The 72,089-nt window shown below is 43.6% G+C and overlaps 4 protein-coding genes across 7 annotated transcripts in view; 1 reads left to right on the top strand and 3 right to left on the bottom strand.

Annotated features, from left to right (window-relative positions):
* Positions 1-20,508: 20,508 nt before the first annotated feature.
* On the bottom strand, positions 20,509-35,547 carry LOC149281184 (proteasomal ATPase-associated factor 1-like). Its single transcript, XM_089499525.1, has 12 exons — positions 35,501-35,547; positions 34,513-34,553; positions 33,766-33,869; positions 32,603-32,692; positions 31,850-31,948; positions 31,417-31,567; positions 30,966-31,160; positions 22,266-22,357; positions 21,637-21,752; positions 21,473-21,555; positions 21,313-21,392; positions 20,509-20,586 (listed from the first exon to the last, which is right to left on the bottom strand). The coding sequence occupies exons 1-12, from the start codon at positions 35,545-35,547 to the stop codon at positions 20,509-20,511; spliced, it is 1,176 nt and encodes a 391-aa protein (XP_089355651.1).
* Positions 35,548-39,682: 4,135 nt separating this feature from the next.
* On the bottom strand, positions 39,683-46,476 carry LOC149281183 (large ribosomal subunit protein mL48-like). Its single transcript, XM_089499538.1, has 6 exons — positions 46,428-46,476; positions 45,329-45,417; positions 44,924-45,093; positions 40,763-40,865; positions 40,352-40,441; positions 39,683-39,757 (listed from the first exon to the last, which is right to left on the bottom strand). Exons 1-6 carry the CDS (start codon positions 46,474-46,476, stop codon positions 39,683-39,685), a joined length of 576 nt encoding a protein of 191 aa, XP_089355664.1.
* Positions 46,477-50,657: 4,181 nt separating this feature from the next.
* On the top strand, positions 50,658-65,017 carry LOC149281182 (ras-related protein Rab-6A-like). Of its 3 annotated transcripts, none has more exons than XM_089499519.1 (8): positions 50,658-50,736; positions 58,026-58,084; positions 59,777-59,830; positions 60,565-60,670; positions 62,398-62,509; positions 62,993-63,086; positions 64,172-64,238; positions 64,953-65,017. In XM_089499519.1, the coding sequence occupies exons 1-8, from the start codon at positions 50,667-50,669 to the stop codon at positions 65,015-65,017; spliced, it is 627 nt and encodes a 208-aa protein (XP_089355645.1). In that variant the 5' UTR covers positions 50,658-50,666. The 3 variants fall into 3 exon arrangements, with proteins under 3 accessions (XP_089355645.1, XP_089355643.1, XP_089355644.1); XM_089499517.1 differs by lacking the exon at positions 60,565-60,670 and adding an exon at positions 60,356-60,461 and having other exon boundaries at positions 50,667-50,736; XM_089499518.1 differs by lacking the exons at positions 60,565-60,670; positions 62,398-62,509; positions 62,993-63,086 and having other exon boundaries at positions 50,667-50,736.
* Positions 65,018-69,893: 4,876 nt separating this feature from the next.
* Positions 69,894-72,089, bottom strand: part of LOC149281181 (pleckstrin homology domain-containing family B member 1-like) — a 4,312-nt gene continuing 2,116 nt past the window's right edge. The window contains exons 4-7 of one of the 2 annotated variants that reach the window (XM_089499527.1): positions 71,186-71,225; positions 70,419-70,518; positions 70,297-70,299; positions 69,894-70,033 (exon numbers count right to left, since the gene is read on the bottom strand). In XM_089499527.1, coding sequence (XP_089355653.1) covers positions 69,894-70,033; positions 70,297-70,299; positions 70,419-70,518; positions 71,186-71,225 — 283 coding nt within the window. Of the gene's footprint in view, positions 70,034-70,296; positions 70,300-70,412; positions 70,519-71,185; positions 71,226-72,089 lie in introns of both variants that reach the window. The other variant, XM_089499526.1, reaches the window with a different exon arrangement.

Raw genomic sequence — 72,089 nt, 5'->3', positions numbered from 1 at the left:
GGGGGTTAAAAGGCATATTATGCCTTATGCCCCCCATTTAACACTCCCTTCCCCCGCCCCCCAAACTTACCGGTGGTTCTGACTCCCGGTGTGTAGCCGGGCAGCCTGTAGAGCTGTACACGATTTGCGTAGGCAACTTCCGCTGCAGTCGGGAGGAGGTGCGGTTAGTAGTGGGGGTTGTCTGCGTCCATCGCGCATACACCCTCTGTTGGGGCGGCCTCTTCAAAAGTGCTGCCTAGAGCAATTGCCTCACTCTGCTCCATGGTAGTGCCGGCCCTGTCCGCTGTTAAACGCACCTCCTACTGGCTGCAGCGGAAGTTGCCTACGCGAATTGCGTACACGTCTACCTGCTGCCCCAACTACACACCGGGGAGTCAGAAGCAGCAGAGGTTACCAGACAGGAGGATCCAGGTCCCCTGCAGCGCTGCGGGGGATCTGGATCTTAGTCTCATAGTCAGACCATTTGCTCTGAAAAAACCTCATCTTATAATCGAGCAAATACAGTATATACACACACTTATACTGCTCTTAGAAACACACATATTATATACACATATATATATATATATATACACACACTGCGTGGTGGAAGTGAACCCCGGGGAGGGATAACACCAGATCTGCTAGGATGTCAGTGTCTTCTTGAATTATAAACAGAAATAGATGCCTGTGCCGCTTATAATAAGTGAAAATAATATATAAAATATTATATAACCTTAAATGGATCCTCCAGTTGGTATTAAAAAGATCCAGGTATAATCATAATTTATAGTAAATAAATATTGTGTAGAATGTAATATAACTTAATGGTAGAGGAAAAATACCAAGGACGCCCCTTACAATATTAAGGGCATCGATACGCCCAATAAAAGTGTGTAGAAGGGGCCCGCAGCATCAGCCAAGACCCCCTCTACAGCGTCCCCCACTCAGCTGCAACGAAATCGGGAATGGCTGAGTCGGCGTCTTTGGTCCGTAATAACGAAAGAATTGCCCCGTAGATAAGAGGGTCCCTCGCAGTCAGGCGGACCTGCGGTGCTGGGGTCTTCCAGAGATGGTGGACGTCACCTGTGGAGCTGGAGCCAGGAGGCTTCTTCCTGTACCTTACTGAGAAGGTAGAGGTGGTAGATCAGTGGAACGACTTTCCAGCAGAAGTGGTAGAGGTTAATACAGTAAGGGGATGGAAACATGCATTGGATATGACTATGACCGGGAACTAATCAGGAAAACAGGCAGAGCAGACGCCCGATTGGTTCTTATCGGCTGCCAAATACTATGTTTCCATCTCCATTGCTCCAAAACCACCCGGACCACCGCCTGTTGGCTTCACCTTGTGAGCGGCGATCGATATACTGTCACGGCATAAGATGTCCGGATGCTGAAGTCCTTCCAGACACAAAAATTACCCAAAAATGTAAGGGGGGCATTCAGCCGGCTTGGTGCCGATTTACACAAAATCAACTTGGAGGGCAGGAGACGTACTGGACTCCAACCGCCCCTCCCCCCAAAAGATACAAAATAACACTTATAGTAACGCTTATCACGCAATATAACAATGTAACAAATTTACTCCCTACATCTGGATACTTCTGTAAGTAACGTTCCGGTTGCCGTCTCCTGCAGACTGGGAATTCCTTTTGGCCGCGCCGTCTCTATGATGCCTCCTCAGCCGGGAGACGGAACATGTTCTGGTCTCTGGGCCAGACTTCCCTGCGCTCCGGCCGCGGAGAATCGGCCATCTCTGCGGGATTCTCTTAGCTTTCAAAACAGACTGCCGGAGGCAAAATTAGGAAAATTAAATATTCAAAGTTTCAATACTTTTATTAAATGAAAATAAAAATGAGTTGTTTCTCGATTTGTCTCTCTTTATACTTTTTTTTCTCAGATGTAATTGTATCAGGTATTAACTCTATCAGCTCCAGACTCTCCGAGTACATTGACATCCTATTACAGCCTATAGTAACCAAACAACAATCTTACCTAAAAGACACAGGAGATGTTACGTCACTGGATGAGGTGCAGTGGCATCCAAATTACATTTTAGTAACTTGTGACGTCAGCAGCATCTACACCGTTATTGAACATGAAAAACGATGTAAGGCTGCAAGAAATTCACTGACTTCAAAAAGAACAAATTGATTTTATTATTGAGGGGATTCATTTAATTTAAACTCATAACTATTTTTGGTTTGACAACCAATTTTATCTGCAAATAAGAGGCACAGCCATGGGCACAAAATTTGCCCCGAGTTATGCCAATTTATTTATGTCTTCATGGGAAAACCATTTTGTGCGTCAACATTTAGGTCCAGAAGGTAATTTAGTAATCTATAAACGCTATATAGATGAGCTGTTCTTTATCTGGAATGGTTCTTCAACTGATTTGGATACATTTTTAATCAGACTTAATGATAACCAATGGGGGGAGACAATTAACTACACAATACAGCACCTCAGAGGTTAATTTTTTGGATTTGACAATATATATAGAAGACCCTGTCTTAAAAGCGAAAACTTATTTTAAATCAGTGGATGTAAATAGCTATATTTTAAAAGAGAGTTCTCATTATTTACCTTGGTTGGAAAATATTCCTAAGGGCCAGTTTTTAAGGATGAGAAAGAACGGCGCAGAAAAAAAACCCAATTTGAGAGAGAAGCCAAACAACTTAAGAACTTATTTGAAGAAAAACGTTACAGTCCTGAAAGTTTAGAAACAATTATACAAGAAGTAGCAGAAAAGGAAGGGTTAAATATGATATATATATATATATATATATATATATATATATATACACACAGAGACAAATGCAACTAAAACATCAACAAATCACATACCAACCGACATCCCTCTAATCCTTAATTATAATGGCTCAGGGGTGGAAATAATTTTTTTTTAACACATCATCATAAAGATGCAAAATGTCTCGAATTCTTAGGAATTGCAAGAATAAATAGCTTTTGGAGAGGGGGCAGCCTTTTAGACCGGTTAGGTGAGGCTGGAATAAAATGGATTTATAATTTAAAAACTCTTACACCGAATGGATTGAATAATGACTTTGAACTTTGTCATTTTCTCTAAGTTAATATTTTTTAATTCTTTATTATGCTATATATACATATTAATACTTTGGTTTTATGTATATTTATAGATTTTATAATGTATGTTATATAAATTATTTTATCTAGTGTATAAATACAAATGATTCTGAGGCTTTTTAATCGGTATATTAGTGCTTTTCTATCAAATTCGTACTATATTTTTATAAATCCATTTCAGGAGACAATGTCTTTTTAAGGCAAGATGTTTAATTACATGGTTAATTAATGTGGATGGTGATGATAATTTGATGCCACATATTTATTTATTGATACTCTTATCCTGTATATTTACATATGATCTATTATATAGTTGTTATCTTACAGATCTCCTATTTATGATAATGTATATTAACTCATTTATCCCCTTTTAGCATTAATGATAAAGACCTACATTCTAAAATACAATTAAGAACGGTTTCAAATATAATTAAGGATTGTTTTAAATATATCTCAGGACTATTTTAATATGATTCTATATCGTGATCTTGTTTAATTAATTTATTATATGCATATACTTTAATTTTAATGAAGAACCCAATTATGGACAATTGACAAATCTATGTGGACAATTTACTACCGATCTAATTAATCAAAGACGGCTATAAAGGAGCACAGAAAGGGATCTACCAACGTACCTGAGGAAGTATAGCGCGGAACGCGTCGTACGGCGCACGTTGTGACGGAGGAGAAGGAGGACGGGACTTTTATTTGCGGATATACATTCGGTTGTGCAGCGGTGGATGAACGCGGGACGCCGTGATTTTGAAAACTGCCGCTAGTCCGATTATTTATTTATTTTATATATTAAAGTATTCATCTTTATCTCACCCTCGCCTCCGGATCCGTGCTTTGAAGAATTTGGGAGCAGTTACCTCGATTTCTCGCTCTCTTCCCGAGATCGCGAGGTTTTGAATAATTCCACGGTGGAGAGTGAAATCTATTCGGGGGACGAACAATCCCTCCCGCTCACCCCCCTACGCGGTTTATGGGCTTGAATAAGCCCCACCAAACGTAAGGGTCCAATTTGCACGTTAGATATATATATATATACAATTATTTTGATGAACTACACTATGATGTTTTTTTCTTTTCTCTTTGTTCTATGATAGAATTTTACATACTGCTCGGAGTTCCTTGAAGCTGCGTTGAATTGGTATCATTTGCATTATTTATACTCACTTGGTGTGAGGGGCGCCGCCACCTATATATGTTTTTGCAGTTTTTCTTTAACAAAGTGGGGTTTTGTTCTGAGGTGCACCAGCAGCACATTCACATTTACTTATTACGTGTTTTTTTGCTTATATAATTGTATTTTATATTATTCATATAATTTTTTTTGCACACTACTCACTTTTTATTCTAGCTTGAATTTGTTCCTGTTTAGCCCTAATAAAAATAAGCTTTTTAATTTCCCGCGTGGCATTATAATTATGTTAATGATTTAGCGCCATCACAGTCAATAAGGTTGGAAAAATGGTAAATGCCGAGGTTGGCGTCCCCTCCCTGCCACAACTACCCACATCACTTATCTGCCCAACCAGCCCATTTCTACACCTCGCCCCTCTATTGCCTATAACTATATATATATATATATATATTCCAAATGTATTCATAAGAAGCGGGTATATAATGTCTCACCCCAAGGGGGTCTACAAATTTGTTTTCGATCTAGGAGCCCACTTTTTTCCTCCCCAATCATGTTTTTGTTTTCCTATATTATCCCCTGACCTTATATGATATTTACTGGGGCAAACAACATAAAACGCACCTTTCTTCAGTCCTGCACCACAGTTTTGCAATTAAATTCATGACAAAAGGGTGTTTTACCCCACAAATACTCAATCAGGTTTAATATTATATTCCTCTTTTTGTGTGTTCCTGTACCTGCCAAAGACTCAATTATTTCCAAGTTTAATATTCAACCATTTTCATGTTATTAAATAGTATTTATTAGCACCAAAATATAAAGAGTAAAACGCGGCCAGAATACGTCACGGGCCGGATATACAATAAGGCTGCTTAGCATTAAAGAAAAGTGGCTTTTATCTCATGTGGTTCTATGGGCCGATTATTTGTGGCAGTGGAACTAAACCCTTAATATCTAAAAGTCCAATTCCTCATTTACTGAAAGTCCCTGTAAGACATCGTCTGGTTCCCCGCAGGCCGTATGATACGGAGTCCGGGGGCTTCTAAAGGACATTGTCTGAAATAACAGAGACAGAACTCAGACAAACGGCGAATATGCAGCTGCCCCGGCATATAAAGAAACCCCAAAAACAAACTTTTACTGTAATAATAGTGAAGGATTTTTAACACCACGACGAACAGGAGATTAAAAGAAGTTAGGTCTGAAAATTGGGACAGCCAGAAAAGAGGCAAATCGGTAAAAATAATATAAAGTAAGAGGATTTATGGGTTTTTCATGCGGGGAAACATTTATATGCAGCATTTAAATTCACCAAACATTAACACCCCGGTCATTTTATATGATGGATACAAAAACGCCCCATCAATAAATTATAAGAAATCCACCAGAGTATTTACATCCATAAAGCAGAAGCACGGAACCCTCACTATGCGGGTGAGTGAATTGTGACATCATACATGTCTGTGACATCACAACACTGTAAAGCCGGAGCGCGCTCCTCTGCTTGCTCAGTGTAGTTGGGCGCTCGCACTTGTAAGCAGCTATTCATAGCGGACTTGAAGTGTTGTTACCAACGGCATCAGAGATTGAGGAGATTTAAAAGGAGAACCTTTTAAAAAGGAGAGCTATGGGGGACTGCTGTCTACTCCATGGACTGAGGTGGATTGGAAGGAGTTGCTGCCCCAGAAAAGTGAAGACGTTTTTCAAAAGAGTGAAAACAGCTTTCACCAAAACCGCTAAAAAGACTGAGGGCCAGAACAAGAAGCACTTGGCCAGTAGAGACCCGGTCAACAAAAGGAAGAAAGAGAGTAGCAGTAACAAGGAAGAAAGAGGAAAAGCGGGGAAGAGGACCAAGCGTACTGCTAATGAGAGGGAGGAGAGCAGCCTGTGGGCAAAGCAGACAACAAGATGCCCAAGAACCAGCACAGGTTTCTCTGAACGGTGTAGATCCAACGAGAAAAACAGCCAGATTCTGGGGCAGCAGGAGAAAGAAGGAGCGGAGGAACATCTGGAGGAGCGCAGAAGGGGAAAGGTTCCCATTAAAAGAAGCAAAAGTGAGGTAGAAAGTGGTGTTATTGCGAAAAATCATCGGAGCCTCCTCCCCATGACGCCCTCCGGCTTCCTCTTCCATTCAGTGCTGGGTGAAGGGTCATTCGGAAAAGTCATGTTGGCTTCTGTACCTAGAAGAGACTCTATGGTAGCGGTCAAAATCATCCGCAAGAAAGCCGCTAAGCCCCGGTCCCTACTGAAGGAGAGGAGAATCCTGGAGATGGCTCGGGACAGCCCGTTCCTGTGCCACGGATATGCAGGCTTCAAAACAGAGACCTGCGCCTTATTCACGATGGAGTATATGGCAGGTGGAAGTCTCCTGTCGTATATGAAGAGGGTGGGCCGCCTCCCCGAGAGCGCAGCTGCATTTTATTCGGCTGAATTAATCTGCGGCATCCAGTTCCTCCACGCTCGCGGAGTTATACATCGAGACCTGAAGCTGGACAACATCTTGCTTGACGGAGAGGGCCACGCCAAGATCTGCGATTTCGGTCTCGTCGCAGAAGGCATTTTTGGTGCAGCAGAGACAACAGGACGCTGCGGAACATTCCTGTACATGGCCCCCGAAATACATCTAAAGCAAGCATACGGTGTTGCCGTGGACTGGTGGTCCTTCGGGGTGATTCTATTCCGCATGCTGAACGGAAGGTTACCGTTCTATCATGGTAACTGCAAGAAGGCAGCGTTGGATTCCATTGTAAATGGAAGCCCTCGGTACGCCAAAGACATCTCCGAAGACGCTGCGGACATCCTAAAGCATCTTCTGATGAAAGATCCTCAGCATCGCCTCTGGATCACGGGGGGCATCAGGCGGCATCCATTCTTTCAGGACATTAATTGGGAGGATATAGAGAGCCGCCGTTCAACCCCCCCGTACCGGCCGACACCAGCATCAGATCTCCGCTTGCAGACACTTCAGGAGATTCCATCAGTCTTGTTGAGCACAAAGGACTCATCCTCTTCATCTTCATCGTCCTCTTCCTCGTCATCGAGCAGCCAGAGTCTTTCTGGCTTCTCCTTTGTGACTCCAGACTGGATGGTCTGAAGGATGGACTAAGCCCCGGCCAAAATCTGAAAACATAATATTCAAGAAGGAATTTTTTCCCCAGTTTGTTGCAAAATTGGAAAGAGACACAAACTGGGGTTTTTTTTCCTTCTTTCCAAATAACATCATAACATCATAATAAATTCGAGAAACACCTACATTTTCTGTTCTCGTTTCCTTCGTGTTGTATAACTACGGCTGCCATTGTCCACAGATAATTCTACAGAACTATGACCTCACAAGAGAGATAGTATAGTGTGATTTATGGAGATAAGAATGGCCCAAATAAAAGTGAATTTTAAGTAATCCACTTAATGTGGCCCCAAATCTAATCTCATTCACCTGATATCGTGTAATTGTGGCCTATTGATCTTTGTACACAGAAAACATTTTAAAAGAGGGTAATGTTTTTCATTTGGGGTCACTGAGCTGTTTTCATGGAAAATAAGGACATTTCTGGCTGTAACATAATTGAAGAAAAATATATATATACGTTTTAGGTATATATAGTGTGTGAGAAAATCCCAGTTAAAACCAAAAGTAATAAATGTGAATAATTCCAGATGGAAATAAATATATATATATGCGTATACTCCCTCCTTCTGTTCTCACTGCTGCCACCCAACAACAACACACTGCAAACGCTGAGCAGTACCAAAGGAAATCCACTTGGGGGCGCTCATGTAAGACAAAAGGAAAGAAGAAAGCCCATAATAGTGTAGACAATTTCAACCTATAATTCAGTGTTAAGGTCAATGGTTGCGCACACAAAAATAATGTGATTTTCAAGCCTTTTCTCAATATTTCTTGTATTCCCAGGCAGAGACTAGAAAAGAGAAGCAGAAACCCAATGGTGCAGTGTATCAATCTGATGTGAAATAGGTAATATAACAATTGCACTCACATGGAGTTTTGCACACCCAACCATGCGCAAACAAGCCTGATCATCTCCCAGTGGTTTCTTGTCTGTGTTCTTCTTTTCTCCGTAGGTTCCAATAAAGTGCCAGTGAATAAATAATGTATTTAAAATATATTTATTCCGGGACTGGCCCAACTTCAATAACTAAATAAATAAGATATATCCAATAAAAATACGTATATGAAACAATAAAAGTCCATATTAAGATCCTCAACGCGTTTCGCCGCCAAGGCTTCCTCAGGAGATATTCGTAGTAAGTTCTTTTCTTCCAGATGTTCTTCCTTTTATGCAGTTCCGTCCCGTTTTCTCCCATTGAAATCAGCGTTTTAATAAAATCTATATATGTGGAATAATGTGAAGAGCAGCAGCCTTAGAGTTCATGTTTATTATATTAGTTAAAGCGCAGAGGTGATTGTAACCTGCGGTATACATGACCAGGGCCGGACTGGGACTGAAAAGCAGCCCTGGAAAAATTTGGAGACCAGCCCCATATAGTTTATCTCACGGTGAAGCTCTTATACCCACACGCACCCCTTATACACACCCGCGTCACACTTTTTATCTCATTATTTGTATTAAAATGCCAGAAAGCAAAAGTGTTAAAAGGCCCTAATAAATGAAATACATTACACATAATAGGATCAAAACATTTACTACTGCGAACATTGTTAGATGAAAGAGTTCCATTTTATTTAGTGGAACAAAACACTGATCACATTATTCTTCACGATATTCTGGTAAGAAACTTTTATTTCTTTATTAATTCATGTAGACTATTTTTTTCCATATTTAATAAAAGCTATGATTGAGACATATTTGGTTTTTATTTCCTTTCATTTGACAACCTACCCCCGAGTTATGCACCTCTGCCCCCAGGCTTGCCACTCTGCCCCCCTGATATGCCTTCTAACCCCCTATATGCCACTCTGCCTCCAGAAATGCCTTATACCCCCTATATGCCACTCTGTCCCATGATATGCCTTCTAACCCCCTATATGCCACTCTGCCATATAGGGGGTTAAAAGGCATATCATGGGGCACTCTGCCTCCAGAAAAGCCTTATGCCCCACTATATGCCACTCTGCCTCCCTGATATGCTTTATACCCTCTCTTTATACCCTCACTCTGCATCCAGAAATGCCTTATACCCCTATATGCCACTCTGTCCCATGATATGCCTTCTAACCCCCTATATGCCACTCTGCCATATAGGGGGTTAAAAGGCATATCATGGGACAGAGTGGCATATAGGGGGTATAAGGCCTTTCTGGAGGCACAGTGGCATGAAGGGGGTTAAAAGGCATATCATGGGGCACTCTGCCTCCAGAAAAGCCTTATGCCCCCTATATGCCACTCTGCCTCCCCGATATGCTTTATACCCTCCTATATGCTCCTCTGCCCCATGATATACCTTTTAACCCCCTTTATCCCACTCTGCCTCCAGATATGCCTTTTGACCCCCTATATGTCACTCTGCATCCAGAAATGCCTTATACCCCTAAATGCAACTCTGGCATATAGGGGGTTAAAAGGCATATCATGGGACAGAGTGGCATATAGGGGGGTATAAGGCATTTCTGGAGGCAGAGTGGCATATAGGGGGACACACTTACATACACACACATGCCGATTTTGTTTGTTTTTAACAAATACAAAAAACATTATACAGTACAAAAAATACATTATTTTACTCACCTTCTACTTCTCTTGACTTCCTGGTAGCTGCACACTGTTCTCCTCTATGCTGACAGGAAGTCACTGACCTGACATCCGGTGCTGCAGCAGTCTGAGTGCGAGGGGGCGGAGCTTCCACCTCACGCTGCTCCCATCACTATGCAGCCATCAGACTGCTGGGAATGTAATCTAAACGGCCGGTGCGTGCTGATGCCGCCGGCCGGAGCTACTTTAACACTTTTTTTTTTATTTATATGGTAAGCTGGATCGGCTTGCCATATAAAGTAAAAAAAAAGTATTAAAGCAGAGCCGGCCGGCGGCATCAGCACGCACCGGCCGTTCAGATTACATTCCCAGCAATCTGATGGCCGCATAGTGATGGGAGCAGCGTGAGGGGTGAAAGGTCAGTGCGAGGGGGCGGAGCTTTCACCCCTCACACTGCTCCCATCACTAGACGGCCATCGCACACGGCTGCTGGGTGCTGATGCCGGCCGGCCGCATTGATTAGATTTCGGGAAGCCTGGGGGGCAATTGCCCCCCTGCCCAGCCCGCCCCTGGCACCGAGGGAGGCGTTCATTGCCATTTGCAGCCGCTCAGCGGCTGTCTTCATGGTAAGTCTGCCGGCCGCCTAGCCCACGGACCTTCCGGCCCACCGGGAAATTTCCCGGTATCCCGGTGGGCCAGTCCGGCCCTGTACATGACTAATAAGCATGGGGGCTTTTAGGGCTGTAGAACCCCGTTATACCCTCATACCCAGCAAACAACCTGAGCTCCTAGAAAAGGGGGACTGGCAAGCGTGGACAGGGGCACTTGAGTGATAGGATATATAGCAACTACCATCACAGCCACATCTGCATGTTGGAGCGTCTGGAACAATCTCTCTAACGGATGACGTTAAAGATCGTTTTAGAGTGTTCCAGGGTATTAGGACCGGTTGAGTTATTTTGCTGACATCATTCCTTCTGCTATGTGGAGATTATTACATACAAACTGTGCAGCAAATAAAATAGTACCTGACGTCACAGCGCTTAACCGCACTTGGTTGCTAGGCCGCCACTCGTCTCCTACGCGGACTCTATGGTGGGGGCGGGCTGTCCACAGACTCTGCTCCTGTCCTGGGGTGTGAACTAGAGATTTGTGTCTCGCTTGTTTAGAACTCAACATACTGAATTTGGCGTCACGGGCAGCGAGGTGCGGCTAGCTCCGCCCACTCGTTCTCAGGAAGGGGACTCTGGTTCCGGAAGTGAGGTGCTGATTGACAGCTGAGTGGGTAAGGTGCTGAGGTGATGGAGTGAGAGTGGTGGAGGAAGAGTAACCACAGAGGGACTGTCTCTCTGAGACATGGAGAGTTGGGAATTGTGTGGCAGTAACTAAGCACCTATTTATGTGATACTCAGGTGTCAGGACTCCTAAAGTGTTACCGTTTCACCATCTCTTCCTGACGTAATAATAACAAAATAAAACTATAGAATGTTTTTTTCCCTAAATATGGATCTTTACAGCCCAGACTATCAATAGAATAGAATGATATTTTGGGTGACTTTCCCAGCTCAAACACCACACTGAGCTGATGCTTTATGGCAATGGTAATGAAGTCCTTTCCTCCATAGACTTTCATTAGTCAGAGAGTCTGGCAGGGTGATTAAGACCGAGCCGTTCTATTGTTTCCCACAGGCAGTATGATAAGGGGGGGGGTTAGTAGATTGGGGATCAGATAACAGAGCGAGAATCATACAAACGGCTGATATGCAACTGCCTGAAAACATTATGCTATGGAGAAGTCAGCGGACGGAGATCTCTGAGGTGACGGGGCGGAACAAGATGCAGGTGGAGGGTATTAGGAGGATAGATTGTAAGCTTCTCTGAACAGGTGGCGTTTTAGTGAGTGTTTAACACTCTAAGTGCCAGCTATATATGTTGCACGTACATGGCCCAGAAGGGCTAAGAGCTAACAATACGTATAGTGGCACCGAGGGGTCCTCTCTCGGCAATCGCTACAGCCTTTCCTAGACTGTGACAATATACTGCGGACGGGGGGCCGTTAAAAACAGACGGATCAGCGGTCTCTAGAAATGTGAACGGAAACTGGATCAGGCTTTCTACCATGGTTACCATGGTAACAGACTTTGTGGGACGAGTTGTGAGATCAGGTGTTTGCCATGCTGGTAAAACAAAAAAAAAAAGCTTGATCCCTACTATGACGCAGGGATTGTGAGGTCACAAGTGCCCCCCCCCCACACACAACACACTTCCTGAAAACCCCAATAAAAAGACTGGGGGGGGGGAAATAAAATCACACAAACATTAATTTAGTAAAATGGTTTTTTATATATATATATTTATTTTTAGCAAAGAAATGGGCTGATTATATTTTTGTTGACTTTGACTCTCATCATCCCCAGCCAAATTACTGATGGGTGATGCGATGCTCAAAAACTGGGTGGGCCAGAGACGGCTAAAGGTTGGCGTATTTGCGGGGATATGTATTTTCTGCCAGAATTTAACCCTTTCATATATGCCTCCCCTGCCGATCTGTGTCTACAGTCTACATGTATTTAGACCAATACCTACCATAAGGTTGACCCTGTGGGACTGTGGTTGCTTGGTGAAGTTTGGGGGGAGGGGCAACTTTTGCACCCTGGTTTCTAGTTACGCCCCTCTATAGGTTGCCCCGGGCAAAGTGTAAGCTTGTATATAGGATTGTCACCTAAATGCAGCTGAAAATTGGAACAGTGTCCCGCAATGGGTTAAATTTAAAATAAGATCCCTACCGGCAGCCTACATCACACCGATATTCTCATGCTTGGTAAAAGTATATAAGTATGGTTCAACGCTTGTTGCTGACTTCACTTCTTATATTCAAAAAAAAATAATCTCACCCCAATACTGTAGACTAAATACAAGCTATAGGCAGAATCTTGTCTTTTGGCTTACGGTGGTAGATAAGTGGAACAGCCCCCCAGCAGAAGTGGTAGAGGTTAATACAGTGACTAAGGTCTGAGAATCTGCCGGAATTATCTATATATATAAAAATCTATATTTTTGTCATTTCCAGCTTTTCCGAAAGCCGCAGCCTAAGCGCTGGATCTTCTCAAAGCCTGGTGGTGAAGCCTCTGCATAACTCCGAGATGACGGCGAAGGACGGGGGTGAGATAACTGAGAAGATCCTGAGGCTCACTTTGGAGATTATCTGCGTGCTGACCGGAGAGGTGAGATACACCAGGGGCCACGATATGATGTGTATGATATATATATACTGTGTGTATATGTGTATGATATATATACTGTGTGTATATGTGTATGATATATATACTGTGTGTATATGTGTATGATATATATACTGTGTGTATATGTGTATGATATATATATATATATATATATATATACTGTATGTGTATGTGTATGATATATATACTGTGTGTATATGTGTATGATATATATATATATATACTGTATGTGTATGTGTATGATATATATACTGTGTGTATATGTGTATGATATATATATATATATATATATATATACTGTGTGTATATGTGTATGATATATATATATATATATATATATATATATATGTGTATGATATATATACTGTGTGTATATGTGTATGATATATATACTGTGTGTATATGTGTATGATATATATACTGTGTGTATATGTGTATGATATATATACTGTGTGTATATGTGTATGATATATATATATATATACTGTATGTGTATGTGTATGATATATATACTGTGTGTATATGTGTATGATATATATATATATATACTGTGTGTATATGTGTATGATATATATATATATATATATATACTGTGTGTATATGTGTATGATATATATACTGTGTGTATATGTGTATGATATATATACTGTGTGTATATGTGTATGATATATATACTGTGTGTATATGTGTATGATATATATACTGTGTGTATATGTGTATGATATATATATATACTGTATGTGTATGATATATACTGTGTGTATATGTGTATGATATATATATATATATATACTGTGTGTATATGTGTATGATATATATATACTGTGTGTATATGTGTATGATATATATATACTGTGTGTATATGTGTATGATATATATATATATATATATATATATATATACTGTATGTGTATGATATATACTGTGTGTATATGTGTATGATATATATGCTGTGTGTATATGTGTATGATATATATATATATTGTGTGTATATGTGTATAATATATACTGTGTGTATATGTGTATGATATATATGCTGTGTGTATATGTGTATGAGATATATATATATATATATATATATATATATATATATATATATTGCGTGTATATGTGTATGATATATATGCTGTGTGTATATGTGTATGAGATATATATATATATATATATATATATATATATATATATATATATATATTGCGTGTATATGTGTATGATATATATGCTGTGTGTATATGTGTATGATATATATATATATATATATATATATATATATATATATATATATACTGCGTGTATATGTGTATGATATATATACTGCGTGTATATGTGTATGATATATATACTGCGTGTATATGTGTATGATATATATACTGCGTGTATATGTGTATGATATATATACTGTGTGTATATGTGTATGATATATATGCTGTGTGTATATGTGTATAATATATATATATATATATATAGCGTGTATATGTGTATGATATATATACTGTGTGTATATGTGTATGATATATATATATATATTGCGTGTATATGTGTATGATATATATACTGTGTGTATATGTGTATGATATATATGCTGTGTGTATATGTGTATAATATATATATATATATATATATTGCGTGTATATGTGTATGATATATATACTGTGTGTATATGTGTATGATATATATGCTGTGTGTATATGTGTATAATATATATATATATATATTGCGTGTATATGTGTATGATATATATGCTGTGTGTATATGTGTATGATATATATATATATATATATATATATTGCGTGTATATGTGTATGATATATATACTGTGTGTATATGTGTATGATATATATACTGTGTGTATATGTGTATGATATATATGCTGTGTGTATATGTGTATAATATATATATATATATATATATATATATATATATATATATATTGCGTGTATATGTGTATGATATATATGCTGTGTGTATATGTGTATAATATATATATATATATATATATATATATTGCGTGTATATGTGTATGATATATATGCTGTGTGTATATGTGTATAATATATATATATATATATATATATATATTGCGTGTATATGTGTATGATATATATACTGTGTGTATATGTGTATGACTATTATGAGGACTCTACAGAAAAGGATACCTGTTCAGGTGAGTCAGGTGTATATTTTTCTCTCCTTCACGGGCTGATAGGAACACCGTACGCACCCTGGAACATTTCACACCGGAGCCAGGTCCCTGAAGACTCTTCCCTTTTAGGGGTGGTAGTGTGTGTGTGTGTGTGTGTGGGGGGGGGGGACCTGGTTTGCACTGTGGCCCTACCACTTGGGGACCTTGTTCTCTTTCTTCGCATTGGGTGCCGAGAAGCCCAATTTACCCTTCTTCAAGTGAAGAAACAATACTTATGTGTATCTCGGCACAATGTTTAAGAGATGCAAATATCCCATTTCATTCCTGTTTGTCACTTAGAAAAATAAGTTACAATTTTTGTTTTATTTTTCCATTTACCAAAAATTAATGTTTTGGGGTTTTTTTTTTAATGCAAGCTGCTCCAGTAATCCCGATTCTGCCTCCAGCAGATTGTGATGCTGCGAGTCCCGTGGAAGAAAAGAACAGCGCTGAGCGGAAGATATAGGATACTCCGGATCACACAGGCGATGAGATCCCTACAAATGCAGGCCAGGGGGGATTTTTTTCTTACACCCAAGCCAGCGCCACCATCTTTACTGCTGAGCGCCAGGATATGACATCATACCACCTTTTATGGACGCAATGGCTGCAATGAACCGTGGGGGCTGCTGACACGGCACAGTCATCCATAGTGTTAGGAGGCCAGTTAGGGCGACCATCGATCTCCCTTTTACCCGCCTCGTAGAGCAGTGACCCTACAGGATGCCTGATCAGCCAAATGGCTGATTAACCCCTTGTTATTAACTCCTTGCGCTTCTGATTTCCTATAGATGGATCTAGCGAAGTTGTCACGGAATCAGCTGATGCCTCTGCTAACACCCCGGATCGAGAACTCTGGGCTTTTGAACCACATTGTAAAGAAGAGATGCTAATGGAGATCGGAGAAAGTGAGACATTAAAGACGCTGTATGATGCTGCATTTTCTCAGTGCCCCGTAGGTCTCACTTTACGGTCTGCTGTTCAGTGGGCTGAGCCCCAAAACCTGAGTGACACGTGATAAGCCACGCCCACGCGCTATCTGGTATCCCGTTATCTCCTGATTTTCACAATGGAGAGGTAGCTAAAAGTCTCCTACCTTCGCTTTCTGCGCACCTTAGTTAATGGTGCCCACATTATAAGGCCAACGTAAATGTAAGCATATTAATAATTGCATTTTTTTTCTATTGGGGCTGCCCCTTTAAATCAGTGTTTATCTATGCATTATACAGGGAAAACCACCCCGAGTTTAACTCTTTAGGGAGATGGAATAATTCCCCTGACCTAACCTGCATTACTTGTTTGTGTGGAAATTAACCCCGCTTTGTTACTTACGGTAATTTACATCTTTTTTTTAATTTATTTTTTTACAGATGGAACTTATATACGTAGAACGAAACAGGACTACGTTCCTCATTATCCGCAGGGTTGTTCTGAGGATGTTAACGGGATTGAGAAGGATTACAAGGTATAAAACCGCGGTCCGCAGGATCCTTGACAATGGCTGCCCCGCCAGCGAGGATCCTATATCTGTAAAAGACCGGGCTGATGGTGCCGCGAGCGCTTACGTTTAAAGGCCACTGCCGTACTCGTCTTCCTATTTAGAAAATGGTTGTTTTTAAGTAGATCCTGATATAAATTCCACTAAATCTAATTATTTTATTACTACAGACACTGCGCTGGGTATTGCCACAAATCCGTGGGGTTATTATAACACAATCATGTGTTGCAGGTGACGTGCGGAGAGGGGTTATTTAATTTGCTGCGTAACGAGGAGGACGTATCAATAGAGATCCACCCGGGTGAGTGATAAGAAAAGTAGTTTACCCTTTTAAAGCGACAGCGCCATGGAGAAAAATATTTACCCATTTATTTTATTATACTGATCATTATACATTCAATCACAACCGGCATTGGTATTAATTACCAGACTTCACCGGCGACCCTCTGCTGGACCATCGTGTATGAAAATGGATTATAGTGCATATTTTTCAAAGCGGTCTTATAATACCAATTTATTGTTTAGTTCTCCAGTGTTCTTTCTATGGTGATAGGACCACTTTGGACTCGTTAGAGCTGTTTCTTTTGGGGAAGCACCTAGTGTAATGACTCCCTAGGGTCAATTTATTTCTGTCTCATTACAATGTTTTATCCTTCTGTACTGTAGGTTTGTCCATGAGCCCGAAGGACCCGTCCGAAGGGAAGAACCTTTCATTTTCTCTTACGGAAAGCACCGTGAGCGAGGGCCGTATTGTTGAAAACGTTCTAGGGATGCATCGAAGCCGCCAAACGCTACCCAAAGAGTGTACGAGAAATTTGGTAAAGCATCTAGATGGAGACTCCTCCTCACATCACGAAAGTGACCTCGTCGCAGAAAGCCAGAGCGCTCAATCAGGAATAATCCCGAGGATCGAGAGCGTGGGACCAATAAATGTGCGACTGACTCTCCATCGCCGGGTATGGACTCTGATCTCGAACGTTTCGCAGATGATCCAGAATTCGCCGTGTCTCATATAGATGAATCCTTCGATGATAATTCACACCACGGGGGCGAGAGGCCGTTTGTCTGCCCCGAATGATTCACGGAGATGCTCCTCCTTCTCTGGGAATCCGCCGGTTAATTACAATTAGAACATAATTACAAAAAAAAAGATCATTAACTTTTACTTTTGTGAACATTTGGCTGCTGATCGAATCCGACCAATCCGGATGTTGAAATAAATTGTTTTTAGAAGTTTAGTAAATTTGGTGTCCTGGGCCCAAGCAGACTCCGCGTGACGTTGTTAGAGCCGCTGAAACTGCTCCAGCTAAAGGTCCTTCTTATTAAAATGTATTGTTTTCTATAGCGCCGTCATATTCCGCAGCGCTGTACACCGGGTTATAACAGTGCGAGCGTGACGCAGACGCCCCGCCAGAGAGCTGCCGGCAGGAGACAGACGGTCGCCGCTGCCAATTGTACGCAGAACCCGGAGAACATAATCTATCCAGCACCGGGCGGTGCTTTAACCCCATTCATTAAAAATAAAATTATAAAGAGCTCGGCAGGTCAACGTGAACCGCACCGAACTGCCGAAGCCGGCCCCCCAGTCCCTTTCCCCTCCGTGTTTGGCCACCCAGGCACAATAACAGCACTGCGCACCTTTAAGAAGACGAGCGCCAGGATATGACATTATAACCTGCGCACCGTTCCTTAAAGGTCTATGGGGTCTACAGCGCAACCGGCCCGCCGAGCAGTGGGACAGAAAGTGGCTTCATGTCCAGACAACCCCCCCCCCCCCATTATTCTGTATCTGGCCCCCCAGACCTGGCTACATCACTGGAGGCATCTTCCGCTATAGAACAATTTCTTTGTGCTCACTTTATATCTTCGCAATCGTAATTCCTTCCCCCTCGCCATTTGTTGGATACCCTACAGTCTTTCACTAGAATAGAATAGAATCTGCCGGCAGATCGGCCCCCATCCGGCCCCCGCCTAGTCTCCCGTTTCTCCTGCTGTAACGACGCAAACCTTAATCAGTCGTTGGTCTCGTCTTAGATTCAGGAGCCGTATGTCTATCCCGTGCATGTTTAACCCCCTCACTGTATTGCCCTCTACCACTTCTGACGGGAGGCTGTTCCACTTATTTGCCACCCTCTCGATTACATTAAACTTCCTTAACTCCTTGTGTTTGTCTAAATATCGCTGACTCTCAGTCAATTCGCTTTTAAGAATCCTGTAATAAATACTCCATGTTGTAACTTATCAATAGGTGTTACTTTTAACTCGTCATCGCCTTGCCCAATAGCAAGTTTTTTACAAAAATACCATGTTTCACACCAAATGTCTTTTTTATATATATATATATATTTTTTTATTATTATTTCAACCCAAAAAAGAATCATGTCAATAAAAGAAATGTTCTTGGAATTTGGCAAGCAGATAAACCGTAACAGGTCTGTGATTTTATTCTTTCATCTGGAGGTTTAAGAAGAGTCCTCTGTTTCTATGGCAACAACCCAACAGCACCTGCTTGCGTGTGACGTGGCAAGTAAGCGTTCCTAGAAATGAAGCAAAATTTTACTTGATTTGGACACGTTTGGGCATTCCTCGCTGGTACAAACGATGCTTCTGATGTGGAGTTTGGGTACAAAAGTGTTAAATTCAGCAGAGTAGACGGAACGGCAGCTTTAAAGGCACTTTTTAGAATAAGATTGTATGTTAAATGTCAGATTTTACATAATTCCCTCCTAGACCCCAAATCGTTCTACTCCTCGGGTCGCTAATACTTTACGTTCCAGCTGAAATATGTCGGGGTCTTCAATATATAAAGCAGTTGTTCTAGGTTACCCATGTTTGGGGTTCCAGGTTACCCATGTTTGGGGTGGTGGGGGGATTAAGAGGCACACTTCTCGGGAAGAACACAATAACTCACATATACGATTGTTTGTCGGAACTGATGTCATTCTGGGTGACATGTTGGGATTTTATTTATGCCAAAAAAACTAATTCCAATGGGGGGGGTTCCATCTTTTACATCCAACGGAATGACGTTTAATTCTATTTTATTTTGGGTTCTAGAAGCAACGTTCTCTGTCCATGAGGAGTGATTATCCTACAACAGAGAGCGTTTTGAAATATTGGCTGATACCGGCAGTTTATTGCGGCATTTATATGGGGGGGGGGGGGGTTACTAAAGGAAAATATACATTCATTTGTGAGAAATTCATTTTCAGCTTATCGTTAAAATGAATCGTAAACGTAGAAATTTGGTTTTCTGTCATTTTTATGCGTTGTTTTAGGACAATGAAAAACTCCATAAAAAAGTATTAATAAAGAAAAAAAAAAACGTGGCCTTTAGTAGAACGAGGAAGTCATTTTCTTACTTTTGTGATTTTCTTTTTAAGGTGTTGTGGCTTTTTCAGCGTTTTACCAATACTTGTTACGAAACAACCTATTGGATGAATAACATTTTTGGCTACGTAGAAGCTTTTTGGCAGAGTTCCCTTTTTTTTAATCAATTTTTTCAAAACCGAGTCCCAAAAAGGACCAGAAAAGAAACAAAAATTGTTCATTTTCCCAGCAAAACTTTTTTTCTGTAAGAAACATGTATCCTTTTGGTCCGGTTTTGGCTCGGCTGCAGATAATGCATTAAATACAGGCATCCAGAATGTCCCAAAACGTCTGAACGTTGATTAGAGGTCTGTCAGCTGATACTTCCGGATAATTCCATCTCTACAGCAAGTGTAAATCAGCTTATCTGTGGCCGCCACCTGTGAGAAAAAACACATCAGAAACCAAAAAGATGTTTAAAGGGTCTAAAATCGGTGCAGGCATTCTGTAGAAACGTCTGTCGAATTTAACTCCTCTCCCTGGCTGCCTGGACAAGAAACAGGAAGTGTACTAAAGTAGTACATAGTATAGAATGGGGGTAGCAGCAGCAGCCAATCCCATCTATGCTACTTGAACATTGATGTTCGGCTAGCATACATATGATTGGCTGCCGCTATTCCCACTTTATTTAATTGAGAGCACAGAGTGCTACAGAGCATGTGCAGAAAGCATACTTAGGTATGCTTTTAGGAGCGATAAACCCAGGGGAGGAGCTACATGAGACAGAGGCATCTTCCATCGCTAATAAAATGGGGGATGGGCAGTTTTAAGAGTTAGACGTATTAAACGACATATTTAGTGTTCGGAAAGATTTCTCCTTCTAGTGTGATGTTTTAAGAGATATTTAGACTTCTAGAGAAATACTGAGCGCTTTTGGGGATATGGAAGACTATAGGGATGTTCCAAAGCAATTCATCCGGAAGATTCCAAAGCGCCCGGTGCAATTAATCTACAATGAGGGCAAATATCAAGATGAGAAGACATATTACATGACTGCTGCGATGGTAAATATTATTTCTGGCTAACCCGATCTCCCTTTGCAATAGAGGCCAAAGGAGTTTATCATAGATGTGTCCACGCGGACTGCGTATGAGGGTATGGAGTACCTTGTATACCGGGTCGCAGTCCGGTTCAGTGAGTTCCAGAACGATGTCAGAACCGCGCTGAATAAAGCAGGTCCCGTCCCCTGAAAGGAGAAGAACCGCCAAAGGGTCACAAACGGACAATACCCCGGAGCGCCGGGGGAGTCACGAGGCTGCGGGTTACCTTGACTGGCGACGTATCCGTCTTGGAAGGGGAGCAACGACAGCACCGGGGCCCCGGATCTGCACGCGCTCCGCACTGGGGCCCTGAGAACAAGCAGCGAAGTCGGCATCAAGCAATCATTTCGAGCCAAGCTTTGTCCTTCCCATCCTTTCCCGCTTTCTTACTTTGTATTGCGGACATCGAGCTGGTATATGTTGCCATCGTGACAGCCGGCCAGGACGCCGACGCTGGACAGGAAGGTGCAGCAGTTAAAAGCGTCCGAGCCTTCAAAGACAAAAACCTGAAACGCAAGCGGAGGGTGTTTTGAAAGCGGGAGCAGAGTCCGTGCCGAGGACATTTAGTGTCCGTTTAAAAGATGTCACCAGAACACGACCCTGTAGAATGTAAATAATAACGTCTGGCGTTAAAGATGCTGTCCCACCTAACAAGATAAAGCATTACGTTCTGCTGAACTCTCAAACCCTTCCCAGACTTCTTTAACCATGTAAAGCTAGAAAACACGTGTCATGTGACAAAAAATCAGGTACTGGGAGGTCACCATATAAACTGAAAACAGGGTCTTAGAGGTTTATACTTTTATAATGTTATTAAACGTTAAAGGAGAGACTTCGATGCCGGATCTGCCTGGAGAGCTAAATTAATGACTTGTTGAAGTGGAACAGCAGCTTTAAACCATCACGTCAGGAGGGAGCACCAGCGTTACGCAAGCAGAGGAGGGTTTCCGGAGCGTGTTTGGGGGGGGGGGCGAGGTGTAGCGTGTTTTGGGGGGCGCAGCGGAGCGTGTCAGACTTACCGGAGCCCGGCTGTGCAGAGCGACTCCCTGTAGCTTCTTATCCTCTCTCGCGAGGAGCAGCAGCTTCTGTTCCGTCCCGATCTCCCGGTCACCTGTATAGAACACGAATATCACTGAAAGACACCAAAAAGCAAACAACTTATATATATATATATATATATATATAAGAATGCAAAAAACCAGAGTGTTGCAGAATCTTGTAATACCTTTTTTATTGGACTAACAGTATTTAAAATAATAGACGAGCTTTCGGGAGTCCTCCCTTTATCAAGTCAAAAGCATTTCTGACCAAGCAAGTGAAAAACACAGTTTAAAACTGACCAGTACATGTTCTGATACAGGGTTAAAACAGGGGTTAAAACAACATGGTAGAGAATTTGCAGACAAAAAACTAAGAGGGTCGTAAATAGTGGCATATACTGCACAGATAAGGCTAGAGGGGGAGCAGGGGTGAGCATGTAGGAGAGAGAGAAGAAGAGAGAAAAAAAAAAAAAAAAAAAAAAAAAAAAAAAAAGCACAGGTTATAGGAAGTTTTGATAGTGTGTTAAGAAGCTCAAATCCACATTAAGTCCTCTGTTTTTACAATCATAAAAATGTATCATTTTGGCTTCAAATGTCTTTCTTTCTTGGGTGTTTTTGAAATGACCTCTCAGTGTTTTGATTTTAAGGTCATGTATGGAGTGACCTGTTTGGGTGAAGTGGTGTCCAACTGGAGTGCAAAGGTTTTCTTCATCATGATGGTTGATGGAGTATCTGTGCAGATTCATCCTTTTATTGAGTTGCTGGCAGGTTTCACCGATGTAACACCCTATAGTACATTTGGTGCATTGAATCATGTATACAACATTTTGTGAAGTGCATGAGTACGATCCTTTAATATTGTATGTCTTGTTGTTGTGGGTGGCTGTGTTGCTGGTACAGATGTGTTGGCAAAGTTTGCATCTGGCTTTGTTGCATGGTTTGCTTCCATTATCTGTGTGTGTAGTTTCAGTATGTAGTTTGCTACTCACCAGCTTTTGTTTGAGATTAGCTGGTTGTCTGAAGGCCAAGATGGGGGGTTCAGGGAAAATTTCTTTTAACACCACATCCTCTGCTAGCATTGGCTGCAGATCCTTGATGATTTTTCGGATTTCTTCTAGGGCAGGATTGTATGTGGCTACTAGAGGTATGCGTGAGGATGTTTGTTTGTCTGTGTATTGTAACAGGTGTTCACGTGGTGTTTGTAGAGCAGAGTTAATTTTCTTATTGATGATCCTAGGTTTGTATCCCTTTTGTTTGGATGTCTCAGACAGTGTTTTTAGATGCATGTCTCTGTCATCAGTGTTGGAGCAGATGCGGTGGTACCTGGTGGCTTGGCTATGGATGATGCCTTGCTTTGTGTGGGATGGATGGAAGCTGGATTTGTGCAGGTAGTTGGATCGGTCTGTGGGTTTTCTGTATAGGGATGTATGTAGTGTGTCCTTGTTTATTGTGACAGTTGTATCCAAGAAGTTTACACTTTCTGTGGAGAAGTCCATTTTGAGTTTGATAGATGGGTGAAATCTATTAAATGCGTTATGGAACTCTCTGAGGTTTTCTTTTCCGTCCGTCCAGACAATGAAAATATCATCAATGTAGCGATAATATTTGTAGGGTTTGTGAAGTTGTGTTTCCAAGAATCGTTGTTCCAGGTCAGCCATAAATAGATTGGCATATTGTGGTGCCATTCTCGTCCCCATGGCAGTGCCCATGGTTTGCAGATATATATTGTTGTTGAAACTGAAGTAGTTGTGTGTGAGGATGAATTCTATGAGTTTAGTAATGGTTTGAGGACTGTATTTCTGGTTATGAGTATGTTCTGAGAGGAACAGAGAGCAGGCCTCAATTCCATCTACGTGTGGGATGTTGGTGTATAGAGATTCCACATCCATGGTTACAAGTATAGAATTGGCAGGCAAGTTTGTAATTTGACTGAGTTTGTTAAGGAAGTCAGTGGTGTCTTGTATGAAGCTCCTAGTGTTTTTAACAAAGGGTTTTAAAATATTTTCCACTAAGCCTGAAATTGGTTCGGTTAGTGTGTCCATACCTGTTATTATAGGTCTGCCTGGGTTCCCTGGTTTGTGGATTTTCGGAAGCATGTAGAATGTCCCTATGTTGGGATTGGTGGGTATGAACGTTTCCAATCCTTTTTGCTGTTCCTCTGGGACAGATCTGATCAACTTCCTCAGTTTGGCAGTGTATTCCTTGGTGGGGTCTTTGATCAGTTTCTTATAGTATGTGCTGTCTGATAATTGTCTGTTTCCCTCTTCTATATAATCTTGGGTGTTCATAATAACGACTGCTCCTCCCTTGTCCGCTGGTTTGATTGTGATGGTTTGATTATTCCTTAAATCCTTGATTGCATCTCTTTCTATTGGTGAAAGATTAGCTCTGATTTTATTATGGTGCTGCTTTGTGACTAAGGATGCAGTTCTTAGCCGGAAACTTTCAATGTAACTGTCCAATTTGCTGTTGCGTCCTGGTGCTGGAGTGAATTGAGAGTTCTTTTTCTTGATATTGTAATCCGGCGTTGTGGTTGTTTTCTCTTTATTGTGAAAGAACTCTTTTAATCGTAGTCTCCTAAAAAATTCTTCCAGGTCTGAGTACAGTTCAATGTCATCTAATTTTGTACTTGGACAAAATGATAATCCTTTGGAGAGGACAGATATCTCAGGTGTGGACAGTTCGTAATCTGAAATATTTATAATTCCTGAGCTGTTTGTGTTGTAGTCCGGGTTAGTAATGAGACCATCGGCTGTTTCAGGTGCTCTGGGTGCTTTAGTGGTGATCCTGGTCTCTCCCTCCGTATGGCGTTTGCTGACATTTTGGGAAAGCCTGTTAAGTTTGTTGTTTTTCTTCATGAAAAGCTCTCTCTTTTGTTTGGCGTTGAAATATTGCATTTCTTTTTCCACTTTTACAGTCGTGTGTATGTTCATTCCCCGTAGTTTCTGAAGCAGGGATTGTTTTTCATTTTGAATGCTTGTTTTTTTCTTATATAGTAGGTGGATAAGGTGATTCCTAAGTTTCTCACTGGTGCGTTTGCAGAGGTTTTCAGCATATTGTGAGTTATGCGTTGTAGCGACTGGATTTTTGATCCTCAGTCCATTGGGGATGAGCCTTCTTTTCTTACAGTGAGATAAGAAGTATATGTCACTGTTGAGCTTTGTTTCCTTTGTGGTGATTTTGAAGAATTGCTTTGTTAAACGGCTATATGCGGTATCTTCCATAGTACTGTAGTTTGGGGTAGCCGTATTAGTCCAGTGTATAAGAATGCAAAAAACCAGAGTGTTGCAGAATCTTGTAATACCTTTTTTATTGGACTAACAGTATTTAAAATAATAGACGAGCTTTCGGGAGTCCTCCCTTTATCAAGTCAAAAGCATTTCTGACCAAGCAAGTGAAAAACACAGTTTAAAACTGACCAGTACATGTTCTGATACAGGGTTAAAACAGGGGTTAAAACAACATGGTAGAGAATTTGCAGACAAAAAACTAAGAGGGTCGTAAATAGTGGCATATACTGCACAGATAAGGCTAGAGGGGGAGCAGGGGTGAGCATGTAGGAGAGAGAGAAGAAGAGAGAAAAAAAAAAAAAAAAAAAAAAAAAAAGCACAGGTTATAGGAAGTTTTGATAGTGTGTTAAGAAGCTCAAATCCACATTAAGTCCTCTGTTTTTACAATCATAAAAATGTATCATTTTGGCTTCAAATGTCTTTCTTTCTTGGGTGTTTTTGAAATGACCTCTCAGTGTTTTGATTTTAAGGTCATGTATGGAGTGACCTGTTTGGGTGAAGTGGTGTCCAACTGGAGTGCAAAGGTTTTCTTCATCATGATGGTTGATGGAGTATCTGTGCAGATTCATCCTTTTATTGAGTTGCTGGCAGGTTTCACCGATGTAACACCCTATAGTACATTTGGTGCATTGAATCATGAGTAGCAAACTACATACTGAAACTACACACACAGATAATGGAAGCAAACCATGCAACAAAGCCAGATGCAAACTTTGCCAACACATCTGTACCAGCAACACAGCCACCCACAACAACAAGACATACAATATTAAAGGATCGTACTCATGCACTTCACAAAATGTTGTATACATGATTCAATGCACCAAATGTACTATAGGGTGTTACATCGGTGAAACCTGCCAGCAACTCAATAAAAGGATGAATCTGCACAGATACTCCATCAACCATCATGATGAAGAAAACCTTTGCACTCCAGTTGGACGCCACTTCACCCAAACCGGTCACTCCATACACGACCTTAAAATCAAAACACTGAGAGGTCATTTCAAAAACACCCAAGAAAGAAAGACATTTGAAGCCAAAATGATACATTTTTATGATTGTAAAAACAGAGGACTTAATGTGGATTTGAGCTTCTTAACACACTATCAAAACTTCCTATAACCTGTGCTTTTTTTTTTTTTTTTTTTTTTTTTTTTTTTCTCTCTTCTTCTCTCTCTCCTACATGCTCACCCCTGCTCCCCCTCTAGCCTTATCTGTGCAGTATATGCCACTATTTACGACCCTCTTAGTTTTTTGTCTGCAAATTCTCTACCATGTTGTTTTAACCCCTGTTTTAACCCTGTATCAGAACATGTACTGGTCAGTTTTAAACTGTGTTTTTCACTTGCTTGGTCAGAAATGCTTTTGACTTGATAAAGGGAGGACTCCCGAAAGCTCGTCTATTATTTTAAATACTGTTAGTCCAATAAAAAAGGTATTACAAGATTCTGCAACACTCTGGTTTTTTGCATTCTTATACACTGGACTAATACGGCTACCCCAAACTACAGTACTATGGAAGATACCGCATATAGCCGTTTAACAAAGCAATTCTTCAAAATCACCACAAAGGAAACAAAGCTCAACAGTGACATATACTTCTTATCTCACTGTAAGAAAAGAAGGCTCATCCCCAATGGACTGAGGATCAAAAATCCAGTCGCTACAACGCATAACTCACAATATGCTGAAAACCTCTGCAAACGCACCAGTGAGAAACTTAGGAATCACCTTATCCACCTACTATATAAGAAAAAAACAAGCATTCAAAATGAAAAACAATCCCTGCTTCAGAAACTACGGGGAATGAACATACACACGACTGTAAAAGTGGAAAAAGAAATGCAATATTTCAACGCCAAACAAAAGAGAGAGCTTTTCATGAAGAAAAACAACAAACTTAACAGGCTTTCCCAAAATGTCAGCAAACGCCATACGGAGGGAGAGACCAGGATCACCACTAAAGCACCCAGAGCACCTGAAACAGCCGATGGTCTCATTACTAACCCGGACTACAACACAAACAGCTCAGGAATTATAAATATTTCAGATTACGAACTGTCCACACCTGAGATATCTGTCCTCTCCAAAGGATTATCATTTTGTCCAAGTACAAAATTAGATGACATTGAACTGTACTCAGACCTGGAAGAATTTTTTAGGAGACTACGATTAAAAGAGTTCTTTCACAATAAAGAGAAAACAACCACAACGCCGGATTACAATATCAAGAAAAAGAACTCTCAATTCACTCCAGCACCAGGACGCAACAGCAAATTGGACAGTTACATTGAAAGTTTCCGGCTAAGAACTGCATCCTTAGTCACAAAGCAGCACCATAATAAAATCAGAGCTAATCTTTCACCAATAGAAAGAGATGCAATCAAGGATTTAAGGAATAATCAAACCATCACAATCAAACCAGCGGACAAGGGAGGAGCAGTCGTTATTATGAACACCCAAGATTATATAGAAGAGGGAAACAGACAATTATCAGACAGCACATACTATAAGAAACTGATCAAAGACCCCACCAAGGAATACACTGCCAAACTGAGGAAGTTGATCAGATCTGTCCCAGAGGAACAGCAAAAAGGATTGGAAACGTTCATACCCACCAATCCCAACATAGGGACATTCTACATGCTTCCGAAAATCCACAAACCAGGGAACCCAGGCAGACCTATAATAACAGGTATGGACACACTAACCGAACCAATTTCAGGCTTAGTGGAAAATATTTTAAAACCCTTTGTTAAAAACACTAGGAGCTTCATACAAGACACCACTGACTTCCTTAACAAACTCAGTCAAATTACAAACTTGCCTGCCAATTCTATACTTGTAACCATGGATGTGGAATCTCTATACACCAACATCCCACACGTAGATGGAATTGAGGCCTGCTCTCTGTTCCTCTCAGAACATACTCATAACCAGAAATACAGTCCTCAAACCATTACTAAACTCATAGAATTCATCCTCACACACAACTACTTCAGTTTCAACAACAATATATATCTGCAAACCATGGGCACTGCCATGGGGACGAGAATGGCACCACAATATGCCAATCTATTTATGGCTGACCTGGAACAACGATTCTTGGAAACACAACTTCACAAACCCTACAAATATTATCGCTACATTGATGATATTTTCATTGTCTGGACGGACGGAAAAGAAAACCTCAGAGAGTTCCATAACGCATTTAATAGATTTCACCCATCTATCAAACTCAAAATGGACTTCTCCACAGAAAGTGTAAACTTCTTGGATACAACTGTCACAATAAACAAGGACACACTACATACATCCCTATACAGAAAACCCACAGACCGATCCAACTACCTGCACAAATCCAGCTTCCATCCATCCCACACAAAGCAAGGCATCATCCATAGCCAAGCCACCAGGTACCACCGCATCTGCTCCAACACTGATGACAGAGACATGCATCTAAAAACACTGTCTGAGACACTCAAACAAAAGGGATACAAACCTAGGATCATCAATAAGAAAATTAACTCTGCTCTACAAACACCACGTGAACACCTGTTGCAATACACAGACAAACAAACATCCTCACGCATACCTCTAGTAGCCACATACAATCCTGCCCTAGAAGAAATCCGAAAAATCATCAAGGATCTGCAGCCAATGCTAGCAGAGGATGTGGTGTTAAAAGAAATTTTCCCTGAACCCCCCATCTTGGCCTTCAGACAACCAGCTAATCTCAAACAAAAGCTGGTGAGTAGCAAACTACATACTGAAACTACACACACAGATAATGGAAGCAAACCATGCAACAAAGCCAGATGCAAACTTTGCCAACACATCTGTACCAGCAACACAGCCACCCACAACAACAAGACATACAATATTAAAGGATCGTACTCATGCACTTCACAAAATGTTGTATACATGATTCAATGCACCAAATGTACTATAGGGTGTTACATCGGTGAAACCTGCCAGCAACTCAATAAAAGGATGAATCTGCACAGATACTCCATCAACCATCATGATGAAGAAAACCTTTGCACTCCAGTTGGGCGCCACTTCACCCAAACAGGTCACTCCATACATGACCTTAAAATCAAAACACTGAGAGGTCATTTCAAAAACACCCAAGAAAGAAAGACATTTGAAGCCAAAATGATACATTTTTATGATTGTAAAAACAGAGGACTTAATGTGGATTTGAGCTTCTTAACACACTATCAAAACTTCCTATAACCTGTGCTTTTTTTTTTTTTTTTTTTTTTTTTTTTTTTTTTTCTCTCTTCTTCTCTCTCTCCTACATGCTCACCCCTGCTCCCCCTCTAGCCTTATCTGTGCAGTATATGCCACTATTTACGACCCTCTTAGTTTTTTGTCTGCAAATTCTCTACCATGTTGTTTTAACCCCTGTTTTAACCCTGTATCAGAACATGTACTGGTCAGTTTTAAACTGTGTTTTTCACTTGCTTGGTCAGAAATGCTTTTGACTTGATAAAGGGAGGACTCCCGAAAGCTCGTCTATTATTTTAAATACTGTTAGTCCAATAAAAAAGGTATTACAAGATTCTGCAACACTCTGGTTTTTTGCATTCTTATACACTGGACTAATACGGCTACCCCAAACTACAGTATATATATATATATATATATATATATATATATATATATATATATATATATATATAATATACGGAACCCGGAACATATGAACACCTTAAGTGTCTTATTTTACTTATTACGTTTTAGTCTATTAGCTTCATTAGCGTTTTTGCCGTGCGGACTCGTTTCTGGCCGATGTACTTTTTATTACTTTGTATTTTTATTTATTTTTTGGTTAATGCGAGGGGTCGGCTTTCACGGCGACATTATTGTTAAAACCCATTAGACGCTCAAGGCATTTCCTTACGAAATAACTGCTTCACGTGCAATTTAAGATTATAGCGTTTACAACATCTGAAAAATTACTGGGAGGGGGGGGAAACCACAGCTGGTCCCTGGACTTTAGTTACGATTTTGGGTGATTTTAACTGTAATTGGATTAGAATTTCCTTTTTTTTTAAAAGATGAATTGAACAATATTACGTTGGGGGCCACTAAAAGGACCCTATCCATGAAAACTGAAGCACAATGGAAACCTTCTTTATTTAGCCTCTTCTATCTTGGCCCATAAGCTTGCAGTCGAGAAGTTCTGGAAACCTCTTACGTGCAATTGGATTAACTCATTGTTTTTGAACCCTCGTTTCTTCTCGATCTATACATTCCCATACAGCTTGAATACGGGCAAGCCGCTGGTGTTTACAACTGAAAGATGAATGTAGTGGCTTCAGGTGCCGCAGTGTCAGAAGAGTTGGAAAAGAAAGAGAAAAGCAAAGTACGGACTTACTTGGGGGTTCTTCCGGGGTCCCTAGATTCACGGTATTGTCCGGCGCGCCTAAAGCTATGCCGTTAATCGGAGCGCCGCACTCGGCAACCACGGCGAGGCAGGACGACTTCCCGCAGTCCCACAATCTGGCGGTCCCATCGCGAGAACACGATATGACGTTCCTCCCGCGATCCACCACGGCCAGGTCCAGGATCCCTGCGGAGAGAAGTATTCCATCAGAAGTCTTAGCCTCAGAAAGTCTGCGGGGATATCCCGTCCTCCGATGACCTTCTGGGCGATGTCAGCGGTGACGACCTCCATGAAAGGGAATGCCAGATCATGGCGATCAGGAGCAATATGCCTACCCCATTAGATCTCCTCATTGTATTAGCCTCTACCACTTCTGCTGGGAGGCTATTCCACTTATCTACCACCCTCCCAGTAAAGTTGTACTTTCTTACATTATATCTACCTGCTCGGTGACCTTTGAGTGTAACGGGGCAGCTGGCATCTTCCACGGACCATATCTTCACCTGCGCGTCCATCCCCCCGCTGAGCACCACCATTCCGGATGGGAAAAACATGCAGCAATTGACATCATAGACATGGCCTTCCAGAACTCTCTGCGTCAAAGTGGAAGACGTGGGGTTAAACAGGCAGCAAAGTGTATATAAAGAAGCTAACCACCGCAAATCTTTACTTAATGCAGTTAATGTACAATTACCGTATTGTCTTGATAATAGGCCCTTTAATTTAACTCAGGTTTGGGTCTTTAAACCAGAAAAAAAAAACCAGCACACTAGATGGGGCCGAATGGGGCCGATCTGCCTGCAGATTCTTATGCTTCTATGGCTGAAATTTAAGACTACTACAGCTGGATACAAAATTCCATGAAATTCACTTACTCTCACTTCCCCGTTGTTGGTCTGCCAGATCTTCATTGACTCGTCTGTGCTGGTGGAGACTCCGAGGCCTCCTCCGCTGGAGATATCCATACAAGTTATCTACAAGAAGGGAATAACCAATTAACAGTAAATCCAGAGAATACGCGGCCGGAATTAGGATGGACAGTGCAGCCAAATATATATATATATATATATATATATACACACATACATATATATACACACACCCCCTATATACATACATACATACATTATACATACTAATATATATATATATATATATATATATATATACACACACACACACATAATATATACATACTAATATATATATATATATATATATATATATATATATATATATACACACACACACTCACACACATAATATATACATACTAATATATATATATATATATATATATATATACACACACTAATATATACCAGCATAAAAGACAATTCATTGCAGTTGAGAGGAAATCACGAGGCTCATGCAACAAACATCTGAATGCATTTTGTGATATTGTGGTCTGGCTTAACACAGTGAACAAAAAAAATATATGGTTATTTAACGATATTATTATTTATTTATTTATATATATATATATATATATAGCACCTTTGTATTCCACAGCACTGTACGATGGGTAAGCAGCACAAGTATGTGCATCAAATAATGGGAGCAGAAATAGTTAACTTGGGAAATACTTTTTTTTTTTTTAAATAAGTAAATGAATAAAAATACCTTACACTTTTTGCGTGGATCCTTGAGAAACCGGTGTACGGAGAGAGAAATGTACTGGATACGTTTTCTGCGGGACAGGAGATAGCTATACTTTTCTGCAAGAGACAACAGACCCGCCGCTTCGTGATTCCCGTTTCATGCCGTACGACGTTCATTTAAAAGGTTAAAAGAGACCCAAAGCGGAGCGGGGGTCATTCTGCCGCGCTAATCAATAGAGCTCACGGCTGTTTAAACATTCTGACGCCGCGAGGGTCGGTAAAGGCACATGTGCCCCAGCGGCCTGGCTGGTACCGTGTATGACTAGGCGACAATGTTCGCGCAGGCATTGGGGGTCGTGTCGGGGGGGCTCCCATTCCTACTTCCCTTAATGGCAGGGTCCAGAATTGAACCTTATTGGCCCCTACCTCGTAGACTGGCAGGACCAGCTCCAAGAGCATCTTTAAAGGGCCACTTAGCCCCGCTGTGTCTTAGCGGAGGTCGGTGTATCGCTCTGCAACAGCTGGGGGTCCCTGTCGGAGGATGCACAGAACCCCACCTACGGGCTACGGTGGCTGTTTAAGCCTGTCATGTGCCCCTAAGGGAAGTCTGGTCCCAGGGTAGCTGCCCCTTTTGCCCCACGTTGAAGACAACCCCAGCCAAGGTGGGCCCTTCGTAATAAATAAATATGGAAGCTGGTTGGTTACAGTAGCGGCTGTCCTACAAGTTCTCACTTCGAGCCTCGTTACCGCGGCCTCTGGGTATTATTATTATTTAACATTTATTTATCGACGACTTGGAAGGAAGCACCGGAAATATCGAAGGAGGAGGACACAACATGTTGTAAGGGGAATAAAGTCCCAGCGAGATGTCCTTTCTCCGCATTTCTCAGTTAATTGGCAGACGGGTCATAACATAGATAAATGATAAGTGACGCACTTGGGTAAGAAACCCATAAATGGTTGCGTGTCAGGAGAATCCTCTATAGAAAGGGATGGGGATATTGACAATAGATGGCTGTGCACAACCTCCGGCAGCCGTTCCTAAGGCGAGCGAGATGCTGGCGGGTATTAAAAGGGGAAAAGCTTTAGGGGATCGGAGCTTTCCTCTTAAACGTAGCGAAGGCCGCTCTACTGTCAGGCGGTTCAATTGTGGAACAGACAAGGAGTATCCCCTAGGAGGCAGACCGTACCTTGGAGATTTCACGCACCACAAACTCATCAGAAGAAGTGATTTCCGGAATTCCGTCCGGACCGACTGCCTGGCATTTCAGGCCCCCGTATACTGTAGGTTTCCCTGAAGAACAGAAGAATCCCATGAAATATTTCTCAATCAGAAGAAGGAAGTGCCTGCAGACTTAACAATGTGAGGTTACAATAATGTAAGACAGTTTTACTTTACCGAAAGGGTGGTAGATAAGTGGGACAGCCTCCCAGCAGACATGGTAGAGGCTAATACAGCGAGGGAATTTAAACATGCATGGGATAGACATACGGCTCCTGAAGATAAGACCAACGACGGATTAAGGTTTGAGTATGTTGGGAACACTTATGCTAACTTTGCTAATATTTCCATTAATTAAATTTCAGATTAAGCGGCCAATCAGGAAGAGAAGCCAGGTGTATGCTGGGACATAGGAGGGGCTATCCACAGAACGCGGTTAACCAAAGTATAACTATTGTATTATTTTCTTTAATTAAAAAATATATATTTATTATATTAAAATAATGAACCGTATTATTTAAAAATATATATTTTACACACAAGTGAAGAAAAAAAAAAAAAGGTCACTGTGACTTTTACGCTCCGTATATTCATAGTTATCATATAATTTGTTTTATTTGTATGGTCTGTTTAATATGTTTTGGCAGTGGCCGGACCCCCGTCCCTGCTGGTGATAGGAGGATGTCTCGGCCCCCCATACAGACATTTCTCTTACCTGCGATCTTGCAGGACAGCCAGGCTTCTCCACCAACCTTCCTGAGAATAAAACAGAGTGAAAAGTTATTAATTAAAGGCATCGCTGTCAGTCATGTGATATTTGGGGTGACTTTCCCGGCTCAAACACCACACTGAGCTGATGCTTTACGGCGATGCTAATGAAGTCCGTTTCTCCATAGACTTTCATTAGTCACCTGTCCGGCCAGGTGATTAAGACCGAGCCATTACTTTTGTTTAACCATAGGGCAGTACAATAAGAGCGTTCGTCTAATAGGATTTTAAATTAGAGCCATTTCAAACCAGAAAACGATCCCAAAAAATTGAAAGCTGATTTTTACTGGTGGGAATCCTCCTTTAACTGTTTGGCCTTTAGAGAAAGCATTTAGAGAGGCGCGACGATGACAAAAATATGAAGTATTATTATTATTTACCCCGTTTAATTTATAAAGCCGTTCCCTGCTGTTTCTATACGCATTATCGGGGCTTTTAGGGCTGTAGAACCCTGCGATCCCCTCATACCCAGCAAACATTCTGACCTCCTAGAAAAGAGGGGCATCAGGGGAGGAGAGAGGGGCATCAGGGGAGGAGAGCGGGGCATCAGGGGGAGAGAGCGGGGCATCACGGGGCATCAGGGGGAGAGAGCGGGGCATCACGGGGAGAGAGCGGGGCATCACGGGGAGAGAGCGGGGCATCAGGGGTTTGAGGACCAAAGAGGTGACACTTTCGGGGTATGTGTAGGGCTCGTGAAGACCACCAGGAACTTGTCCATTTGCTCAACACCAGGCCATCAGGGGAGGAAAAAAGGGCATCAGTGGGAATTGTCGGTGTATATATATATATACACATTTATAATTTCTCTGTGCACAAAGATCACTGTACCCATATTATTGTTATTATTATAATTTATTATTGTTATGATTCATCTCAGTCACTCCCGCGGCTCCTGCAGACAGTTTAGTTTAGATAAGGCAGGTATTTCCTCTCACCTGAGGCTCTGAGCCCAATCGCTCTGGATGTAAATTCTGGCAGCCATGTTACTGCAGGCACAGCTCACCCGGAAGCAGACGTCACTTGCTCAGCAAGTACTCAAGACCTTCTTACCCGGATGTGCCGGTTCTCGTTGCCGCAGATACTGCTCTCACCCGGAAGTGCGTGTTACCTGCCTCTCAGCTTCTGTCCTTGCGCCGCAGGGAGTTGTTGAAGGAGGAAAGAGTGGCGTTCGAGGAAAAAGAAGCCAGAAAGTTGCGAGGAAAAATAAAGTGCGCTTAAAATTCAGGTGAGAGATAAAGCAGGACTTTATTCTGTGTAAATAAATAGGTGGAGAGAGGGGGAATGTATATGGGGGGCGTCTCTAGAACCCCCCCCATGCACTCAGCTGTCCTATTCATTAAAGTGTATGAGTGTCCGTTTAATTAAAGGTTAGTGTGTCTGGTTGGGGTAAGCAGTGTCTGGCCCTTCAGATGCTGTTTGTGGCCCCTGGGTGCTGCAGGATCAGGGAGCTCAGCAGGTTTTCATATGACTTTTGGACAGGAGATACCTTGGTTTTGGGGTTTGGTTGGAGACTTTTGCACCCCATGGAGTGAATTTTATGTAATTCAGTAGGATTTCTATACGTATTATCGGGACCGTAGAACCCTGCGATACCCTCGTACCCAGCAAACATTCTGACCTCCTAGAAAAAAAGGGGCATCGGGGGAGAGGAGAGGTTCACAGTAATGCAGGACCCATAGAGGAACTTTTTGGAGACCTGATACCCTAAGACTTAGCCGACAATATTTGTACCTCTCTGTTGGGGATTCTGTTGCTGATGTTCCGTTACTGGAACCGTTTAGTGCTGCGAATGGTGAATACCTGCACAGAGTTTACATGATTGGCCATTGAAAAGGTTAAGGGTTAAGAACCGCTCAGGGTTGGCTCTTTCCGTTACATAAAAAAAAAAAAATGACACCTTGCAGAATTAGTTTGACGTTCCTATATGATGAGCTGTTCTGTAGCCGCTTAGTTCTGTCTTTGCCCCGTCGGTGCTGTGTGTAGCCCACCTTATTGTAATGTTTTTCCTGAGATAGTTGTGTGGCTGGCCCACCTCACGCATCCAGACTTTCCCCTGTAACAGACCCTTACCTCTTTCTAGATTGTAAGCTCCTTTGAGCAGGGCCCTCCTCTGCTTTTTTTATTCTTCTGTAGGTTCAAATTGTTATGTATACATCACGGTACAATATGATGCCGATAAATCATTAATCATATTGAGCTGGTGTGGGTCTTTTAAGTGGATTACCTGCACCTTCACATCTTACCCCTTGCTTGTTTTATTTATTTATTTCAGATACGAGGAAATGTCGGCCCCAGCTCCGCAGCCTCATAACCGCAGCGGGAAGCCGGAGGACGACGACGAGGACCCTCTGGATCAGATGATTCTACGCACCGGATGCGCCACCTTTCACTACGCTGTGCAGGAATGCATGGCTGAGCACCAGGACTGGAGAAAGTGCCAACCGCAGGTCCAGAAATTCAAGGACTGTATGCAGGACTATCAAAAACAAAGAGCAGAGGAACTGAAGAGCAGGAGGACCCAGCAGCAGATAACGGCTTCGTAGCACCACTTAGAAGGAAGATCCCTGTACTAGCTCAACACGGACTTATACTTTGTTCCCAAGGGGACACTGAAGCAGTTTAATGGAGCTTTGATTCCAAAAAAACATTCTTAAAGCAACAGATTAATGCAGAGAGGAAGACGCTTTCTATACCATCCAAGGCTGCTGTCTTAATACTGCTAACTTTCGTATTTAACTCGTCCTAGAGGGAAGGGGTTTTCTACACAAAGTGGTATGCAATAGAACAAAAGTTCTCTCTAAGAATAAAAACAAAAAAGTGTATTTCGTTTTAGTGTGAAAACTATAGGAATCTACTTGACAAGATATATACATATATCTCCTTTTAGGAGCAACGATCCAGCTAATAATAATCTAAAACTAGGGGTTTTACCGTACTGAGTGGGTGGTAGATAAGTGGAGCAGCCTCCCACCAGAAGGATAAGGATTGAGCAGGAAAACACGGGCAGAATCGATGGGTCTGACCTGCCAGCAAAATGTTATGTTTCCATGACTGTCCGGTTTGAGGCTTATGCTTTCTTTTCCCCGTTAATTTAACTTGATATGTAGGCAGAGTGCGTGGAGATTAAGAAACTGCATAACAAACACACACACACGCTCACACTCTGCATGGCCCTCCCAGCCCTCAATGTGGTAAATTAAAATTTGTTTTATCACCAAATAACCTGCTGTTTTCATGTTTCTAAGCCATTAACCTCTTCAATCCCAGGGGGTTTTGGTATCTCAAAGCCCAGAGCAATTTTGCCATTTTTGCGGTATGTCGGTTCAGCGGTTATTCTCTTTTCCTGTGAATAGTGTACCCATGTAAACTATATATTGTTTTTTTTCAAGGAGAGATAGAGCTTTAGTTTGATACCAAAGTTGGATGATTAGCTGAAAATTTAGAATGAGAAATTTAGTAAAAACTAGCAAAGATTAGAAAAATAATTTTCTTTTACATTTTCCCTCTGAATCCTCACAAAATTAGGTAAAGTGATGGAAAATCCCCTCCAAGTTTATTAATTCAGGTGTCCTGATTTCAGAAATACCTAATTTATATAGATTTTCCAGACTTTCCCAGCACCAGGGAGCTTACTATAAGGTGTACAATTTTGTATAATTTTTATGCCTATGGCTTAACGGGTTTGGGGGTTGTGAACGGGGGCAGGAGGGTTATACTGGGTAGATGTTATGCTAGGGCAATGGGAAGTAAGGTTTTTTAATTTTTTTATTTTTTTTAATTTTAATGTTTTTACATTTTTTTTATTTTTTATATTATTTTTACACAGAAATGGTTAGAGGTCCTCCTAGGGACCTCCTGAACATGCCAGTGATGTCACAATGACATCACAGCTCACATTATAATTTTTTTTTTGTATTATTTATATTTTAATGATTTATTTAATATTTTTTTAATAAATTTTTTTTTTTTTCAGCTTTTCTGTTACAGGACGGGAGGGGGAGTGAGAGAGATGGTTTCTCACTCCCCTCCCCGCGATCCCCCTGCACCGATCACACTGATCTCTATGCAGGTCCTCACAGATGTGCCCGCAGGGGATATCCTGTCCTCCGATGACCTTCCGGGTTACGTCAGCAGTGACGTAACCCGGAAGGGAATGCCCGATCGTGTGTTTGCAACCGCGCACTTTTAACCGTAACAGCTTACCGGCTTTCATGCCGGAAGCTGTTACAGGAGATCGGGCAGCAGAAAGCCGGCGATGCCGGCTTCTGCTGCCAGGGGGGAGTCCAGGCTGTCAAACGACAGCCTGGTCTCCCGTGCAGCGGAAGGGATGTGTCCCTGACGCTGGATGTACCGGGACGTCCATAGTGGTTTCTTTGTGGGCGATTTTTGGACTTCCCGGTACGTCTATAGGGGAATGAAGGGGTAAAAAAAGATTGTCATGTAAAGGCGCCGTATACTATGAACAGAGGGGATAGAGTATAATTTATATGCTGCTGTGGCAAATCTTCAAACAAATCTATAGCAGCCTCTCAGGCAGGAAAAGCATGCATTGGATAGATTTGTCAAATTATGACATTATCATAGATGGCCTTACATGCTTGACCACAGGTATACCCAATAACCAACAGCTACCTCCCCAGATAGTCTCAAACCAAAGCACCAATGCTAGTTATCTAAATTCAATTTAGTAAATCCATCCATTGACGCCATTAAAGGCAACTGATGACTCACAAGGCTGCGACGATTCACAAACGACTCAAACCATGTAGAAAATATTTTATTTAAATAGTAGACGTCTCTTTCATTAAAGCCATGTTTGCCTCGTGTATAAAAGTGGTAATTTAATAATTTGTTGGAGAATAAAGAATCACAACTTGCAAGAGGCTAAATGACAGGTACGCTGCATTTCTTTGCTGGCTTAGCCTTACAGGCGTTATACATTCCTTAAACATTACGGATTGGCTACCACTGCTGTATAATATATCCGGAGTATTGCCCTTGGAGGCATGACGAGCAGCTAGCCGCGTGCCTGCAAACTAAGGCCAGGCTGCTGGTTGAAAGGTATTGAAACGTGTCAGTGATGATACGGACTTCTCCAGGGATGAGCCTATGGGGTCTCAGCTCATTGAAGCCATCAGGTTCTCTAGGTCTGGACGGGCCTTAAATCTGGCTTGGTAATCTGCCTCGGTGTGCTGTGGAGAAAGACCATAAACTGGTATTAGAATGGAAGCCCCAGTAACACATTGTAGCCAAAACACAGCCCTGTAATGAAAAGGAGGAGGTATGAGAGCAGCTCTGGGATAGGATATGCACGATTGTGTAGCACCCGAGTGCTACAGCTATACACGCTACACAGAACTGGCAGCAGATGGGTTCGCTGGTTTATCAACGACAATAAAAACCCTGCATTCCGCTGGGGAAACATTCGGAATACAGTATATATTTATTATTTAGCCATTCGGTTTAGAGCGGGCCCCCGTCGCGCACGCACGTTCTGGAGCCTGCAACACCCACATTGATTAATATGGACTGGGCGGACGGGACCGTCTACTCTTCTACACACAAGCACATTCGGGTTACATGTACGGAGCAATTCTGGCGCAACATGGGGAAGTAATATTGCTTGAGCAGGGCAATATGCAGTAGAATTCTGTTCATCGCCATGGCAACATGACTGACATGCAAAATAACTGCTCTTGATATGTAACCCACGTTGTGTCCACTAGTACATCAAAAGCGGCGTCACATAAAACCCTCATATGGGTATATTATGGGGGCTTACTGACCTCCTTCAACAGAAGCTGGACCCCTTCAGGTTGGTTCATCATCAGAACCTCAATAAGAATGGGAACCATTATGGAACTTACTCCACGCACCTAAAACAATAAAAAAAAAAAATATATATATATTTTCCCCAATATTTTTTTGGTGTATACGGGGACGGAAAACACAGCAAAGTTTTGAAGGCTTTTGGGTGAAAATGGCATAGACACAGCTTCATAAAAGCGAAATAACGTGTAATTCAATGGGAGTGCAGCACATTAGGCCTCACATTACGGTAATTGCCGTATTTTCACTGTACACGGACATTTATTTCCAGTAACCGAGTCTATGCTTTACGACACAATCATTAAAAGAACCAGAAGCCTAGATTATGTTTATTTGCACGCCACCCACATCGCTGGCGTTTCTCTCACCTGAATGACTCTCTCGTGAGTGGTGAGCACGGAATCCAGAAGCATTTTGTTCGTATGTTCCTGTAACAGCATAACTTCCTTGGTCCTTGTTGGGTTGGCATAGCTGCAATACCAAGAGTGATCAGCGATAAAGTAATGTTCTCAGCTTAAATGTGTTAACAGTCAGGGCGGTTCTATACGCAGATGGCATCTGTTCTGCAATTTAACCGACAGTAGAGCAGCCTTCACTACATTTAAGAGGAAAGCTCCTTTCTGCCAATCTCAATGGCTGCTCACGGAATACAATTTATAAAGAGATCTCTAAGAGGAACTCTGTATTGATCTAAAGCGTTTGATTTGTCAAGTATCTTCCTGTTGTCTCTACAAGCAGAACACCCACAAGATGACTCCCGTTTATAAAAATAAGAACAGTAGTTTGGGGGAGCCGTATTAGTCCAGTGTATAAGAATGCAAAAAAAACAATGTTGCAGAATCTTGTAATACTGTTAGTCCAATAAAAAATAATAGACGAGCTTTCGGGGGTCCTCCCTTTATCAAAAGCATTTCTGACCAAGCAAGTGAAAAACACAGTTTAAAGCTGACCAGTACATGTTCTGATACAGGGGTTAAACAGGGGTTAAATCAACACGGTAGAGAATTTGCAGACAAAAAACTAAGAGGGTGGTAAATAGTAAATAGTGGCATATACTGCACAGATAAGGCTAGGGGGAGGGGCAGGGGTGAGCGTGTAGGAGAGCGAGAAGAGAAAAGGCACAGGTTATAGGAAGTTTTGATAGTGTGCTAAGAAGCTCAAATCCACATTAAGTCCTCTGTTTTTACAATCATAAAAATGGATCATTTTGGCTTCAAATGTCTTTCTTTCTTGGGTGTTTTTGAAATGACCTCTCAGTGTTTTGATTTTAAGGTCATATATGGAGTGACCGGTTTGGGTGAAGTGGCGCCCAACTGGAGTGCAAAGGTTTTCTTCATCATGATGGTTGATGGAGGATCTGTGCAGATTCATCCTTTTATTGAGTTGCTGGCAGGTTTGGCCGATGTAACGGCCTATAGTACATTTGGTGCATTGAATCGAGTATTCAGCATTCTGTGAAGTGCATGAGTTTGATCCTGTAATATTGTGTGTCTTGTTGTTGATCCTGTAATATTGTGTGTCTTGTTGATTCTGTAATATTGTGTGTCTTGTTGTTGATCCTGTAATATTGTGTGTCTTGTTGTTGATTCTGTAATATTGTGTGTCTTGTTGTTGATCCTGTAATATTGTGTGTCTTGTTGATTCTGTAATATTGTGTGTCTTGTTGTTGATCCTGTAATATTGTGTGTCTTGTTTTGCCTTCCTCTGGTTCAACACAGTAGGGACACAATATGTATATAGGTTGAACTTGATGGACTTTGGTCTTTTTTCAACCTTATGAACTATGTTACTATGTTGTTGATCCTGTAATATTGTGTGTCTTGTTGTTGATCCTGTAATATTGTGTGTCTTGTTGTTGATCCTGTAATATTGTGTGTCTTGTTGTTGATCCTGTAATATTGTGTGTCTTGTTGTTGATCCTGTAATATTGTGTGTCTTGTTGTTGATCCTGTAATATTGTGTGTCTTGTTGTTGATCCTGTAATATTGTGTGTCTTGTTGTGGGTGGCTGTGTTGCTGGTACAGATGTGTTGGCAAAGTTTGCTCCCATTATCTGTGTGTGGTTTCAGTATGTAGTTTGCTACTCACCAGCTTTTGTTTGAGATTCGCTGACATTCTACATGCTTCCGAAAATCCACAAACCAGGGAACCCAGGCAGACCTATAATAACAGGTATGGACGCACTAACCGAACCAATTTCAGGCTTAGTGGAAAATATTTTAAAACACTAGGAGCTTCATACAAGACACCACTGACTTCCTTAACAAACTCAGTCAAATTGCAAACTTGCCTGCCAATTCCATACTTGTAAGCATGGATGTGGAATCTCTATACACCAACATCCCACACGTAGATGGAATCGAGGCCTGCTCTCTGTTCCTCTCATACTCATAACCAGAAATACAGTCCTCAAACCATTACTAAACTCATAGAATTCATCCTCAGACACAACTACTTCAGTTTCAACAACAATATATATCTGCAAACCATGGGCACTGCCATGGGGACGAGAATGGCACCACAATATGCCAAGCTATTTATGGCTGACCTGGAACAACGATTCTTGGAAACACAACTTCACAAACCCTACAAATATTATCGCTACATTGATGATATTTTCATTGTCTGGACGGACGGAAAAGAAAACCTCAGAGAGTTCCATGACGCATTTAATAGATTTCACCCATCTATTAAACTCAAAATGGACTTCTCCACAGAAAGTGTAAACTTCTTGGATACAACTGTCACAATAAACAAGGACACACTACATACATCCCTATACAGAAAACCCACAGACCGATCCAACTACCTGCACAAATCCAGCTTCCATCCATCCCACACAAAGCAAGGCATCATCCATAGCCAAGCCACCAGGTACCACCGCATCTGCTCCAACACTGATGACAGAGACATGCATCTAAAAACCCTGTCTGAGACACTCAAACAAAAGGGATACAAACCTAGGATCATCAATAAGAAAATTAACTCTGCTCTACAAACACCACGTGAACACCTGTTGCAATACACAGACAAACAAACATCCTCACGCATACCTCTAGTAGCCACGAACAACCCTGCCCTAGGAGAGATCCGAAAAATCAAGGATCTGCAGCCAATGCTAGCGGAGGATGTGATCTTGGCCTTCAGACAACCAGCGAATCTCAAACAAAAGCTGGTGAGTAGCAAACTACATACTGAAACCACACACACACAACAACAAGACACACTATTACAGGATCAACAACAACACACACAGATAATGGAAGCAAACCATGCAACAAAGCCAGATGCAAACTCTGCCAACACATCTGTACCAGCAACACAGCCACCCACAACAACAAGACAGGATCAACAACAACAACACACAACATTACAGTATCAACAAGACACACAACATTACAGGATCAACAACAACACACAACATTACAGTATCAACAACAAGACACACAATATTACAGGATCAACAACATAGTAACATAGTTCATAAGGTTGAAAAAAGACCAAAGTCCATCAAGTTCAACCTATATACATATTGTGTCCCTACTGTGTTGATCCAGAGGAAGGCAAAACAAGACACACAATATTACAGGATCAACAACAAGACACACAATATTACAGGATCAACAACAAGACACACAATATTACAGAATCAACAACAAGACACACAATATTACAGGATCAACAACAAGACACACAATATTACAGGATCAACAACAAGACACACAATATTACAGAATCAACAAGACACACAATATTACAGGATCAACAACAAGACACACAATATTACAGGATCAAACTCATGCACTTCACAGAATGCTGAATACTCGATTCAATGCACCAAATGTACTATAGGCCGTTACATCGGTGAAACCTGTCAGCAACTCAATAAAAGGATGAATCTGCACAGATCCTCCATCAACCATCATGATGAAGAAAACCTTTGCACTCCAGTTGGGCGCCACTTCACCCAAACCGGTCACTCCATACATGACCTTAAAATCAAAACACTGAGAGGTCATTTCAAAAACACCCAAGAAAGAAAGACATTTGAAGCCAAAATGATCCATTTTTATGATTGTAAAAACAGAGGACTTAATGTGGATTTGAGCTTCTTAGCATCAAAACTTCCTATAACCTGAGGGGGTTTTTTTTTGGGGGGGGGGTTTCTTCTCTCTCTCCTACATGCTCACCCCTGCTCCCCCTCTAGCCTTATCTGTGCAGTATATGCCACTATTTACTATTTACGACCCTCTTAGTTTTTTGTCTGCAAATTCTCTACCGTGTTGTTTTAACCCCTGTTTAACCCCTGTATCAGAACATGTACTGGTCAGTTTTAAACTGTGTTTTTCACTTGCTTGGTCAGAAATGCTTTTGATAAAGGGAGGACCCCCGAAAGCTCGTCTATTATTTTAAATACTGTTAGTCCAATAAAAAAGGTATTACAAGACTCTGCAACATTCTGTTTTTTTTGCATTCCTAAAAATAATAATAAAGCACATTCATGAACACAAAAATAAAACCGTTACACACCATTCTTCTACTTTAACGGAAAGGCGGTTGCAGAGATTGTGGATGTACTGGGAGTAATGCTCAACGCTGGTCATGTCGTATCCAGACACCTGGATGTTTACAAGCCCATATTCATACCCCGATGTGGGTTTGACGTCCTTTGTCGGGAGCTTTTCTTTCTTTTTGGGGTCCTTGCAGGAAGCAAAATAAAACCATAGAAAATATTACTCAATACTGGATGAGATTTAAGGGGCTCTGATCTTTCACACCAAAAGAACTGTCAGATTGAGCAAGATTTAAGATTGATAAATGCAGTTTTTCATAATAATAATGGCATTAATATTGGATGTTAACATGAAGTTTACTAATTACAGTCACACTAAGCAGCTACTATGTAGCGTGGGAAACCCGGTAAAAGCTCGTTACTTTCTCTGGTGGCAGTAAATGTCGGTATCTTCCAATGCCATGGGTAGGCTGAGAACGATAATGCCGAGTGCTGATCTCATTCAGAACGCCTAGAAGAAGAAGAAAAAAATAAATCTTCGGCTATTTATCCTGTGCTAGACTAGGGAACATAAATAAATAAAAAAGATATATATATGTAGGTATCAGATAGATGGCGTGACAAACATATATACAGATCCAAGCCTACGCTCGATTTATTGCCATTGGGCTTAGCGCAGGCTCATTGCTTTACCAAGACTCCTTATGAGACTTTATGAGCTGTTTTAAAGCCATATGTCTATCCCATGCATATTTAAATCCCCTCAGTTTTAACTACCGCTTCTGCTAGGAGTCTATTCCATTTATCTACTACTATACTTTTAAAGCGGTAGAGGCTAACACAGTGAGGGGATTAAACACGCATGGGATAGACATACGGCTCCTGAATCTAAGACGAGGCTGAATAAGGTTTGAGTCTTTACAGCGGGAGAAACGAGCGACTAGACGGGCCGAATGGGGCCGACCTGCCAGCAGATTATAGGTTCATATGAAGAATTGCTTTAAGACACGTACGAGAACTGCTGCTCTGGAGCTGCCAGCCTCTTGTAATCCTGCAATAAAAATAATATATATTACATACATTTTTGATTACAACAAAAATATATATTTATTCAAATTTACTCAATATGGTTAAATAAACTCATCCTAAGGACTAGATTGTAAGCTCTTTAAACTGGGCTCTTCTCACCGGTTGTTCCTGTAAATAAAATAGTTATATACTACTTGTTATGTCCTGTCTCCCCGCTGTACAGCGCTACAGAATACGATGGCGCAATATAAAAAAAACAAACCACAATAATAATCTCTAACAGAGCCGGTCCAGACCATTCATTTCTCACTGTAAAGCAAGGGGTTAATGAACAAATTCCTACTTTTAACCCATTCATTGCCTGAAATAACAGCAGCCCATACGTGGGATCAGACCTAACAAAGTGCTTTTATACGTCGGAATAAAATGAATGGAGGCTCCCGTTGACAGGTGTGACACGAATAACCTTCCCCACGCAAGCCTGTTACCTGCCAAGGGCGAAGCTCCGTCTGATTACCGCCTCGGCCCGGAGCGACAGCATCTAACGGGAAACACAAACCGAGACCAGAGTCAGAAATGACCACTGAACGGGGGGAATGACTGCGGAGAAGCCGGACACGCTCACCTTTCCTCCGCTCGGGGGACAGAAGAACGAACGGACCGTCCGTCCGGCGCCTAATTATGTCCCCCGCTTTGCTGGCACTAAAAGGTTCCGCCCGAGACACACAGATAGAGACACGGTGATAAACGTGATTCAGGGGAGTAGAGGATGTGGACTGAAACTCTCAGTAATCCCAGCAGGCCTTTTGCTGGAAGGCAGGTGTTTTCAGTCTTTATTATATACAGATATAGGCCCCTCATCCATTGCTATGATTTTGCAGCCTTTCCCCCTCAGTCACGGGGGCTGCGCCTGCGCTGACATCACATCTATAAATAAAGTGTTCAGAAGGATTTCCAACATGGCTGCGATGATGTAATAGGGAATACGGTATAATAGCCCAAGTTGGGGTGAATGATTTGTAACCTAGAAGTAACATGGAAACCTAGAACCCGCCGGCAGATCGGCCCCATCCGGCCCCCTTCTAGTCTGTTTCTCCAGCTGTAAAGACTCAAACCTTAATCAGTCGTTGGTCTCGTCTTAGATTCAGGAGCCGTATGCCGATCCCATGCATGTTAAACGCCCTCACTGTATTACCCTCTACCACTTCTGCCGAGAGGCTGTTCCACTTATCTACCACCCTCTCAGTAAAGAGAATAATTAAGTTTCATCTTGCGATGTTAAGAGTTCTGCGTGCACGTAGCAAGGGATGTTGAATACGTTACTCAAAGCGCAGCGTGCCGCTGTACACAGGATCAGTCACCACTAGGTAACTCTCTAGTTGCAATGTTATCATGTGGCAGACTTGGGTAACGGGGCTCTGGGAAATCTCACTACTCTCAGCCGTCACACACCTCTAGGTATGGCAATGATGAGTCCGGTATACACGAAGCTGCTGTGTAGAAATGGAAATCACAATAAAAAATACATCGTTGTGGGTTTAGTCATTAAAGAGTTAATTCCAGGAGAGTGGAACATTCCAATCCCCGTTAACAATAGGGGGTTACGAAGAGACAACCACAGCGAGGGTCTCCTGCGAGAAAAGCATAATGTGGGGAGATTTCCCGAAAACTACCTGACAGATTCATATCACCCAACAGTCCCGGTTTTTGGGCACTGGCTCAGGTAACTGCCCTACTGTCGATCTTTTGTGGGCCGGTCAGGAAGATTCTGTGTAATGAATGCAGCTTTTAAACGGGACATGCTATTGATTGCAGGGCCAGAGTCACCGAATGACATATATATAATATATGTCTTTGTCCCGCACAGCAGTCTCCTTTTGAAAAAATAAATATTTCCTTGGACTGATATAATTTTCACTTATTGCAGTGCTGCCCCCTGCTGGATGTGGGATGTACAACATCAGCAGAGGGAATCAGTTACTCGGTATACATCCTGCAGGGGGCAGCACTTTACGTATACCGGTCAGCAATATGGAAAACATTGCTGATGTGCTCATATATCTCTCATTTATAATGCGAGACAGCCGCTCGCGTCAAGAAGCCGCGCTGCCATAACTACTGTTTAGGGGCAGGATAATTCCCCTTCCACACAAGCGAGAAGGTCACATGATATTCCTAGCCAATCACCACATTCTCCAATCCCCCCTCCCACATGACTTCTAGCTCCGCCTGCTGCTGATGATGATGATGGCACTTCAGGGAGCAAAGATCTCCGATTACGTCACCCGGAAGTTGCAGCGAGTAACGTGGCGTCCCCTATACTTGCTGCAGCCAAGCCACCGCCCCGACACCACCCTCCAGCGCAGAAAGCCGCGCCTATTGTCTATTCATTTATTGGGCGACCGCACCAGCAGGATAGGCTTTTTCAACCAATGGCACGCCTCATTGCTCTGGCTTTATACGGTCTAGGCCAGACATGGGGCGTTTCGGCGGCCATGTTAAGTGTGGCACGTTTTACAGCATTAAATAATATACACAATAAATGACATATTTGGATGTTTTGAACGTATGGAGTGAGATGTTCCATATAACCAGCATTACCTACAGAAAAAAATTACGTAGGCTTAAGAAAAAAAAGGAAACTTTAGTAATAAAAGACTTATTCATCATAGTAATGTATAATAGCTCAATGATAGCGTTACTATAGCAACATGTCATTACTCTGCAGTGTTGATTTTAATGCATATATATAATTTGCTATGACATCATGCTACATTTTAATTATGCTGTGATGTCATGCACACTATATAACATTAATGTATAATTGTAATGAAGCGTGATTATACGCGGGAATTTTCTAAGTGACTGACCTTAAGACTCTTGGACTATTAACCCTTTAATAGCCTATCGTGAAGATTCTATGTAGTGACTCGCCTAACCAAATGGTTCCAATACCAGCACTCATTAAAAATACACTTAATTGAGTCACCTGTATTCAAGCAGGGAAATCAACCAAAACATACTGGGGGCAAAAGCACCAGCTGGGAGGCCTATATATGAACACAGAAGGGAGAATAGGAAGAAGTCTTCAGACTGTGTGACCCGGAGAATCTGCCCCTTCACCCTGAGTTTGGGGCAAAAACCTGAGAGTTCCCAGAACTTCCTACAACGTAGCAGGGTCGGTTGGATCTCTAGAGCGCCCCCGGGTCGGTTGGATCTCTAGGGCGCCCTCGGGTCGGTAGGATCTCTAGAGCGCACCCGGATCGGTAGGATCTCTAGAGCGCACCCGGGTCGGCAGGATCTCTAGAGCGCACCCGGGTCGGCAGGATCTCTAGAGCGCGCCCGGGTCGGCAGGATCTCTAGAGCGCCCCCGGGTCGCTAGGATCTCTAGAGCGCCCCCGAGTCGGTGGGATCTCTAGAGCGCACCCGGATCGGTAGGATCTCTAGAGCGCCCCCGAGTCGGTGGGATCTCTAGAGCGCCCCCGGATCGGTAGGATCTCTAGAGCGCGCCCGGGTCGGCAGGATCTCTAGAGCGCGCCCGGGTCGGCAGGATCTCTAGAGCGCCCCCGGGTCGCTAGGATCTCTAGAGCGCCCCCGAGTCGGTGGGATCTCTAGAGCGCCCCCGGATCGGTGGGATCTCTAGAGCGCCCCCGAGTCGGTGGGATCTCTAGAGCGCCCCTGGGTCGGTAGGATCTCTAGAGCACACCCGCCTCTTGCTTTGCATGTGGTAAATACTGCTTTTGTCATCTTCCAGAACCTCTTCCTTTGGCACGGATGTTGGCTGTTTAAGAGGGGCAAGTGTGGATGTGCAAAGACACTAAAGCTGGCCTATGTAAGTCGGGCTACCCTCGGTGATGTAAATTGCCACTTTACAATAAGGAAGCTGCCAAATCATGGGGTTTGATGCAGAAATTAATGTGCGGAGAGAAGATTTAAACAAGTTATTCAGCCAAGCGTTAGTGTAGACATGGAACTGAACCGCGTAAGCCGCCGCGTAGGGAAGGGGGGTAATTTGGTTAAGATTGACAATACCTGGCTAACCGGAGTGTAGTAGATTGCAAGGTTTCCAGACCGTCGAGGTGTCTCCTTCCAAAAAAGAGATCTCATCCGTCTCTAAAACTTGCAATCTATTACGCTCTGGTGAGCCAACAATGGCAACCTTTTTTGTGCCAAATTTGCTCAAGAGTTAGTGTATTAACAAAATTCCATATTGTGGGAGATCACATTTTGATTTTAATTAAACAACTTTATGGGACTAATGGGCTGGCCATGTGAGGTAAACTGATTTTTTGTTCACATCACGTCATTTGTGTGACGTGCGTGACGTAATCTTCAAGCAGCTTTCACATTCCCCTGGATCAGCCACACTCTTAATGGACTCCAGGGCTTGCTATATTGTCTCCACCCACTTTCCATGGATTGGCTGGAATTCGAGAACGTTGATTGGCTGCCTCCTTCAGTTGGCATGGAGACAAAGTTTGTCAGTTAAGGGCTCGGTCTGTGTGCGGCGAAATATGCAGCGAGGGGCGGGGTTTCCGCATCAGGTGCGTGTGAGAGGTCACGGGAAGCAGCTTCTTTCCAGTAGCGCGATCCCGGCGGCCGCTCCCCGGTTCCCAGGCTGACCCTCCCCCGCAACAACCCCCAAGAGCACGGCCCGTCGGACAGGCCCAAGAGACGTGAAGTCAGCCTCGCTTAGCCTCCTCCGGATTCCAGCCCACGGTGCCCGGCGCCATGTCCGCGGGAGGAGACTTCGGGAACCCTCTGAGGAAATTCAAGCTGGTCTTCCTGGGAGAACAGAGCGGTGAGAGCGGCACAGAGACGGGCGGGTAAAATTAGAGCAACATGAGACAGGCTGCCAGAGAGAGAGAGAGAGAGATAGATAGAGACACGGTGACAGACAGACAGACAGACAGACAGACAGACGACACGCAGGCAAAAAGGGAGACACATGAGTGAGGCTGCCTGAGAGAGACTGTCGCAGAGACAGACAGACAGACAGACAGACTGGGAGCGACTTGAGAGGGCTGACTGGAGGGTAGAGACAGCCAGATACAAAGGGTTAGGGAGATGTGGACTTTCGGAATAGATGCTGGCGGAATGAGAGCTTCGTGAGAAGACGAAGAGACAGACACCGAGACACGGACAGAACGGGAGCGACGTGAGGAGACAGAGATACAAACGCTGCACAGACAGACTGACAGGGGGAGACAGGCTGGCACAGGCAGGCGCAAAGAGACAGACAGACAGACACCGAGACCTGCAGAGACAGTCATGTAAAGGAACGCAAGCCGAGACAAACACTCAGAGCTGGCAGAGCGAGAGACAGCTGATGGGAAAGGATGCAGAGAGACACAGGGAAGCAGACGAGAGCGCCGGGGAGTGCGCAGGCGACAGCGCCGTCACACAGACTCGCATATCTAGAGAGGCTGCTAAACCTGTCTCTGTCGTACATCCAGGGCCCGGTGACAGATTGCCCCCACAGGCACGTGCAGCCGTGTCATTACGCTGGTGTCTATAGAGACGCTTTACCTGTTCCAGCACCCCCATCTGAATGGTTTAATCCATCTACCTATCCATCTCTTTGATTTAATGTTCCTTTCCACCCATCGGTTACATCCCTCGACTAAAGCAATGCAATACGTAACGCCATTATATACATTTACCTTACTGAGAGGTGGTGGATAATTGGAACAGCATACCGGTAGAAGTGGTAGAGGGTAATACAGTGAGGGTATTAAACATGCATGGGATAGACGAATCTAAGACGAAACCAACGACTGATTAGGGTTTGAGTCTTTAGACGGGAGAAACGGGGGCCGCCGGGGGCTGATCTATGGGCAGATTCTGTGTATATATTTACACCTTTATAAAAGCAGGTGCTGTTATGCGATATTGAACTGACTGGTGATGATGTGTTTAGCCTATATTTGTTTATCGCGATTGTTCAGTAACGAGCGCTCTCTTGTTGCGATGTGATTGTGACATGTATGTATGTATGGATTCAGAATACATACGTGACATTCCCCACACGCAGCGGATCTCCCCAGGCAGACGCGTTGAGATGTTCTGACCCCCCCCACCGGGCGTTTAATCATCTGTTGAATGCATTATTTAAAGCTCTGTGATGCACGGACGCAGCTCTCTAGCGGGATGCGCTGTTAACGAGGATCTCCCGGCGTGGATCTGGCGGGTTAGTTACCGCGTCGCTGAGGTTTCCTCACTGTGATTTTTCCTGCCAGGCAGCGGATTTACATCTCGAGAGACGCGTCCCGGGATCTCCTGTACCGCCGTGTTTGGGCCCCCAAGCTGGCCCACTTCCTGGGAACTGATGGAGCGGCTCCTTGGCCAGAATTCCCCCCCCCCCATCATACACAGAGCGGGACGGAGGATGGGGGGGGGCTTAGAATACCGTAAACGCGTCGCTTAACCCATCACTTTCTTTGCCTGCCGTTCCCTTCAACAGATGGGGTCCCCGGGGGTCTCAACAGAAGCCTCTGGGAGAAGATCTCTCCTGGCACTGAATGCGTTCAATTATCAAAAAGAAACACTTACACCTAGAGATCTGACAGGAGCTGAGGACTGTGCCCAAGAGCTTGCGATCTAGTAAGAGTGATTGGCTTTTGAGGGCTCGGCACGTGAGCTTACACTCTAATATGTTTCTTCCTTATTACTATTTTTATTATAAAGGTCCCGTAGGCGGTATTACATGCTTTCAGTGAGAATGCCTGTTCCTGTGTAGGAGGACACGGGGTTAAAATCTATAAAAATACGAGTATTAAGTAGTCGCAGGGAGTGGAGCCCGAGGTCCGACTCGGTCACGCCTCAGCGAGTGCGACCCCCAAACAAAAGGAGATGATCTGGTGACCACCGTGGCACTTTTTGTCCGCTTGCGTTCTCGTTTTGCGGCAGCAGTAAAGCGATGCTGTGCAGCTTATCGAAATCACCCGGATTCCTGAGAGTCGCCCCCGTTCCCGACTGCCCCCCCCCCCCCGCCCCAGCCTGATTTCAAGCACCTGTTGGCCACAGAACAGAAGAGCGAGTCTCGAGGAGTTAAGGACTGCCGGGATATTAGCCGGGGACGACTGATTTGGTTTGGATCTAGGAGCACTTTATTTATTTATTTGGTTTTTATTCTCATATATTAACGTTTTGGTCGTATCTCCCACCCTCCGTCGTACGCCCCCTTAACCCCTTCACCACAAAGCCTGTACATGTACGGGTTTCTTCAAAATACCTGCAATCGACGTGATCTCAGCATTTGCTCGCAAGCGAGGCTGGCCGTGGATCATGGGAGGAAAGCCCCCTCCCCCCAAAAAAACATTTAGGAAGCGATCAGCTTCTTCTAAACATCCCCCGACTCCTTATCATGCTGCAACAATAGAATGGCTGGGTCTCAACCACCCAGCCAGACACCAGGACTTGCCTTAATAAGTGAACGCGTTTAACGTAGCAGAGAGATGTTGTGGCTCTGTAGTAGGTGCCAGCTGGCCTCGCAGCGGGACTTGAAAGCCGTCTTTCATAGTTATGGATTATTCAGATTCCAGGTCGTCCGGCCGGAGATCGCGTTACATCGCCCTGAATGCAGCTGCTGTGCCGCTCTGAGGCCGTCCTTCGGTGACTGGCGGGTTATGTCCTCCGCCGGGGCAAATGTTCTGTCAAATTCTTATGTAGAGCATTTATCCTTATCTAACCTTTTTTATACACCCCAATTATCTCTATTTTGGGGAACCAGTCCTGCTGATTCACTCCTCTTTCAGTCATACATGGGATAGACGTACGGCTCCTCAATCTATGACGAAGTTTGAGTCTTTACGGCAGGAGGAACGGGCGACTAGACAGGGGGCCGGATGGGGGCCAATCTGCCGGCGGGTTCTGTTTCTATGGTAGAGGGGGAGCTGAAAAATATTCCACGTCTTCCCATCTCGTTCCCGCCGTGGGGCTGGGTTAGATGGTGCTTTCTGGCAGGAGAGGGTTAATTAGAGTGCCGTCTTATCTGTTTGTGGCAAACGGTTCCTCTCGTCGGGTATCCATCACTGCCGAGCAGTCGCTCGCTCTCATGGCGGTCCGTGGGTGAGGCCTGCTGGCTGGCCCGAGAGACCCCCGAGCCGCTGTCGCGAATCCCGATAAACTTTAAACAAAAAAGCGTTCGTAAAACGGGATTTATTGGCGGATCAATAAAATCTCATGAAGAGCTGCAGACCTGGAGCCGCCGTTGCTGTCGGTCATGTGATATTTTGGGTGGCTTTCCCGGCTCAAACACCACACTGAGCTGACGCTTTATGGCGATGCTAATGAAGTCCGTTCCTCCATAGACTTTCATTAGTCAGAGTCTGGCTGGGTGATTAAGACCGAGCCGTTCTATTGTTCCCCACAGGCAGTATGATAAGGAGTCGGGGCAGTGGCGGAACTACCGGGGTCGCAGGGGTCGCGGCTGGCCTGTCATGGAGGAGGTTTTTTTTTTTTTTTAATGCTTCTCGTTGTAATGGGACATTAATTTATTAAATGTTTAGGATTAAATGTTTTAGCATTAAAGGGACAGCCTAATGTGTAACGTATAGAGGTCTCGTTGTCGTGTGAAGCCCGTTCCCGTCATCCCGCGAACCGGAACCGCGTTCTATTTGGGTATTTATTGTGAGGGTTCTGTGCCGTTCCGCTGGGGGCCGCGTGGTTCCGGGGTCTGTCCGGCCGCACGGAATCTGCTCGCGTCCCGGTGGGCTTCGGCTCGATTGCTTGTTTAAGGTGTAAGCAAACAGGTTTAATGAATTGTGAAAAGGCCGGAGCGCGGCGTCCGAGACTCTTCCTAATGAATTATAGATGGGTGCGTTCGCCGGCGAAACGCAGCGGGGAGCGGGGTCCTGATGCTTGTAGTCGCGACCTTGAATAGTAATTGGGGGTCCCAATATTTAACCTGTTACTTTACTGCCAAAAAGTAGATGGGTCTGGAGCCCTGCTTTATAAAGGGGGTGCTGCTCCTCAAATTTAAAGGGAAAGGTATTTGCCAAAGGGGTCGCATCCATATATAATATTATAATAATAATAATAATAATAATATTATATATAAGTAATGTTGCCATAAATCAGTCCAAGAAGCAGTTGATTTGCTGAGACTGAAGCCCAGATCTCAGTACCGTTGGCTGATATTCTGCTACTTAGAGGGTGGTAGGTAAATGGCACAGCCCCCCAGCAGAAGTAGTAGAGGTTGATTACAAGACTCATATATTTCAAAGAGAAATGATAGAACAGAGAGTCAGAGGCTCGGATGAAAAATAAGGAAATTTTACTTTACTGACAGGGGGTAGATAGGTGGAACAGCCTCCCAGCAGAAGTGGCAGAGACTAAAGACGAGGCCAACGACTGATTAAGGTTTGAGTCTTTACAGCAGGAGAAACGGGCGACTAGACGGGGGCCGACCTGCCGGCAGGTTGTGTGTGTTTGTTACATGTAGGTATTGAGGTCCCGTGTAGTGTTCCTATGAGTGTTCGTGATCTGGCGTGTTATGCCGATGGCGCAGGGGATCTGGATTAGCGGCTCCCTGTTTGCGCATGCGCAGGTGCCCAGCGATTCCCCTTTAAATCCCCCCGCAGTCCATTTCTTACACTGATAAATCCTGAATAACAGAAACTTTCTCTAGGGCTTCCGGCGGCCTCGCTCGGCTTCGTTGAGCGTTTTGAGGCCTCAGGCGCCGGAGGCTTCCTCACCCGCAGGGCGATAGCGGCGCTTATTTATGTAGCTGCTCTCTGATCTCATTTATTCCGTCTCTGAAATCCTAGAAAGCCGCGGACTGTCTCTCCCGAGACATGAGACTCGCCGCCTTCCCCAACTCGACAGGAATAGCAGCCTCGTCGGCCCCCGGCCGCTTCCCTGTGCGAGCCGTGCAAATATTCCCTGTCCGTGTGTAATGCTTCGCGGCTGCGCATGGCCGACAGGGTGTACTCCATAATCGTTACCGTTCCAGATTTTGGAGTTGAGGGAAGTTTTACTTTACTGAGAGGAGAGGGGAACAGCCTCCCAGCAGAGGTGGTAGAGGGTAATACAGTGAGGGTATTAAACATGCATGGGATAGACATACGGCTCCTGAATCTAAGACGAGACTGATTAAGGTTTGAGTCTTTACAGCAGGAGAAACGGGCGACCCCCTCGCTCCACCGATGCCGGCACTATCCGCAAATGATAGAAATGCAGAAAATGATAATAAGAGCCTTATGTGGCTTTGTGAATGAGGAGAACAGGATGAGTTTCAGTCTGTAATGACCCACAGAAAGCTCTGATTCTACAGGAGGATGATGGGTATTGTAGTTAATGGACAGCTGGCAGTGTACCTTTCATAACAGGACTGCCTGAGAGGGTAAGGGGGGGGAGGGGTCGGTTTTGTTTTAGAAAGTCTGGACTCCCCGGTTTGCGTTTTCAGTTAAAGGGGCTGTTCCAATCAGGCTTAGTAATAATTGCGATGTCTGGTATGATCAGCAGATCTTTTATTCTTTCCACTGAAGGGTTAATCACAGAAGCTTCTCTCACGTGACTGTTTGGCAGCGCCTCCTTTTGTCTCCCTTGGCAATTAAAAGGTTAACACCAGCAAGTTTTCTTATTACATATGCAAATCGGCGCGGACGTTGCATCGTTACCAGAGTTTGAAGATGAATCGGCTCTCGTTTAGCTCCTCCCCCCCGGCTGCCTCTGCTGAAAGCAGGAAGCATTCGTAGGTACACTTCCTGCACGTGCTCAGTGGCGCTCCTCTGGCTTCTGGGCCCCGTGCTGTGCGGCTCGCGCGTTCCGCTTCCAGTAAAGGCGGCTGGGAGAAGAGCTCAGGAGCCTCGTTCTCATATCTGACCCAGAGACTCTTTAAATATTAACCCTTTCATGGCCCGCCACGCAGAGTCTATGTAGTGGCTCATCAAATGTGTCGCCCAAATGGCTTTAAAATCGGTCGTCGTGGAAACTTGACATTTAATCGCATAAAAAAACACCAGGTCTCTACCAGGACGTCTTAATGTGATCGGCCCTTTTCTATACGTTCACTGTACCCTATGGAGCCCTATAAAAAAATATATACATTACAAAAAAATGATACGCTTACTGATAAGTGCTGTCAGTGGAGTCTGCTGAGTTATAATATATATATATATATATATATATATATAATATATATATCTCCTTTGTACATGAGCAGGAATGACAGCCGGCAGTCACATTAGACGCGCAGACGACACGTGGCAGAGTAAATTTACATTTCAACCCATTGTCCGACGGCTTGTGTACCTTCCTCTGGCAAGAGTCCTTACTGCCAATCACGGGACAAAGAGACCGCCGAGTCCTGTTTACACAGACCTGTTTGATATCTGCCGTAATGGGGATGGTTAAGTCTGATTGCGTTAATCCGGCTAGCGAAAGAATGTCTCGGTCTGTTTCCTATGAACGCTAAACTGCTGCTCTGCACCTTAAACAGCAAACTATACTGCCCCCTGGTGGAGAGCAAAGCACCGGCAATCATCTTAGCATCGGCCAAACACTGGTTAACACATAGAAACCTAGAACCTGCCAGCAGATCGGCTCCATCCGGCCCCCGTCTAGTCTGCCCATTTCCCCCGCTGTAAAGACTCAAACCTTAATCAGTCGTCGGTCTCATCTTAGATTCAGGAGCCGTATCTCGCTACCACCTCTGCTGGGAGGCTGTACCGCCCTCTCAGTAAAGTAAAACTTCTTTACATTATAACATTACTCCTACTGGGAAAAGTATGTAATGAACTGGTCAAGACTTTACTAGAATTTTTTTTCTTCTTCTTCTAGGATCCGATGTTCTGCATAATATTTATTGAATTATAATGCGCCGTTATATTCTGCGGCTCTGTAATATGTATACTGTTTCTGTGTGTGTGTGTGTGTGTGTATATATATGTGTGTGTGTGTGTATATATATATATATAATGTGTGTGTGTAATATATATATATGTGTGTGTGTGTATACATACCTACCTACCTGGTTTAGGTGTCTTGTAGCGGGATGCCTGGATGCGGTTGTGCTGTATGTGAGCTCGTTAACCGGCAGCCTCCTAATTTTTTTTTTTTTTTTTTTTTCTTTTTTTATCCTTTTAGTCGGGAAGACCTCCTTAATTACCAGGTTCATGTACGACAGCTTTGACAACACCTACCAGGTAAGACTGTTAGCGGTGGGCCCATTTGCACCCATTATTTATAAAATATATATATATAGATATATATTATCGTTTCTCTTTCCTTCTGGAGACTTGTATAACAAAAAACTAAATACTGTCTGCGCTTCTCACCCTAATAAAGTTGGCAACAAATATATAAACATAATATAAATGAGAGGTTTTGGTTATATGAATTGGCCAAAGCATAATTAAGCTCACCCGCCACGTCAAGGCACACTCTCAATAGGGTGAGAACCTACGCTCACCTCCTACATAGTGGGCACACGAAGCAGTTTATACGGCTACCAAAACCTTATTAATGTGTTGGGGGAGGTGCAATTAAACCTCCTCCCATTTAACCCCTGGACAGCAAGCTGCAACCAGACTGATGAGGAGCCAACAACCTCAAATATGTGCAAACAGGGAAAAGAAAAAATGTCGGTGCGCTAAAGCTAGTCTCAGGCTCAAATAATACAAACGTGTAATACGAGGCCTACCACTTTTGTATTATTTGAGCCTGAGACTAGCTTATCGCACCGACATTTTTTCTTTTCCCTGGAGACTTGTATAATACAGCATTTTCCTAATATAGATATAAAACGGTTGGTTTAAAGAAATGGGCCACAAACATTTTGGTTTCGGTGCAGCTTCTAGTAGCCGTTTGAAAAGGTCATTTAAAAGCTTCATCTCTGTCAGTCGAGCTTTAACCTCAGGGTAGGGTTATGACGTGGTGTGTTTTAAAACTTGATGTATTTGTTGAATTTGAGACAATATATTATTTGCAACCATAGATTGTATTATTACATCCTATAAAACAGGCCCTAGATGACCAAGGAGGTAATAGTACGTCCCATGGCTTTTACACAGCAGGGACATTTCCCTGATGGCACCTAACAGCCTGGGGTCTCGTCTGTCAGAGGGAGCGAGCACCGGTTACGCCGGAACCAAACGTCTATGCAGAAATAGTGATAAACAGTGCATCTCCCTCTTCAAAACGATTACGCAATCTCTCCACTCCAGTGATGTCATCATTAAAAACCTATGAATGTGGGATATTCTACTCCTGGGAATGTGACTGGGCATAAATCAGGGGTATTGGTTAATAATATTCATACTAAAATAATTTTTTGAGGAAAAAAAAGTGGTATAAAGAGAGAGTCCTGGCTGTGCTTGAAAAATCACAATGTATTTATTTTTATGGGTGCCCTAAACATCAAAAAGGGGAATCGTGATTGAACAAGGATGTGCTAAAATGGCAAAAAAGCTCTGATCACTTAATGGCCGATGGGTTTACCCCCCCGGGGTTAAAATGTCTGCATTGATTTTGGGGACGGATACCCCTCTCTCTGGTCGTTGTTGCGCTGTCTAGATGTATATTGGAGCTTAAAGCAAACCGGAAATTCGATTCACGCGAATCTCTGATTTCTGAAGATTCCTTGAGATGCCGTTTTGGAAGAAAAAAAAAAATTTCTCGCTCGGTATCTAAGGGGTTAACCGTGACAAACGGAGCAATTCAAAACAAAATCACCCAAAAGCCTCTCTTATATAGTGTTTTTACATTCAAACATATAGTGGAGTACGAAGGGCGAAACATATAGGGGGGAAAAATGCACCAAATAATTGGATTTATGCTATTTGTTCCGAGAATCATAGTAACTGTTATTATTTTTTTATTTTTTTTATATATTTTAGGCCACAATTGGTATCGACTTCCTATCAAAAACGATGTATCTGGAAGATCGGACAGTAAGTGCTAGTTTGACGATCTTTGTAAGTGACGCACCGGAGAGGTGTCTGCGTGCCCCCCGCCAGGACTCGAGGGGTCCTCGCCACGGCTGCTTCCGCATAGACTTCGCTCGATCTATACCCCAATACCTAAAAGAGAGCTCTTGGGAATATTGATCCTGATCAAACTCGGAAACGCCATGCATTTTTCTCTGTGCATTTCTTCCCCTATAGAATTAGAAATAGAATATTCCTTACGAGGCAAGCCCCCCCCCCCCCCCCCCCCCGGCGACCACGTGCGCGCGCCGATCGGCATTAACTTTTGTCCATGCAGCGGTTTAAGTCCCGGAGGGTAGAGAGAGGGCATTAATCCGACAGGCCGGGTCTGAGCCGGCGGCATACACGGATCCCGCACGGGATTGATCAGCTCGTTATGGACTGCGGAAGGTGAAATAAAAAAATAATGCTGGGGGGGGGGGGAGAGTCGTTCGGTGCGGCCGCCGTCTGCTTTTGTTTCGGTCTCTTTCATTGTCTCCCGTCCTACAGATCAGACTGCAGCTCTGGGACACCGCTGGTCAGGAACGCTTCCGCAGCCTGATCCCCAGTTACATCCGCGATTCCGCAGCCGCCGTAGTCGTGTACGATATCACAAGTAGGTACCCCCGACACGTGCCAGCTTTCTGACGGTCTGTTCATTTTTTTTTTTCTCCCCTTTCCTCCCCTTCTGCTGTGCCGACGCTGCGCCCCCTTGTTAGATCCGGTTGCAATTATGGGACACGGCAGGTCAGGAGCGCTTCAGGAGTCTGATCCCTAGCTACATTCGCGACTCCACTGTGGCAGTTGTTGTTTTTGATATAACAAGTGAGTCTGGACAGGAACTACTTCTCATTTTCCTCTACTACGGTCTGGTAGCCGAAAAAACAACCACAGTGCGACCCCTTTTATAACGGAATCACCGGCGGGACTCGGCCTGCATGTAGGGATATTTAATGCCCGCGAAGCCCTTGAGATTTCCCTTCTTTGCCCTCGGACGGGAATCTGCATAGGTTATAATTCCTGTGACAGGGGAGCCGTAGTAACGCGGCAGCGCCAGGCGTAGGATTGTTTGCAGCGATGCATGCTTGTGTGTCCTATTAACAGACTAATGTCCCCAAATATTAAGTAGATATATATATATTTAGTATATATATGAGGCGTAAAATATGACTTATATCCCGATAAATAAATAACATATCGGCGCTTGTTTTTGGCGTTCAGAGCTCCTGTGGTTTCGGGACATGCCTGACATCCAATGCTGTGTCCGGGTCTCTGTACGCCCATGCAGTGTCGTAGGACGCACACGCCATCCCCTGCGTCATACATGCGGCCGGACCGCTTAATGCCATAAACCCTGCAGCGGTATCCCAAACGCCAACGGCACCCGTAGAATAATGATGAAGCCGTAGTGCGTCTTCCGGCTGTGTTATCACACGCCTGTCCCGTCATTCATGTTATGTCGCTGCCCCTTATGTCTTGGTTTGGGGTCCCGATTGTCACCATACGGAATAAGGGTGTGTGTTAGAAGCGTCCGTCGCTACCAGCCGCCCGCCTGTAGCCATGATCCGTTATAAGTGGGAAGCACTGTACAGTATATATGTGCGTGTATGAGTGTATGTGCATGCCGCACGCTTGTCTTGTGCCAGCTTTGTGTCATACGTGTTGCGTGTTGCTTGCATCCTTGTTCTGCATGCAGTGTATGTTACATGATGCACCCTGGAGCTGCGCAAGCGGAGGGTCGCCCTTTAACTAAAAACCCCTTTAAAATCCTGCAGGGTAGCAGCGAAGCTCCTGGGAAAAAAATGCAGACAGACCTTCTGAGTTGTTCTGAGTTTTAACCCTTCAATGACAAAAGCCTTACGGGGTTAATAAACACACACATTATAAATAGGTTTAGATTCTTTTGGGACACAACAAGGATCAGAAGGTGTGTTAAGAGCCTATCTGGCACCCAAAGAGTTATAATAAAGTTGCGTAGCTGTAAACCGTTGAATTACCCCGTCAAATGGAAACATAGAACCTGCCGGCAGATCGGCCCCATTCGGCCCCCGTCTAGTCGCCCGTTTCTCCTGCTGTAAAGACTCAGAGCTTAATCAGTCGTTGGTCTCGTCTTAGATTCAGGAGCCGTGTGTCTATCCCATGCATGTTTATTACCCTCTACCACTTCTGCTGGGGAGCTGTTCCACTTAACTACCACCCTCTCAGACAACCACCACACTCTGAGCTTTTGTATTTGTTCTTTTTAAACTTTTGTGGACTTCCAATTTTTCATCAAGACCTCCCAGTTCCTGTAAAAATGAATAACCTTGCACGCCGTGACTCGGTCCCAACGAAGCATATCTGTAAATTCCACAAACCAGATTTATACATTAAAAAAATGTTTCATAAAATGATAAAAGAGAGTCCGTTGTCGGAGAGCCAGAGCCCCGGCTCCAGCATACACCGCACCGAGTGTCTGGGGCCCCGACGCTCCGGGCATTGGGGGCGGAACAGCAGATTATTCCGGATTCTTTGGGAAGACGCACGTTGACTGTTTATTCTCTGCTATTCAGATGTAAACTCGTTCCAACAAACCACAAAATGGATCGATGATGTCAGAACGGAGAGAGGGAGCGACGTCATAATTATGCTAGTTGGAAATAAAACAGATCTTGCAGACAAAAGGTAAGACTTGCTGGCAATTTGGTTGTTTTCCTGAAATCTTGGTGATCTGGACAAAGGGGGCTTGCTGATTTTTATCATGGGAAATGGCTTCCTAAGCCTATGCCAACAGATGATTAACAGGATCAATAAACTATAACTAATCCCTTCCTTATAACCCGTTATATCCCTGTATATTCCTCATATTATATATTATATATTCTCCGGCCGTATAACTAATCCCGTCCTTATAACCCGTTATATCCTGTATATTCCTCATATTATATATTATATACTCTCCGGCCGTATAACTAATCCCGTCCTTATAACCCGTTATATCCTGTATATTCCTCGTATTATATATTATATACTCTCCCGCCGTATAACTAATCCCTTCTGACCTTCTGGGGTAACTAGAGAGAACATCGTGATGTTCCCAGGACGAATAAGTCCTCTAAACGTGAAAGGATCTGAGGCTAAGTGTTCGCCTTGGTGTTCTCTCCGTAGGCAAGTGTCTATCGAGGAAGGTGAAAGGAAGGCGAAGGAACTGAATGTAATGTTTATCGAGACCAGCGCGAAAGCCGGCTACAACGTAAAACAGGTAAAGTAATTAAAGCAGCAAAAAAGACCCAAATCCATCGAGTTCCAACTCACTGCCGATCCAGAAGAAGCGCAAAACTCTGCTAATTCAATAACTGCCCGGGAAACGAACGGTTAAACTGCAGGCTGGTTTTACTTGAAGTATTTATGCTAAAAGCCGTGAAGGTGATCGATCCTTTTAAGGGACCACTTAGGGCAAACTTTGCTTTGAGTCTCCATTTAGAGGACTTGGGGGGGCCAATGCCGGCGAGACACATTATGAAGTTAAACTCTCTCTCTCTTAATGAATGATATAATTATGACATTTCTGGTAGAAGAATTCCCAAATTTGTTTTCAGTTTATGATCTCTAAAGACCTCAAGGCTTTCCTTCCAGCCTCTGATACCCTCCTGAAACATACTGACGCTTCATTAACTCCGAGTTGTAATATTATTTCTCTAACACAGTCCCAGAATCTAAAAACCCGCGCTGCCCGTTATTTGATGGTATTTGGGCGTATTTGATCATGTGATCACATTACCTTTTTGACCTATACTTTATAATGTGGGCCTGGCTAACGGGTTGGCCTATATATAATGCGGGGCTGGCACATGGGTTGAACTATACATTATAATGCGGGGCTGGCTCACGGGGTTGACCTATACGTTATAATGCGGGGCTGGCTCACGGGGTTGACCTATACGTTATAATGCGGGGCTGGCTCACGGGGTTGACCTATACGTTATAATGCGGGGCTGGCTCACGGGGTTGACCTATACGTTATAATGCGGGGCTGGCTCACGGGGTTGACCTATACGTTATAATGCGGGGCTGGCTCACGGGTTGACCTATACGTTATAATGCGGGGCTGGCTCAGCCCTCCCTGCAAGGGAAATGTACCTGGATTTCAACGGTTCTTCATAACGTAAAGTTAATTCAGTGATTTGGAACCATGCAAATGTGCCCCTTAGTGAATAAGCTCCTTTTTTTGTTTTGCAGTTTACAGTAGAATTCCTGGGTCTTAATCTCTGGAGGACCTCTCTCTGTGATCCGCTCTAAGCTCTGCCAAGAAAATGTATTTTAATTGCCTGTTTTTGTCTCTTCCAGCTCTTCCGACGTGTGGCGGCCGCCTTGCCCGGGATGGAGAGCTCACAGGACAAGAGCAGAGAAGACAGTATCCTTTCTGGGGGGTTTCGTCATTCCCTGCGCATTCACATCAGCTTCTACCCCCCAATGATCAGCCGGCTTGGAGGGCTGTATAGCTCGTTGGAATAGCAGGGCATTCTGGGAGTTGTAGTAAAAGGTGCACGTTGGTTATTGCATCAGTTACACAAAGGGGTTTATTCAACTTATTCAAGCAAAGGCTGCGCATGCACATCTTCTGCACGGCGTGTAGCTGGGTGGTGGGGCAGGAGGGTTCTGCAGAATACCCAGGGCCGGCCCGACAATGGAGCCGAGTGGGGCAACCGCCCCAAGCCCCCCTTTTTATTTATTTTTTATTTATTTTTAAAGCCGAGAAGAGAGAGGGAGAGCGAGGCGCCCCTCTCCTCTGTGAGCCTTCGAGCTCAGTCTCGGTGCCGGCTTGTAATGTTGAGCGCCGGAAGATGACGTCATTTCCGGCGCTCAGCATTACAAGCCGGCACCGAGACCGAGCAGAGAGACTCGCCGCAGGACTGCTGAAAGGTAAGTACGGGGGTGGAGAGGAAGGGTAGATAATGGGGGGGGGGGAGCAGACGCACGCGCGATATTATTAGTGTATTCATCAATATGGATTAGGGCCAGAAGTCTGACTGTCAGGGCCTTTAAAACCCCCTGTTGGGGTATTGATCGTTGTGCTTTTCTTATGTTAAATTTTTATTTTTATCCCTTTTCCTTAACTCTTTCCCAGTGATTGACATTAAACTGGAAAAGCCTCAAGAAGCACCCGTCACTGAAGGCGGCTGTTCGTGTTAATAACCCCCACCCCCAAGCAGCCTTCGGGGCCACACTGTCCTCCCCGAACTCCTCCCTATTAACTCTTCATTAACAACCGTGTGGATATCGGCTTGAAACACCCCCCCCCCCCCCATATCATCGCCCATCTCGCAATCCTCCACCGCTGGCTGTCTCGTGAACAATTGCACCGGCTCGTCCATATGTACATTATCTATAGTGTCTTTGATATTTAGGCGGCACAGATAGGGTTAAATCAAAATGGCTACCCTCCCATCGTAGAGCTCCAGTTCAGGGGGGGGGGTTGTACTTTAGCTTCCAGGGGAGGGGGAACCAACTGCATCCTGCAATGATATGGGGTATCTCATTTCGTTTTACCGAGAACACTTTAATGAATGTGCTTGAGATTTTTTTTGGCCACGAAGGGTCAGTAGAGATTAATCTAGTGGGTTGGGGTAGAAACGGTTAACAACGAAGCATTAAGCTGCAGTCGTACTCGTTACTGTTTTATATCGCGGCGCGTCCGGCGGCTTTAAACCATTTTCTTTTTAATAACTTTTTTTTTAAAAATAAAGTATAAATAAAGCACTTTGTAAAATCACTAAGAATCGACGCGAACCCTTCCCGCTGATAAAATACTTCCTTGTGTGTAAGGCGGTAACGTCTTGACTTGATCCTGCTATCGGCTGAGATGGTTTGGAAGCAGCAGCAAGACTTCTCCTTTGTCTATGAAGCACGTGACCCCCCACGGTTTAAATTTGGGGGGGTGGGGGCTATATTTTAATTGCCAGCCTCCACAGACTTCAAAGCGGTTCTATACCATGTATTCCATGCCATGCTGCCGGCGGCAAGTGTTTTAAGGCCACCGGCCGCTGACTTCTGTATGTTCTTTACTTAGACTTACGAATCGGCGTTAAACCCCGAGGATCTTGGTATTAAACGAAAATCCAGACCCCTTCTGCCTGAAAGATTTCCGTTCTTTAACAGGTGATCGCGTTTATTAGCCAGCGGACTGTAAAACCTAGTATGAATGTCATGGGGCGGAATAAATGTGGGGCGTTGGATCGAAGGAATGCTGGAGCAAATTTCCATTTTTTTGGATCCAGAATTTCAGCAATTTTCCAATGAATTGGATATTTCTGTATTATGACATAATGTTCCTCCGTGATATTTTTACTTTACTGAGAGGGTGGTAGATAAGTGGAACAGCCTCCCAGCAGAAGTGGTAAAGGGTAATACAGTGAGGGTATTAAACATGCATGCGATAGACATACGGCTCCTGAATCTAAGACGAGACCGACGACTGATTAAGGTTTGAGTCTTTCCAGCGGGAGAAACGGGCGACTAGACGGGGGCCGCCTTGTTATGTGTTGTTGCCGCAGCCAGCTGTATGTGCTCTGCCCTGCAGATGCCTAATATCAGGGGCAGCTCGCTGGATCCAGGGGGTACTCGGGGCAAATTCATGAACAGAGGTCATCGTGCAGCCAGCACCGTATTAAATTGATTCGGAGACATCTTCGGGATTGCTGAGGATAGTGAGCCCCCTGGAAGGAGACGCCGTCTTTTATTTACCCCGCAGGGTTGGGCTGTTCTGCTATGTGGTTCTAATGGCTGTGGAGCGATACCATTCCGTACGTGCGCAGAAAGCACCTTAACGCTCTCTGGACATCATTATTGGTCGGTTCTGTAAGTGCCGGCGCCAATCCTGGGGGGGTGCCTAGTTTAAAGAAATGTATGATTTGATAAAATTTCATTGGCCGGCTTCAAAGATACATGGGGAACAATTACCAGATTTCGGGGAAAAATGGTTTTGAAATAGCAAAACGCTACTTGTAATTATTGCCCAAGAACTTGCAGAAAAAAAGCAAAAAAAAAACATTGGGTATTTCTAAACTCAGGACAAAAAGTAGAATCTATTTAGCAGGTTTTTTCATTTGTTTTTGCGGATGAGTAAAAGGTTTTTTTGTGGGAGCACAAAATGAGAAAGAAGAAAATCACAGCTAAACAGCAACACCAAAAAATGTTAAGAGCCATTGTCCCAAAATGTACTACGAGTAAGAAACAGTCTTGTCATTAAGGGGTTAAACATATCCACAGAGTCAGATAACATCCTCAGGCAGAGAATTTCATATTCTTATTGTTCTTACTGTGAAGAATCCTTTCCTCCGCCGACGCTGAAGTCTCCTTTCCTCCGCCGACGCTGAAGTCTCCTTTCCTCCGCCGACGCTGAAGTCTCCTTTCCTCCGCCGACGCTGAAATCCTCCTTTCCTCGTGTCTTTTGTAGAGACCTCTTGGTGAATAGATCACTAGAGAGCTGTTTATACTGACCTTGTGTGTATTTGTACGATGTGATCAGAACCCCTCGTAGACGTCGCTTTTCAAGTGAAATCAAGTTCAGTTTTTCTAGCCATTCTTCAGAACTTAAATTCTCCATTCCTCTTATTAACGTTGTAGCCGCCTCTGCACTTTCTCCAGCTCTATAACATCCTTCTTAAAAACCGGTGCCCAAAATTGCCCGGCCTACTCCAGCTGAGGCCTCGCCATCGCTTTATAAAGAGGTCACGTTATATTTTCATCTGGTGATTTTATGCCATTACCGGACCGGCTTTTGCAGCCGCTGACTGGCGCCGCACTTTGTTGCTAAGTCTCTGGTCTACAATCATGCCCAAGTCCTTCCCATTTTCTGCTTTTCCGCAACCCGCACGCAGTTTACACCACAATATGTGCTTCTCACCCTCTAGCAGTGAGAGAGTTAATGTATAACATATTCATTCCACTCATACAACGGCAATGGTGTTAAAGGGATGCTCTGCGGTAAACGATCAACGTGATGGAGAGACGGAGGTGAGAAAATATCAGCCGGCGATATCGCGGATCACTGGAGTCACCCCGCTGATAAAAGAATGCAGGGCACAGGGCAGGAAAAGAATGCTTTAGGTAAAAAGACTTGCGAGTCCTCGTCCCGGCAGCTCCTCTGTAGGGTTCACATCGCTGTCTGACACCCCCCCCCCCCATTAGAGGACGGCCATCAGGAAATAAAATTAACCCTTTCCGTACCGGTGACGTACCTGGTACTTCCTGGTTGGGTGTCACCCACAGACAGGGACGTACCAGGTATGTCATCGATGATGCGCGATCCAGCATCGCTATGGACGCTGGGATCGCGAGGGGCGGCTGCTACTGACCGCTGGGTGTCCCCAGCGATCCATAGAAGCCACTCCCCCTCACGTGATCGCTTTGAAGCGAATCACGAGCACGGAATTAAAATATTTAAAAAAAACTGCGGTCTTCAAGGAAAGACGCAGTACGAGAACACGGTATGGAAGGGGTTAAATCTATCCGTACACAAACAGGCGATAGTTTCAAAGCAATATAAGTTTATTGTACAAATAATTTTCATTGTAGGTAAAATTACTTGGGAAAAAGAGAAAATAACCCCACCAGGGCTGCATACAGTAATATAACCCCCCAGCGCTGTATACAGTAATATAACCCCCAGCGCTGTATACAGTAATATAACCCCCCAGCGCTGTATACAGTAATATAACCCCCAGCGCTGTATACAGTAATATAACCCCCAGCGCTGTATACAGTAATATAACCCCCCAGCGCTGTATACAGTAATATAACCCCCCAGCGCTGTATACAGTAATATAACCCCCAGTGCTGTATACAGTAATATAACCCCCCAGCGCTGTATACAGTAATATAACCCCCCAGCGCTGTATACAGTAATATAACCCCCCAGCGCTGTATACAGTAATATAACCCCCCAGCGCTGTATACAGTAATATAACCCCCCAGCGCTGTATACAGTAATATAACCCCCCAGCGCTGTATACAGTAATATAACCCCCAGCGCTGTATACAGTAATATAACCCCCCCAGCGCTGTATACAGTAATATAACCCCCCAGCGCTGTATACAGTAATATAACCCCCAGCGCTGTATACAGTAATATAACCCCCCAGCGCTGTATACAGTAATATAACCCCCAGCGCTGTATAAAGTAATATAACCCTCCCAGCGCTGTATACAGTAATATAACCCCCCAGCGCTGTATACAGTAATATAACCCCCAGCGCTGTATACAGTAATATAACCCCCCAGCGCTGTATACAGCAATATAACCCCCAGCACTGTATACAGCAATATAACCCCCCAAGCGTGCTGTATACAGTAATATACCCCCCAGCGTGCTGTATACAGTATGCCAGTTGGTCACAAAAATCTGTTTTTTTTCTTGTTTTGTTCCAGTAAACTCCCTTTATCTGGAGACCAGGAGGCCGCTGTTGTTGTCAATCAGCTAACACACCCCAGTACCGCATGGCAGCATATCACGGTACACTTGCAAGATGTGAAATGTATTATTTCTGCTGATATGGCAACCCTAGCCATGGAACACTACGTATGAATGTATCAGAACCACTGAGCTGGATGGAAGTTGTTGTTTTGGCTACATCTATATTAGTTAAATTATCTTATTATGGAAACCTGGCCCTGTTATAAGATAATAAAAAATACAAATTGCTCACATTAACCCCTATAAGACCAAATAAGCAAGCGACCCATCCTGCCAAACCAAATGCGATATAATATGGAGATCCAGAGAAAGGCTCAACAAAAATAAAATCACAGGCGCCAGAAACTACTACAAACGTTTTTTTTTTTGGTTCAGAAAAGAAAAATCTAAAATTTCAAAAGAATGTTTTTTTTTTATTTCGGGAAGTTTCCGCAAAGATATTTTACTCGGTTGATTAACGAGACTAAAAAGATCTCTGGGAGCGCGCGGTTTGTAATCCAGAAGCGAACGACATGGAACCCGTCATACCCGGTGCACACGTGTGTCGAGGCTACCGCTGAAACCCCAGCGGACGAGCGCAGGACACGCCGCTTCCTAAAACCAGCACGGCAGCCACATGAGGGAGCCCAGCGCGGATCCGGTGACAGCCCCGGCCAGCATGCCCAGGGCTAGCTGCTCCCCGTACGCGCTGCGGTAAGGGTCGTCTCGAATAATGACGGGGGTCATCCCAGGACCTGGAGGTGAAAGGGACAGCGGGTTACTATGGAGGGGCAGAAGACATTTTACAGCCCTGGCTACTCATGCCGTAATCAATAAACCTATAAAGGGGCAGTCATCATACGCACTTTAATGCAATGGTCCCTTTAAATGGCCATTTAGTCCCCATTTCAACTGCTTGGGGGTATTTGCCCTCAGTGTTCAACACACCCAGGGGGATTTAAAGACCAGCCTGAAGATACATGGAGACTGAAGGAAAACTACATGAATGCTTCAATACCAACTCTGGCCACAAGAGGGCGAGAGAGCGTAAGCCGTTCTGCAGCAGCTGGCAAACGGCATTCCTTTCCTATCGGGCCCTTTAGATATAATTGCCCACCACGTAATAATTATTACACTTACCATAACCACAGCCGCCGTATCCGGGATTTATGTAAACGGCGTGGTGGGCATTCAGAGGCACCGCCTGGTAATGGTCATCGTAAGGATCGTACACGTAAACCTGCGCGGGAAAAATAAAGGAGAGAACGTCAACTTTTCACCAAAACGTTTATCCGGTTTACGTTCTGCCGACTCATTTCGCTTCCGCGGACGCGTTTGATTCAATGTATCAACAGGCCTTGTCAGTCATAGCTGCCACCTTTCTCGATATTTTCCGCCATAAAGTTAATAATCGCACACGCTAACAACAGGCATCCCTGGAAATGCTGTGGATTATTCATGAGAATGCAGGAATTGTAGCCGATCACCAAGCCTTTGATCTTTAGCGGGAGGGACATTTGGCCCCACCCACTCTCCTGGCCCCACCCCTCAGCATGATGCACAGGGAGCCCCATTCCCCTCTGCCTCCCATGAGGAGCAGTAGGTGTAATGTTCCCGGGGATGTTTGCAGGTATGACAGTAGGGGAACTTTTTTTTTTTAATAAGACTTATTTGATAGAACAGGGTTTCCTAAAAGCCCCAGTAATGTGCATAGAAATAGCTTTAGACATTAAATAAATCACATAATTCCTGTAAATGCCTCACTCCGCGTGTCTCCCCTCCTGGTCATGCCTCGGAAGGGCCGCGCTTCTAAACGGCACTTAAATATTATAAAACGGAACTATAATCCAATTAATTATGTGTAAAAAGGAGTCCAAATGCTGCTCGGTACATAAAGCAGTTCTTACCGGATACATTTTGGCATCCAGGAGAGCCAACTTCCAGGCCCTGAAAAACAGAACATACAGGGGTTAACTCATCGTCTCCGGGTTAAAAGGCGGCATCTTTATATTTTTAGTCTTAATATGTTATTACATAACTGGCTCTGCCTGTACACACATCTGCTAGATAAAACTAACTTACTGCAATGGACCAAGGAATACGCTCGGACAGTGAGATTTGGAAAACCAGGATGGTAGATAAGTGAAGCAGCCTCCCAGCAGAAGTGGTAAAGGGTAATGCAGTGAGGGGATTAAACATGCATGGGATAGACATACGGCTCCTGAATCTAAGACAAGACCAACGACTGATTAAGGTTTGAGGCTTTACAGCAGGAGAAGCGGGCGACTAGACGGGGGCCGAATGGGGCCGATCTCCTTGGCCAGACCGGCCCTAATAACCCCACAACATGATTCCTTTAAAGACATTGGGCTAAAACATATAGGGGAGTGTGTATAGAGTAATATGTAGGATACACTGCGAGGACATCCGTTAAAAAGTGTGTATTTAAAAAAACAAAACACACACACACATATATATATATATATATATACACACACACACATATATATAACCCTACATACTACCATTCAAAAGTTTGGGGTCACTTTGTAATTTCCTTGTTTTTGAAAGAAAAGCAGATATTGTCAATTAAAATAACATAAAATGCATGAGAAATCCAGCGCAGACGGGGTTAATGCTGTAAATGACTATTGTAGCTGGAAGCGGCTGATTTTTAATGGAATCTCTTCATAGGCGTACAGAGACCGTTTATCACTCCCATCACTCCTGTGTTCCAATGGCCCTTTATCACTCCCATCACTCCTGTGTTCCAATGGCCCTTTATCACTCCCATCACTCCTGTGTTCCAAT

Source organism: Sceloporus occidentalis, unplaced genomic scaffold (genome assembly GCF_023333645.1).
Source record: "Sceloporus occidentalis isolate IW3139 unplaced genomic scaffold, rSceOcc1.0.p SCAF_137, whole genome shotgun sequence".
Classification (NCBI taxonomy): Eukaryota; Metazoa; Chordata; class Lepidosauria; order Squamata; family Phrynosomatidae; genus Sceloporus; species Sceloporus occidentalis.
This window is presented reverse-complemented; position numbering and strand designations above follow the sequence as displayed.

Bases quoted from the DNA above. Each gene is read 5' to 3' on its own strand.
- LOC149281183 (XM_089499538.1), bottom strand. From the start codon at position 46,476: ATGCTGTCGCTCCGGGCCGAGGCGGTAATCAGACGGAGCTTCGCCCTT. The intron at 40,866-44,923 runs GTGTGTAACGGT...TTGGTATTGCAG, and splicing joins TCCGTTAAAGTAGAAGAATG to CTATGCCAACCCAACAAGGA. The intron at 39,758-40,351 runs GTCAGTAAGCCC...CTTTCTCCACAG, and splicing joins TCCAGCTTCTGTTGAAGGAG to CACACCGAGGCAGATTACCA.
- LOC149281184 (XM_089499525.1), bottom strand. From the start codon at position 35,547: ATGGCTGCCAGAATTTACATCCAGAGCGATTGGGCTCAGAGCCTCAG. The intron at 31,568-31,849 runs GTAAGTGAATTT...ACTTTGACGCAG, and splicing joins CCAACAACGGGGAAGTGAGA to AGAGTTCTGGAAGGCCATGT. The intron at 31,161-31,416 runs GTAGATATAATG...TTCTCTCCGCAG, and splicing joins ACTCAAAGGTCACCGAGCAG to GGATCCTGGACCTGGCCGTG.
- LOC149281182 (XM_089499519.1), top strand. From the start codon at position 50,667: ATGTCCGCGGGAGGAGACTTCGGGAACCCTCTGAGGAAATTCAAGCTG. The intron at 62,510-62,992 runs GTAAGACTTGCT...TTCTCTCCGTAG, and splicing joins ACAGATCTTGCAGACAAAAG to GCAAGTGTCTATCGAGGAAG. The intron at 63,087-64,171 runs GTAAAGTAATTA...TGTCTCTTCCAG, and splicing joins CCGGCTACAACGTAAAACAG to CTCTTCCGACGTGTGGCGGC.